General features: G+C 41.2%; 4 protein-coding genes and 1 long non-coding RNA gene across 5 annotated transcripts; 2 read left to right on the forward strand and 3 right to left on the reverse strand.

The window, feature by feature from the left end:
* Positions 1 to 1992: 1992 nt before the first annotated feature.
* LOC133824263 (uncharacterized) lies at positions 1993 to 3573 on the forward strand. The gene is made up of 4 exons (XM_062257132.1): positions 1993 to 2040; positions 2425 to 2607; positions 2713 to 2854; positions 2933 to 3573. The coding sequence occupies exons 1-4, from the start codon at positions 1993 to 1995 to the stop codon at positions 3571 to 3573; spliced, it is 1014 nt and encodes a 337-aa protein (XP_062113116.1).
* A 4733-nt stretch (positions 3574 to 8306) lies between these two features.
* LOC133821169 (uncharacterized) lies at positions 8307 to 11164 on the reverse strand. Its single transcript, XM_062253634.1, has 2 exons — positions 9435 to 11164; positions 8307 to 9318 (listed from the first exon to the last, which is right to left on the reverse strand). The coding sequence occupies exons 1-2, from the start codon at positions 10504 to 10506 to the stop codon at positions 8366 to 8368; spliced, it is 2025 nt and encodes a 674-aa protein (XP_062109618.1). The 5' UTR covers positions 10507 to 11164; the 3' UTR covers positions 8307 to 8365.
* Positions 11165 to 24549: 13385 nt separating this feature from the next.
* Positions 24550 to 25758, reverse strand: LOC133822762 (allene oxide cyclase, chloroplastic-like). Its single transcript, XM_062255201.1, has 2 exons — positions 25446 to 25758; positions 24550 to 25322 (listed from the first exon to the last, which is right to left on the reverse strand). Exons 1-2 carry the CDS (start codon positions 25675 to 25677, stop codon positions 24796 to 24798), a joined length of 759 nt encoding a protein of 252 aa, XP_062111185.1. The 5' UTR covers positions 25678 to 25758; the 3' UTR covers positions 24550 to 24795.
* LOC133822763 (uncharacterized) lies at positions 25246 to 27102 on the forward strand. Its single transcript, XR_009888027.1, has 2 exons — positions 25246 to 25333; positions 26591 to 27102. It is a non-coding gene; the product is annotated as an uncharacterized LOC133822763 (long non-coding RNA).
* Positions 27103 to 41356: 14254 nt separating this feature from the next.
* LOC133824264 (ATP synthase subunit beta, chloroplastic-like) lies at positions 41357 to 41713 on the reverse strand. The gene has a single exon (XM_062257133.1). It carries the CDS (start codon positions 41711 to 41713, stop codon positions 41357 to 41359), a length of 357 nt encoding a protein of 118 aa, XP_062113117.1.
* Positions 41714 to 72089: the final 30376 nt, after the last annotated feature.

Below are 72089 nucleotides of genomic sequence, written 5' to 3' on the forward strand. Positions count from 1 at the left end.
GACATCTATTAGATATGCTCTATTAAGTAGTAATACAATAAGAACTGGTTATCAAGGGGAAAAAACAATATTCAACTATTGGTCTATTACTAAAAATATTAGTACTTAGTGAGTATTATGTTACTTGTTAACTGGTAACAACCACTTTTTTTTTTACAGATTAGTAATTGGTTACTAGCCTCAAACTGAGAAAAGTGGTAATCGGTTACCACTCTAAAACTAAAAAAAATTAATATTTAGTTACTATGACAATATTTCTATACTCTTTTTTTTTTTTTTTTTGAAAAGGCAATTTCATATTTAAATTCAATCCATAAATCGATTGTCAATCTCAATTTTCTCACTGGAACTACATATTGACTAATTTTGATATTTTTTCTTAGGGAAATTGCCTCCAACAAGGACAAAGTAGATTAAAAAGATGAAAGAGGTATTGACTACCTGTACAACAGTTCAACAGAAACACATACCAACTACAACTAGAAAACTAAACTAATAACTGAAATAAATTATTAAAAACTAGCAAATAAAGCAACAAAAAGTTGAACAAACAAACAACTATTACTAAACACTGTCTATGAACACTATCCACAGTTGGACCCTTTGGATTAGCTACCACCTCTTCGTAGTCATTGAGATGAATTTTGTTGAAATGGTCCATCTAAATAAATCATTGACAATGATTGATCCTAGCCCATTTAGTTGTGTTGTGCATCGCAAAATTGAACTCTCTTGGGATTTTCTGAATCTCCCAAAGCTCCAATTCTTTAGTGACCTCTCTAAACCGACTGGCATGCTCCTGAAGATCCACCCTAATAGTTTTGCTATCCTCAGTTGAAACAGCCTCAATTGACTGAACTGAGTCACTTTGGAAGATTACATTTATGAGATCTTTCTCCTTAGCTGCTTGAGCTGCCATAGCAAGGGCTACTATCTCTACAACTACAGGGTCAGTCTGATGAATAATATCAGTTTTAATACACACCACACTGCCCTTGTTGTCTCTAAAGATGGCCGCCACCCCTGAGTTTAGATTACCATTAGGGATATTTGCGGCAATAATGTCTATGTAGTTAAGTTTGTTGCACTAAAATGCTTATGTAAAAATTTTGGGGGCAATAATGCCCACCGTTAATGTTTTGGTGCAGCCGTTGGTCCCTGAGCCGTTAGGGGTATACCAGGGCACACGTGACACAGCCTGATTGGGTTAAATTATTAAATTTAAAAAATATAAATACATATATGTTTAAGTAATTAACCATTAACAAAACCTGAAATCTTTTTTTTATATCTTAATAACATTTCTAAAACTAATCTAAAACCAAACCCAAAATATAACCCAATCGAATTAATTCCTAAAAATTCTTTACCCAGAAAGTTCAAAGGAGGAGCTTGAGAGAAAATATTTGAAGAAGCCATCCATTTCATGATAGGAGCACGCAAGAGTCGACAACGGCTTCACCTCCACAATGCCGACCGTTCGACAACCGGAGGAACAACCACTCGACTACGGTGAGTTCTTTTCTTTTGTACAGAATCTGTTGACTAGGTTTCATTTCTTCTCAAATTATTCTTACAAATTTTTGGGGAGAATGATAAGGATACTCTATATAGAGTAGTTTGGGCGGGGAAGGGTATCGATTTTAAAAAAATTTGGGGGTGAAAGTTTTGTTAATCTACAGTAGGTGATATTATTAAATTTGGGTCAAATTGTTGTTTGGAAGCATGTGCATACAATTGGCAGAGTGGGGTCCATTGAAATATATTCTTCATTTATTGAGGGAATCTTTGTTGTTGTGGTCCATGGTTCAATCGTGTGGTGGACTGTGTTGCTCTTCAAGTGTGTGAAGTATATTGTGTGTTCGGTTTGTGTGTGTGTGTGAAGTGTTGACATAGCAGTTTTTATTTTTGTTGGATAGGGCAGTATTCTAAACCAGATTTGTCTTTATATAACAAGTGGTCATACTAACATCTTCACTATTGCAATACACCATGGGGGAAGTTGGTTTACTCCATTCGGCAATAGAAGATATGAAGGAGGTAAAGTTGATTATGTTGATTGGGTGCATACTGATTACTTCACTAGGATGGAATTGGATGGAATGGCCTTGGACTTAGGACATAAACTTCTAGTGGGTTTTCTGTACAAACCAATAGGAAATGTGCTTAATATGGGCTTCATGGTGGTAGGGAATAAGGAGATCCAAAGAATTGTGGAGGATATTGACAGGAATTGGGCTACAAAGATTCACATATATCTTGTTTCTCCTAAAACAGTCCAACCTTTGAATTGAAAGGAAGATTCAGGAGTTGTTAAACATGTCCCTACTACCACTTTACCTCCTCTGAAAATATGTATTATAGAGGAACTACCAGATGATTGTGATGTCCCTACAAATGTTGTTGGTATCCCTGTTGATACAGCCATGGATGGGGAACATGAAGAGTTTGATGCTGATCAATATTCAGAGGAATTTTAGGGTGCTGACTTTGATGAACCTGATGAAGAGGAATATGAAGAAGAGTTTGACTACATGGATTATGAAAGTGATATGGAGAACCAAAAATGAGAGGTGGTTGAGCTTTCAGATTCAGAGGATGATATTGGTGATGTGAGGGAAGATACAGTTGAGGAAAACCAAGAACTGGTTCAGGGTGATAGAAATGGAAAGAAAAAAAAAGCAAGCTGAGGTGAGGTGAGGGAAAATACAGTTGAGGAGAGCCAAGACAAAGTTCAGTGTGACAGAAAAAGGGAAAGGAAAACAAACTGGAAGTAGTAGAAGAGAGAATGATGAAGATTTCATATTGGAGGAGGAAGAATTTGAGCAAGATGTTGAAGCTGAAAAAGAGATGGGTACACAGTTTGACCCAAGGAGGTGGTGGCGATCAGTTTCAGATTTTTGTACTTAGAATGTTGATGATGTAGACTAAGATGGTATATGTTCTGAGGAGGAGTTACATGAATTGAAGTTAGAAGATGAGTTTGATGCTGGTAAAAATTCCAAAGAATTCAACCTGAAAACCAAAATGCAAAACTTTCAATTTGTTCTTGGCATGGAATTTTCCACTGTTACAATTTTAAGGAATGCAATAAGGGAGTACATTATTGAAGGTGATCGAGAATATGTATTTATTTCCAATGATTCAAATAGAATTAGAGTTAAGTGCAAGGGTGCAAACTATGAATGGATGTTGTTTGCATCAATAGTTAACAAGACAGAGGGCAAGACAATGAGGGTCAAAACACTTGTTGACAAGCATAGTTGTGGCAGTGTTTTGGACAATAAAAAGCTGACCTCAACTTGGCTTGCAAAGCACTTTTGGGAGCAATTTAGGCTAAATCCGAGTATGGAATACACTGCATTTAGGGAGATCACCGCAAAGACCAAGTACTCACGTGTGTCTAGCTGGACATTTTACAGAGCCAAGACAAAAGCAAGGAAGATGTTAGAAGGGTCTGTCAAGGAGCAATACGCCATTCTTGATGATTACTGTAAAAGGTTGTTGGATACCAATCCTGGCTCTACTGTGAAGTTGAAAACTGATTTGGTTAATGGGAGAAGGACATTTTAGTGTATTTATATTTGTCTTAAGGCATGTAGAGATGGTTGGTTGGGGGTTGTAGACCTCTAATTGGTCTTGATGGCTGTTTTTGAAAGGATATTGTAGGGGAATTTATTAGCTACAATAGGCATTGATGGTAGTAACTCCATGTTTCCCATTGCCACTGTGTTGCTAAAAAGGAAAACATTGAGGTTTGGACTTGCTTCTTGGAGCTATTGAAGGATGATCTCGGGAATTTGAGTCCTACCAAGGTGTCAATGATGAGTGATCGTCAAAAAAGATTAGAAAATGCAGTGGGAGCAATCTTTAGTAGGTGTGAGGTGAGGTATTATGTTAGACATCTTCGTGCTAACTTTAAAAAGGAATATCATGGGCTTTTACTTAAGCAACTTTTGTGGGCAGCAGCTAATACTACAACACAAGTTGAGTTTGCTCGAGCAATGCAAGAAGTCAAGGATGTCTTGGATGGTGCTTACAATTGGTTGGCAGGGAAGAACCCCACAGAATGGAGCAAGTCACATATTTATGAGTACCTGAAATGTGACATTTTGGTGAATAATTTATGTGGGAGTTTCAATGCAGCCATACTTGATGCTCGTGACAAGCCAGTTATAACTTTACTAGAGAAAATTAGATTTTGGTTGATGTCTCGGTTTTATAACAAAAAGCTGACTTGGAGAAGATGACTCAACCTGTGGGGAAGAGAATTTTAAAGATAATTGAGAAGCAAAAAGATGTTGCAAAGCATTGTTTGGTTACTAGGTTTGACAAGTTTGAGTTTCAGGTTCAATGCAGGAATGGTAGTGCCTTGGTTTTCGATTTGGAATTCATAACTTGTACATGTAGGAGGTTTCAACTATCTGGGCTTCCTTGTGGCCATGCACTAGCTACTATCTAGTTCATGGGAGGTAATGTCTTTGATTATGTCCATGGATTCTATAAAAAAGAATCATTGTAGAAAGCATATGAACAGAGTGTGCATCCTATGCCTAGTCCAGATATGTGACCTCAAATAGGACTCAACCCAATTGATCCACCACTTGAGACGGAGCTACCTGGAAGACCTAAGAAAGCAAGGAAAAGGGATACAGATAAACCTCCACTTGGTTCAAAGAAATCTCGAAGAACTGGACAAGTTAAAACATGCAGCAACTATCTGAAAACAGGGCAAAGGAGAGAAACATGGAAATCTGCTAAGCTGGTTGAGGTATAAAATTTATGCTTTCTTTTCTTCCTAGATAAGTTGTATCATTGATTCAAGAATGATTTAGGATTATTTGTTTATCATTGTTTTGTGAATTTGGAGATGAATATTTGTTTGTTCAACCTATTTTAGAATCGTGTGGTCAAAAAGCGAGGTCGTCCACCACTGTAGAAACCAACTGAATCCACACTTAAAAGGAAGGAAAGAAGGCTTAAACAACATGCTAAAAGATGAACTAGTGGCACAAAGAATGATCAACCCAATACTGTCTGACTAGAAGGAGTTTCATCTTTTGATTTTATTTTGAATTAGTGGCCTAATCTTGTATTTTGGTGTTTTTTATGCGTTATGCAAAGTTGGTATTTGGATATTGTGGTTGATGGTTGTTTTTTGAGTCATGAAAGGGTTATGTTGACTGTTTACCGAGATTTTCGGAAACTATATTAACAAAAAGTAAATGAGATTAATGATATAGAATTTAGAAGATATAAACAAGATTTTTACGTGGTTGGGGTGTTAATGAGCCTTAGTCCACGAGACAGTTGTATTAGAGCTTAGAAAGTCTTTTACAATGGAGTTTCTCTCTATGTTTTAATAGAGAAATTGTATACAAGTCGAAGAGAGATCCTTTTTTCAATGCTCTGTCACCTGTATTTATAGGCTCACAGGAACACTGGGCTTGGGCCAGGCATGACCCGGGCCCATCAAGGATATAGATACCCTAGGCTTCTCTGTCGGAAGCCCAATACAAAAGGATAAAAATACAAAAGACTGAGAATGACCGAAGCCCACTAGGGCAGCCCAAAGCCTATTGTTGACGGTAAGAACTTGTCAACGATTGATGGTTAGAAAACTTCGATCTCTATGCTATAGGAAACTATGAATCAGATAGAAAGAACTCTAAACAACAGGAGAAAACTTAGGCAACCATGAATACCAGAAACATATATTTCTTAAGTCTCGTTTTTACATTCAGTTTTCCAACCCCCCTTCAGGTGGTCTTAGAGTTCCTTTTATAATAGGCTCTAATGGCCTTAGGTACATGATGATCCAGGGGACCAAGTGGTACATACGTACTGTATTAGAGGAATGGTTTCAGAGGTAGTGGTTGTACATCCCGTATAGGAGCAGGTGTCAGGGGGATGTCTCCACTACTTGTCTGTACCCCTGCCTGAGGCGTGGTGGCAGGCGTATTGGCGCAGGAGATAATGGTGTCGGTTCTGACCTATGGCCGTAGACGTACGGACCATGATCCTTACCCCAGCAATCTCACTGGCACTGGTATCCGTACTTAGTACTTGGTCGTACAAATATGTCTCATTCGACTCGTACTGGATCTCCTAAGCATAGGGACTTCGAGGTGTGAAAAAGGGGATCCTTGGTGCCCGTACTGGCCGTGGCGTTGAGTAGGGGTCTTGGGCCCATACGCGTCAAGTCACGGGGAGTCGGCCTCCTGAGAAGATGGTGGGCTGATGGACCTCCCGGGGCGTGCGCGCGTGGGACCTTGCGCGGCCTCGCGCATGGGGCGCCATTGACGGCCTCCCAGCCTCCCTCGGCCTCGCGCATGGGGCGCCATAGACGGCCTCGCAGCCTCCCTCGGCCTCGTGCGTGGGGCGCCATAGACGGCCTCGTAGCCTTCCTCGGCTCCGCGCAAGGGCATGGTGGGAGTGGCCCAAGGGCCTCGCGGATCGGTGGCCTCGCGAGACGGGAGGGCCTCGCGGATCGGTGGCCTCGCGAGACGGGAGGGCCTCGCGAAACGGGATGGCCTCGCGGATCGGTGGCCTCGCGAGACGGGAGGGCTTCGCGGAACGGTGGCCTCGCGGATCGGTGACCTCGCGAGACGGGAGGGCCTCGCGGAATGGGACGGCCCTCCCCCATAATGATACTCTGGTGTTGACAATCCAGTTGGCCAACCTGCGAGTGAATCGGGTCCTCGTAGACAATGGAAGTTCCGTAGATATCTTATATCGCCCCGCCTTGGAGAAGATGGGCTTGGGCATCAGGCACTTGAAGCCTTGTCAATCCACCTTATACGGGTTCGCGGGGAACTCGATGCAACCCTTAGGGGTGATCGAATTAGCACTCACCATGGGAGAACAACCCCGACAGACCACGATCATGACAAACTTCGTCGTAGTAGACTGTGCTTCGGCTTTAAATGCGGTATTGGGGAGGCCATCCCTAAGAGAATTGAAAGCAATCACTTCAATATATGACCTCACTGCCAAGTTCCCAACTCCTGGTGGGGTAGCAGGCATGAAGGGAGAACAAAGAGAGGCTAGAGAGTGTTATAACACCACCCTTCACACTTCTGCGAAACTGCGAGAACCGATAACGATGGTGGTGCATGGGGGCACAGACCCACAGGAACTAGATCCCAGAATTGTGAAGGATCCAACTGGGTAGCAGTAAGGCTCCCACACCCGATGCAGGTAGTAGCTATGTTTAGTTTGTTGCAGGGTATGCTATTTTAGTAGACAAGAATCAAAGAGGTTACCTAGATAACCTCCCAAGTAGATGTAAGCCTTTTATCTATTTATATATCGTTGTAATCTGACTACTATGAATGAAACTGTTTTCCGCTTCGTATGTTACTTACTTCTTTGTGCAAGCATCAACTAAAGTCCCCACCAAGATAAATCTCACCAGGTACTTGGGGGGTAGGACGACAAAAGTAAACAAAAAAAAAAAATCTCTTATATACAAAAGGATTAGCTACCCTTATGAATATCAAGGGAGCAGTTAAAAAAGAATAACCCCCAACGAAAGGCCGACACCCCAAGAGGTGAGGCTGTAAGGAGGGAATCACCCGATAAGTCTAGATCGGCCATTAAGCCGGCTAGCCCAAAAAGGGTCTTACAAGGGACCCTTGGAAAAAAAATAGTACTATGTATAAGGACGAGAAGGACGCTTCTCGCAAAAAAGTAATAAGCGTGCGCAAAGAACATAAAAGGACCACAACAGCCCAATGGGTTAACGTGTCCTTACAAGTATAATCAAGGTGCACCAGAAAGATTATCTTCATCAAATCAGAGAAAAACATATAGCCCACGAACAACAGTAATAAGAGGGACTTGCCAGAGCCCCTTAATTTTGATAAAAACAAAAAAAGAAGAAGTGGTGGAAGGGATTACACACCCAAGGCATACATAGGCTGAGTACAAGGGGACCTACAAATCTCCACCTCGACCCTGCCACTCAGAAATCCTCTCGACGGCATAATCCCCAAAAGAAGATAAGTCAACAGTGGGATTAGTCCTCCAGACAGCATGCAACGTTTTATCGATTATGCGATCCTCAACAGTCATAAGCTCAGCTTCGAGCACAGCGATCCTCCCGTTCAGAGTTTGGACGGTAGCCTCCAGCTGAATGTTGGCGTGAGAGGTTGATGCAGCCCGCGCCAAGGTGGTATCCCTCTGGCATACCGCCTCGGCCAATTGACTTGACAAGGTATCCTTGGCAGTCTGAGCCACCGATAGGTTCCCCAGTGCCTCCTCAAGCTCGTGTTGCAACCGTTGGGTTGATGAAGAGTGGGAGGCAAGCAGTCGATGGCTCAAAATGGAAGCCTGTGTGGGGGAGAGAATATAAAGCAAAGCCTCAAGGGTTAGACGATATGCCAGAAAAAATATAAAAAGTATATATATGGCCAGCACAAATGAATAAACCAAGTATCGCGACAATTACCTGCAGGGAGGCTCGCATGTAGGCGCTCTCTAGCTGAGCCTCAGGGACATCGTGCAGCGTCCCCCATTCACCTTTGGGAAAGTTTCCTAAGTGATGGCTCATGGCTCCCCCATATTGGCTCGCCAGAGGATGATCTCTAGGAATAGAAACATGAGCTGGGCCGGGAGAGGCGTGAGTACCTGCCGAGGCCCGCTTTGGCAAGGAGGGGGACCGGGAAGGCCCCGACCCATCTGCAGTAGTGCGGGGGGCAGAAGAGTGTGGAGTCGCTTCCTGGGGTAAAGAGACGCCTGTGGAGGCCCACCTTGGAGGCCCACTCGGGGGTGAAGGAACCCCATCAAAAGAAGGAATGACAAAATTCCTTCTAGGCACAGAGGGGCAAGGGGCAGGGGCATCGAAGGCAAACTCGCCGCCAGGTGTTAAAGGCGACATCCGAGAGGTAGCACCGCCAATGTGACCGTCATCAGCTATGCCCTTAGCCCTGCCAGCAACAGAGTACATGCAGGAGTAGTTCTCAGACACCACAGTCTCCTCAACGTCCATATGGTCACCCGGGGAGTAGACATAGTCCCTATCGTCTGCTTCATCATAATTCCTTTCATCATGACCATATACCCACGGACTCTCAAGTACGGGCGCCGCTGGGGGTAAATCAACAGAGTCGGGTGACGCGGGGCGCGGATCCTCAGATTCAGGGGAGATGGAGCATAAGGTAACTTTCTGGTCCGGGGTCAGTAGCCCGCACAAGTGGAGATTGCTCTCTGTGAAAAGGGCGCTGGCTTGTTTGCATGCCTTCGGCATAGCCAGGATTTGTATTACCCGGTCATGAGCCGCCCGTTTCAAGTTGGGACCAACGACCCCCAAGAGACCTGCCATCAAATGAAAGAAAATAACCACAGTTACAAGGACTATAAAAAAAGAAAAAGAGAGGTCGAATAATAAGAGAAATTCCTGGTATTTGAGGTCAAGGTGAGGATAGCCTTACGTGGGGTGTTGAAGCTAGAATATCGGGTCTGCCCACTGTAAGTATAGAAGTAGTCTGACTTCCACGCCCCCCTATTGGAAATAGATCCCTCCAAGAGGGAACTCCCTTTAAGGGCCGCGACTTTCTGGAGTTGGTAGAACCCGGGGGCTGATGTATTCTCCCTCAGGGTGAAGAAGTAATGAACCTCACTTGTGGAAGGCCCCCTAGAGTACACCTGATGGTACAACACATACAAACAGCTGAGCATCACCCAGGAGTTGGGGGACAATTGTAGTGGCGCCAATTCAAAGTAGTCCAGCACTTTGATGAAGAAAGAGTGTAGTGGCAGAGCTCCACCAGATCGGATTATGGCATCACTAAATGCCATGAACCCCTTTTGCGGTGCAGACGCGCGTTCCTTGCGCTCTGGTATAACGAACTTGAGGTTCAAGGGTAACTTATGGGCTTTCAGCATGTTGCCCAATTTCTTCAGGGTAACGGTAGACCTTCCAACTTCATCAGAAGTGTCCAAGACTCTCTTCGGCATCTCGGGTACCTGGAAAAAGTAAGGCAGTTTATGAGCAACAGACTTTCTTAGGGTCCTAGAAGATCCCCCACATGTCCTATGTCTACCAGCTCTTTGCTTGACCCTAGGGCGCAGGACAGGGGATAGGAGAGGGAACACGGGCGACACAATGGAAAGGAACTCCGGCTCAACCAATTTATGTCTACCGCCTTCAAAGGAGGAATCCACGTAATCGGGAGACTCGTCACGACAAAAGGAAAAAGGCTCAGGGGGCAAGTTTTCTTCTAGGCAAGCAATTTCGGAAAGGCAATCCCGGAGGGTGGATTGTAGCTGGGAAATGTATGTCGCTTGCCGGGGGAAGAGATCAGAACCTGCGTCCCCGGGATGGGATTCTAGCTCCCTCTCTAGACAGTACGCCTTATGTCTAAGGTAAGATAGTCTCCTGAGATAGAGCGCCCGCACACCCCCGCGGTTAGAGGGTTTGCATGCGTCGACCTCCGAGTCGGAGGAGGACAACTCAATAAATTCAACATTAGACGGACCTTCGGGACATCGCCTAGACGCCATGGACAAGCTAAGACTAGAGGGCGTGTAGGCATAAGGGCGACTCAATATCTACAACACGAGTGTGAGGGTATAAGAAAAGGGCCGGTGTATGAGTACTGGAAAGGCTATGCGAAGAAAATGCTAAACTCTGAAGGTTGAGTGTCATGCGACCATCAATTCTACCCTCGTATAATCAATGCAAAACAAAAGGGAGAAGAGATGAAGGAGACATACCTGTGGGAATACGAAGCTGAGGGGACGCAAGGACAGACTTACGAAGGAGCAGGAGCAAGACCGTAGGAGCGAGGTAATGCCCAGCGTCACCACGAAGCTAAAGAAAAAAAAATTATTAAAACAAAACAAAGAAAAAAAAAAGAAAGGAGAATGGAAATAAAAGAAGGGGTACCTCAAAAATGCTTCTATTGAGAATAGAACCTTGGAGCTCTTGGAAGAGGCTTAAAGGGAATACCACTAGGCTAAGCAAGTCTTTGTGTAGAGAAGTGGTTTCAAGCCTTGGAGTATTTATAGGGAAAGTCAATGCTCCCTAGCCCTCGGATCTATTTCCCTATAAATGGTGGAGATCAAGAGTATGGGTAACCTTGGGATCCGCGATGGAGGATGATTGATCCTTATGCAATCTTAGGATCTTTCATGGATCCCCCAAGTGTTGGGTGACTTTTGTGTTTCTTTGGACACTAAAAAGAAACACAACCCCAAGTCTCACCTCATGCTTCTTCAAAAGGCGTTGGAAAAATTACCAAGGCAAAATCCCCCAAGATTGGCCGTGCATGTCAAGCAAGAGAAGTGGAGAGAGTCTACAAACACACTTAAAAGTGTACTTATAGACTCGGGGGGAAGTGTAAATGTGGAAATTTCTCCTTGAGAATTTTATTCACGGATGAAGCTCTATACTACGAGACACCCTCACTAGGCGAGGGCCCTCGGCCACTTGCCCATCCGAACTTCACCCTCGCTATGCGAGGGTCCCTAACTGGTCGTCCGTATGCGCCCGGTTCCATCAGGCATCAAGCCTCGCCTACACTCGGAGGAAGAATGTCAGCCTCGCCATGCGAGGGTGGGGGCTTTGTTGTGGCATCCGTGCTCCTAGCCTCACGACGCTGCACCTGGAAGGAGGAGAGAGCAGCCTCACTATGCGAGGGACCCTCGCCATGCGAGGGACCCTCGCCATGCGAGGGTGCACCCTTGTTGCTACGCCCGTACCATGCTCTTACCTGAGGGAAAAGGGCCAGCCTCGCTATGCGAGGGTGTGGCCTTGCCACGGCGCTCTTGCTGCTAGCCTCGTGTCTATGTGATCTGCATAGGCCGGCCCTGACCCTTGACACCTTGACTTCGCAGGACATGCATAGGTTGAAGCCTCCTCGACATAGGCACGAGATCACTTGGGGGAACCTTGTTGATATGCCAAACGAACATGGAGCATTGAACGGTGTTGATGCTCATAATCTCATCAAGAGAAAATATAAGGCCGAAGCAGAGCCCCAAGGCCACCGTCTCGCAAGGCCATCAAACAGGCGAGGCCATCATATGGGCGAGGGCCGTCCCATTCCGCGAGGCCCTCCCGTCTCGCGAGGCCACCTATCCGCGAGGCCACCGTTCCGCGAAGCCCTCCCGTCTCGCGAGGCCACCGATCCGCGAGGCCCTTGGGCCACTCCCACCATGCCCATGCGCGGAGCCGAGGAAGGCTGCGAGGCCATCTATGGCGCCCCACGCACGAGGCCGAGGGAGGCTGCGAGGCCACCTATCGCGCCCCATGCGCGAGGCCGAGGGAGGCTGCGAGGCCGTCAATGGCGCCCCATGCGCGAAGCCGCGCAAGGTCCCACGCGCGCACGCCCCGGGAGGTCCATCAGCCCACCATCTTCTCAGGAGGCCGACACCCCGTGACTTGACGCGTATGGGCCCAAGACCCCTACTCAACGCCACGGCCAGTACGGGCACCAAGGATCCCCTTTTTCACACCTCGAAGTCCCTATGCTTAGGAGATCCAGTACGAGTCGAATGAGACATATTTGTACGACCAAGTACTAAGTACGGATACCAGTACCAGTGAGATTGCTGGGGTAAGGATCATGGTCCGTACGTCTACGGCCATAGGTCAGAACCGACACCATTATCTCCTGCGTTAATACGCCTGCCACCACGCCTCAGGCAGGGGTACAGACAAGTAGTGCAGACATCCCCCTGACACCTGCTCCTGTACGGGATGTACAACCACTACCTCTGAAACCATTCCTCTAATATAGTACGTATGTACCACTTGGTCCCCTGGATCATCATGTACCTAAGGCCATTAGAGCCTATTATAAAAGGAACTCTAAGACCACCTGAAGGGGGGTTGGAAAACTGAATGTAAAAATGAGACTTAAGAAATATATGTTTCTGGTATTCATGGTTGCCTAAGTTTTCTCCTGTTGTTTAGAGTTCTTTCTATCTGATTCATAGCTTCCTATAGCATAGAGATCGAAGTTTTCTAACCATCAATCGTTGACGAGTTCTTACCGTCAACACCTATATTTCGCCCGACAAAATGGGGCTTTTGGTCTGGGCATTCTGAGTTACAAGGCAGATTCAGGGGACAAAATCAGTCAGTGTACTGGTAGCGCAGGTCTAAACTAGCGGCGTGCAATCCCGAGGTGGCCTTTTCCGCAGGTGAAAAGTGGGGACAGCCCCCACGCGTCACGGGGCGGCTTCAGGGTCACGGATGCCTTTTCCTGCCAACCTGGAGGACGTGACCCAGGTTTGTTTACCTCTGTCCCTCTTCGTTTACCGCAGGCTCAGATCGTTTACCAAGCTCCGGGACCGTTTTGCGTACACCTCGACCGTAACCCCAACTGGCTATACGTTTCCCGAACGATCGTCCTGGATCATCTTTCCTGAACACCGTCCGAGTTTGGACCCACACTTGGGTCGTCGTTCCCGGTCATTCCCCTGCTAAGCGAGCCTGGGTTGGGCCCAAATCCAATTGCCCAGACTGTGGGCCTGGATCACCGTCCCGGGCCCAAGGCAGGAAATGGGGACAACATTTACCCCCCAAGCCTTCGCCTGGGTCTGCGAGGAGGAGGCTTGCCTTGCTCCCGGATACTCCATGGTTGCCTTCCCAGTTCTTGCTTAGAATCGTGGGTCCGTGGCAAAGGGCAGTGACGCTGGGCGCACGCGGAGCCCGGACCATTTACCAATGTCTGGGTCCGTTTACTGAAGTCCCGCTTCGTGGTGAGGGATACACGTGTCGCCAAGCGACTGCTGCAACGATGACACTTGACCTCGAAAGGTCACCTAACCACCTCCAGGGTCGCTAGGCCTAGGCTAGTGCGTCAGCACAGATTTTGAAGCGTCCCATTTGCACGGGGGTCCTTCATTAATGCTTATGCACTGAGGTGGACCGTAGGATGTGGCAACCTTTGAAATTCCCCTCTCCTGGGACGTTGGATTGAAATGGTGAGGATCCAGCTCTCGAGTGCTCATTAATGCCCCTGCACGATTTTGGACCGTCCAATGGGGGAATTTCTATCCGCTGGATCAGAGACCAGGATTTGGGTCTCTATAAATACTCCTCAGACATTCATTTGAAACTTTTACACTCTCGAGCCATTTCAAGAACTAAGGATCTGTTTATGTCTGATATCGCCGACGACCTCTTTCATCGCCTGCTCACTCTGCGTCGTCGCCTTTTTCCAACAGTCCCAGTGCTTGCACCTCCGCCTGAGCGCACGTCCTGAGCCTGCCCTATCGACGAGTTGTTGAATCGCCTTCACTAGTTCAAGAACGAGATTCTGCAGTCCTTATCGTCGGACAACCACCATCTTTCACGGCCAGCTATTCACAGTAAGCCTTTTTGTCTTTCTTCTTGGTAAATACATGAAACGCTGTCTTTTTGTTCATATGCTTAGGATGCTAGAACTTGCTTATGCTTAGGAATAGTGCTAGGAAGGCCGCCTGGTCCGGGGTGCTCTGGGTCCGGATGCTTCCTGCACAGACGGTGGAGCCTATTTAGTAGCCCATTTTTCGTTCCCGATCTGGGTCTCGTGGTTCTCTAGTGAACCCGGACCTGATCCGGAGGGGACTCCAAGCAGTCCGTAGGAAGCCCCCCGTACCTTAACCGACTTTCTTGGGTTTTGGTATTGACTGCTTGGTTTCCTTTCTTTGTTCCTAGATCATTAGCCATGACGTCGGGCGTCACCCTTCATTCGAAGGAGGAAGTCAACAGGGCCCCCGTCGCCCTCCCCGGGTCCCGGACTCCCAAAGGCAATAGATGGGAGATGGACACGGTGCCGAATCTGTTCCGGAACTACCGGATGATGTACGTCCTGGAGAAGCACTTGGGCATAGAGTCCACTCTCGGACTCTTCCACAACCGCCTGGCCAGGATAGAGGAGTAGGCGCATACTTCCGTGGAAGGGTTCGGGGCCTGGAGCGCTGGCCACATCAGTGCGGGTGCCACACTCTCGCTTCACGACTACTTCGTGTGGTTCCTGACATACGTGGGAATCGCACCCTTCCAGCTTCTGCCCTAAGCCTACCGACTGCTTGCGGGATGGCGCATCTTCTGCGTCGTGAAGGAGATCGCGGAGCCGACCCTTGCGGAAATCTTGTATTTCTACAAGATGGAACCGCACGTCAATGCCAAGGACAAGACCTTGGATGGCTTCTATAGGCTGAAGCTGCGAGGTAGCTACCCCGCTCCCACAAGCTCCTGGAAGCATCCCCCGGACGTCCGGCATTACTGGTTCATGACGTCCGGGTTCCTCGTGGAGAAGAACCCCACGCTGCTGCTGGACTTCCAGCGAGTGGGTAAGTGCTTCCCCAACCCTTAGCTGGCCAGTTTTTCTTTTTCTTTTTCTTTTGTTTCTCATCGTGACTTCGGGTGGCAGGACCTTTTGCCCAGACTCCTCTCACCCAGTTCATCTTGGACCGGAGGAGGTTTTATTCCGGGCTAAGCGCAGAAGACCTGGACGTAGGAGGCTACATCAACACGGACAACCTCCGACTGGTTGGGATGCTCGCGGCCCACCAGACTATCGTCGTCCCGAACCTTCGGGGAATTCAGTGCGAGAAGATTGACGTCATAAGGGAGCAGCTGGCTCTGGAGCATATCATGGAGGTGGAGAGTGCGGCACGAGCGGACGCGGCCAAGCGGAAGAGGGACTTGGCCCAGACGGAGGCGGCCGCTTCAAAGGAGCTGGAAGCCCTCTTCGAGGAGGCCTTGCCAAACACGGGTACCCCCGGGGCTAGCGTATCAGGGCGAGGTAACTCACCTTTGATCTTAACTTATGCTCCCCAAGTTGGGGACTTAGCTAGGGATAGGCTAGCACTTTGAGGCCCCACGTTCGGGGCTGACGGGGAGATGAGACCTTCGTCTCCCGTTCCCGTAGGCTCGGATGCTCTCATGTTTTTGTCTGGGTTCCTTCAATACGGGAATTTCTTGAACCTGGACGACATGGGGGATTGAGTCTACTTTTTCGCGTTAGATGAGTTGAGTCACGCCCGGGGCTTAGATGAGGGTTCGTCTAAGGTCACTCTTAGTTTTGATTTCGATTTTCCCATTTAATTGTACTAACTCCTTTTCACTTGCATTTGTTGCAGAAGACTCCGACATGTCTACCCCCATGGACGAGATGAGGCAACTCCTCGAAGCCCGGGCCGCGAGGGCGGCCAAGGTCGCGACCAAAAAGGCTGCCAAGAAGAATCCAGAGGTGACGGGCCCGGACCCCTCCCTCAACAAGGAGACGCCAGGGGCAGAACCTCGACCCGACGAGGGTGTAATTGCCATGGTCCCTGTCATGGCCGTGGACCCGGCTGTCATCTCCGGCCTTGCCCAACCCCAGTGATTGATTTGGAGTCGGAACCCGCGGTAAGCAAGAGTTCCTGGAAGAAGGCCTTGGACCTGGGCGCTGCGGAGGCCGACACCGGGAAAAAGAGGCCCTGGACGAGGTGGGCTGGCTCAGCCGGTGAGTCACACGGGGAAAGCTGCCTCGTCATGAAGGAGATTCCTGCCTTACCGGCCCTCCCCATACATCCAGCACTACCCGAGGAGGGGGAAGCCATCTTGTGGGACGAGCAATCCAGGCTAATTTCCCGAACCTGGGAGAGTGGCCGGGACTGGAGAGATGAGATGTACAAGGCCCTAACGATTCGTCTTCAGGTTGAGTTCGCTGAGTGCCCAACAGCTTTTAGCATGCCCCAGCCAATCGTGGATCGGCCAGCTGCCGAGACGGACTTTCACCCTAAGCTGGGGAAGGACACTGCCCCTTTTGCGACAGACCTGTTGGACCAGGTAGGGAACACCATGTCTAACCTCCAACTCAAGTGGTATGCCACCATCGCCAACCCGGACATGTTGTTCATCTCCCAGGCTCTTCGCCATCAGGCCACCACAGTAAGTTTACTTTGTGTCTTTTTCTTCCCCTTTTTTATTCGTTTGTAAGGATTCTTCTAACTGTGCTTTGTTCCAGGACGCTCTGCTGTCCCACCGGAATGCTGACCTGGTGGTCGAGGCAACCATGAAAATGGAGATGCTCCAGCTGGAGCTGGAGGCGGCCGTAAATCAAAGGGAGCCCGCCAAGGAGGCCCTGGCCAGGGAGACGGTCCAGGCTCAGGAGACTTTGAGCAAAGCGGTTGCTCAGGCAGACGCGGACCGCGCAGAATTCGACTGAGTCAAGGCCGGGCTTAAAAAGGCCTTGTCTCGGAAATAAACCGAGGCCAACGAGAGGACAGCCCTTTTGGAGGCGACTGAGGCTCAGTCTGTCTGGGACAGGGAAAAGATCCAAGACTTGGAGACCCGGGTTCGCGAGCTGGACGGCTCTCTTCGTGAGGAGATGACGGCGCATGAGGAGACCTGCTGCGGAAAGGATCAGGCGGAAGACTTGCTGCACGTTACCTTGAGGAGGCCATCTACATGGCTTGGCGCAAGGACAAAAGCATGAACCTCCTGATCTTTCTCGACCCGGAATCGAAGAGGGCTGAATTCGAGGCCAAGGAAAAGGAAGACGCGGAGCTTCTAGAGGATGAAGCCTAGGCCCGGATCTTCTCCTTGCCTCTTTCTTCTTTCTTTTTTATAATTTTGTAATAACTATTTCAGACGCGTACGCGTCCAAGAAAATTTGTATTGCCTTGCCCAGTTTATGTCATTTCTGTTTTTGTTTTATCACCGTGCACGACTGGTTCTGAGGGTTTGGTCCCAATTCCAATGGCCTGGACTAGACCAACTCTGACTTTAGCTTGTCAAATTGTCTCAGTCCTACCCGCCTAACTTTTAACTTCGAAAACCTAATGGCCTGGGCCAACGGGGTTCAAAGAGTTTACCGCGAAACTTAGTTCCCTTACTCTGCCAGTCGCGGGCCACGGCCTTGCCCTGGGGCATACCGGATGCATTATACCCCCGGACATCATTCGTCCGGGGTGGGACCAGCCTGGTGCTTGGTCCTCTTAATTTATACCCCCGGACATCGTTCGCCAGGGGCGGGACCAGCCTGAGGCTTGGTCCTCTTAATTTATACCCCCGCACATCGTTCATCCGGGGTGGGACCAACCTGAGGCTTGGTCCTCTTAATTTATACCCCCAGACATTGTTTGTCTGGGGTGGGACCAGCCTGGTGCTTGGTCCCACGGGGTTTGTATCCCCCAGACATTGTCGGTCCGGGCCGGGACTAGCCTGAGGCTTGCGCCCCGCCTGGTATTTGCTCATACCCGGGATACCCCCCACAAGTGAGCGGAGACTGGTCTGGGGTCACTTGAGTAAAATTTTCATTGATTGATAACATTTGTTTATGGCGTTTTGCACACGCCATTTTTATTATTCAAGGGATCGCCCTGAGGCGTACATTATTTACAATGAAAATACAAAATTGGAACACGTTCTCCTGACTACTGATAGTATTTAGGAAGATGTTCCGCGTTCCAGGCTCTTGGGACTTCCGAGCCATCGAGCCGCTTTAAGCGGTACGTCCCGGGGCACACTTCATGTTGGATCTCGTACGACCCTTCCCAATTCGGGCCCAGAACCCCTACTCCCGGATCTTGAGTAGCAGGCAAGACTCTTCGCATGACTAAGTCGCCGGTTCCGAACCTTTGGATTTTTACTTTTGAGTTGAAATGGCGTACGATCTTGCCTGGGTACATCTTCAGCTGCACTTTCGACTCCTCCCAGATCTCCTCGATGAGATCTAGTGATTCCTGGAGTAAAGCATGGTTTTAGGCGGGATCATACGTGTCTCTTCGGTGAGACGGGATGGTCGTTTCGATGGGGATGACGGCTTCGCATCCATAGACCATGGAGTAAGGAGTGTGCCCGGTGGACGTCCTCTCGGTGGTCCGGTAAGCCCACAACACGCAGGGCAGCTGTTCGGGCCATTTGCTCTTACAGGCCTAGAGTTTTTTCTTTAACGTCCTTTTCAAGATTTTTTTGACGGCTTCCGCCTGTCCGTTTGCTTGGGGCCTGGTGACTGCGGAGAAGCTTTTGACGATGCCATGTCTCTCACAAAAATCTGTAAAGTGGATGCTGTCGAACTGCTTCCCGTTATCGGATACACTTTTGTAGGGGAGGCCGTACCGACACACTATATTGTTGATGACGAAATCCAGGGCCTTCTTCAAAGTGATCGTGTTCATGGGATCCGCCTCAACCCACTTGGTATAGTAGTCGACGGCTACGATGGCGTATTTCACTCCTCCTTTCCCAGTCGGGAGCGATCCCACCAGATCGATCCCCCACACCACGAAAGGCCAGGGGCTAGTCATCAAGGTTATCTCTGTCGGCGGGGGCCACGGACCTTCGCATATCTTTGGCACTGTTCGCACTTGCGGATGTAGTTGATACAATCTTTCTTCATGGTCAGCCAGAAATATCCTTGGCGCAAGATCTTTTTGGACAAACTGGGTCCAGCTGAATGATCTCCGCAAAAGCCTTCGTGCATGATGGCGCTTAGTTCTGTCCTGGACACACACCTGAGATAAGGCATGGAAAACCCCCGGCGATAGAGTTTTCCGTCCATCATGACATATCGGTGGACCTGGTACTAAAGCTTCCTGGCTGCGGCCTTGTTTGCTGGCACCTCACTGGTTGTTAGATAGTGGATAAGAGGTCCCATCGAAGACGTGGAGTGGTCAATGGTGTTGACCACAGGGGCTCGGATGCTTGGGATGGGGAGATGGTTAACGGGGACTAGTCCAGCCAGTTCTGCTTCGGCGTCGGTGGCCAGCTTTGCTAGTGTGTCCGCGAACACATTTTGCTCTCTGGGGATCTGGCGGACGGAGTGCTTTTTGAACGCCTGCAGCATCTCTCTCGTCTGAGTCACATAAGCCGCCATTCTCTCCCCTTTGGTTTGATATTCCCCTGAGACTTGCTTGATGACCAGCTGGGAATCGCTGTAGATCTCCAGGTTCATGGCCCCTACTTCCCGGGCCAGGCACAGCCCGGCCAGCATGGCTTCGTGCTCAGCTTCGTTGTTCGATGCCTTGAACTGGAAACGCAGGGCGTTTTGCAACTGGTGTCCCTGGGGTGATACCAAGATGATCCCGGCCCCATTCTCATTCGAGGCCCCGTCCACGAACACCTTCCACATGGGCGCCATGGGGCCACGAGATCACCTTCCTAGGATATCCCGGAGCACTCCACGATGAAGTCGGCTAGGGCTTGCCCTTTGATGGAGACTCTAGGAATGTAGGCTATATCGAACTGACTTAGTTCCATGGACCACTCTAGGAGTCTTCCCGATGATTCGGGCTTCTGTAACACTTGCCGCAGGGGGTGGTTGGTCAGGACTTTTATGGCGTGGGCCTGGAAGTAAGGCGGGAGTTTTCGGGACGCTATTAGCAGGCGTCTAATAATCGTTTACTCACGTAGTATACCGGGAGCTGGGTCCTTTCCTCCTCCCGTACCAATGCGGCACTGATCGCGTGTTCGGTCACTGCCAGATAGAGGTACAGAGGCTCCTCGTCCACCGGCTTTGCCAGGATTGGCGCTTGGGCTAGGTGCTCCTTCAGCTTTCAAAAAGCTTCTTCGCATTCGACTGTCCATTCGAACCGTTGGCTTCCTTGAAGGACGTTGAAGAATGGGATGCACTTGTGTAATGCCCTGGTTACCCCAGAACAGTTACGGTGAACGGTGAACCGGAAATTTGACCCGCTACCCGAGTCCTTTGGTTAAAAACGTGATCTAAGTGTTAATATCAGGTTAAGGTGAAAAACCAGCAAAAAGGAAAGGGTACTTTTCGTTAAGTAAATAAACTGCTCATGAGCCTTTCAAAATATTTACAAGTAGTTCGTAATACAAAAGAGTCACTACAGTTCCAATATTTACAAACTCCGCCGGCCTAAGCGGCAAAAATAGGGTAAACCCCTAGTCCCTCTGAGAACTCCTTGACCGTGGCGGTCAAGCGGCCCTGTATGTACATCACATCGGCCGAAGCTCTCCACTCAAGGCTGGCCAAGCTTTTCCTTTCCTTTACCTGCACCACATAGCACCCATGAGCCAAGGCCCAGCAAGAAAACATAATAAAACATGATATAATATCAACAACGATCATAATAACCGTTCGGGACTATCAGTCCAACAAATAGGTGACATTAGCCAAAAGTCACATTAATGAGCATCGCTCCCTCTAGCCATGTGACGATAGGGTCACCAGGGCTTAACTGATAGGTGATTTCTTTCATAAGCATGTTCAGGACAGGTGCATGGTGATTGGTCACCAACATAACCTTCCTCACGACTCTAAGGTCGAAACTATGGACAACGTCCCTTAGCCACGTGACAAACGGTCACCAGGGTCATATACCTTGGCTATAGTCATCTGGTCGTAGACCAGGCAAGCGCTTATAAGTTCTTCGACCTTAGGGCCGGTCCCGCATTAATGACATAGAGCCATTCAATGCGTGATCATCGACTTTAGAGTCGGTCCCTGACTAGTCAGTGTCTCAAACAGGTAATCAGTATTCATTAGCATTTAATATACAATCCACGTTCACATATATCAACCAACATGCCTCAATATCAAACCATGCATGTCGTATACCTGTACAGGGTGCAACTGTATCCATACACTGTTTTCTTACCTCAAGTTCAAGCGAGAAATATGATAAAGACGACCCCTGAGAACGATCGACCTTTTAGTTCCTTAGCGGTTACCTAATCACAACCAATTATAACCTCCATTAATGAGAATCCACAATAATAGGGTCTTAACCTAAGCACCATCCTCGGGACCTCGAAACATGCCCACACAGTGGGTAGAATCGATCCCGGGCCTTAAGGATTGAAACCCCAAGTCAAAAACCCTTAAAAACACTCAAAACGGGGTTTGGAAGGAACAGGGTAGCGCTACAGCGCTCAACCCCTAGCGCCACAGCGCTCTACACAGAACCTCCCAAAGGCCAAAAACCCTCCTGAGGAGCGCTATAGCGCCCTAGGGTGGGCGCTGTAGCGCTACCTCCAGCCCAAAACATCCCTGAACCGACCTTCTTCATCTCCTTCGTTTCTAACTCGATCTCCAAGCTTCCAAAGCCTATTCTTGATGCCAAATGAACCCAAAAACCATCCCAACACACCCCAAACATCACAAGCATGGGAACCCTAGCCAAAACTCCCAACAAAACCCATGAACTCACCCTAAACATTTCAGCTGCAAAACAAAACCAAAACAGAGCAAACCAGAGAAACTATGGTTAGAAACTTATCCAAAGCTTGGCTTATGAAGCTCTTCAATAGTGGAACACACTCCCAAACTCCCAAGGCTTGCTTCCCAAGCTAGAATCCTCAAAGTTGGCTCAAAAACCACAAAGAAAAATGAAGAAAAGAAGGTACGGGAGAACTCCTTTTTGCATACTCTGTTTTCACTACTTTCTTCAGCCAACAAGTGTTATATCTATCCTAGGGGTGAAATGTCCATTTTACCCCTAGGTCAATTAATACTTTCTAAAGGCTCCTAAGGGCATTTTTGGTACTCTCCCCCTAACTCGTTAATCATAATTAACGCTCTCCAATTCCCGTTATTCTCGAAAATCATAAACACCAATAATTCACATCCCGTTACCCTTTATCTCCCGGTAACGCTCTAATCATCAAAATCACCCCGAGACTCAACCCAAGTCCCGACACTTAATCCCGTTGTGACTAAACCGCTAATCAATAACCTACGATCGTCTCATGTCGAATAGCTCGAACAAACCCACATCATAATGTGGTCTCAACGCATAACATCGATATGCATACAAGTAACATTATATTATAATATAATTCTCATAAATATGCATAAACACACTTAATAGCGTAATTAAGCAATTATGGCCCTCCCGGCCTACAAATCCAGCCGCTAAACCACACTAGGGAATCCGGGGCATTACAACTTGTCCGTGGCTTTGGAGATGAAACGGCTTAAGGCGGGTATCCGCCCGGTCAGACTTTGCACATCCTTATGCTTCCAGGGAGAGGGCATATCAACCAGTGCCTCGATCTTACCCGGATTGGCTTCTATTCCCGGAAGCTCACTATGAAGCCCAGGAACTTCCCGGAGGCCACGTCGAAAGTGTATTTCTTGGGATCTAGCTTCATCCCGTACTTCCGAATGACTGCGAAAGCTTCGGCCAGGTCGTCTGAAAGCTTCCTGGATGTCTTGGACTTGACCAGCATATCGTCGATATAGACTTCCATGTTTCGCCCCAGCTAGGCCCGGAACATTCGATTGACAAGCCTTTGATAGGTTGCCACGTCGTTTTTCAGTCCGAAGGGCATGACCATGTAGCAGTATATTCCCTTGTCGGTTTGGAAACTGGTGTGCTCCTGATCTGCCACATGCATGGAAATCTTATTGTAGCCGGAGTAAGTGTCCATGAAGCTTAAGATCTCGTACCTAGATGTCGCATCCACCATTTGGTCGATCCGGGGAAGCAGGAAGCAATCCTTCGGACAAGCCTTGTTGAGATCCGTGAAATCGATGCACGTTCTCCACGTTCCGTTCGGTTTCGGCACCAGGACGGGGTTGGCCAGCCACACGGGGTATACAACCTCGCGTATGAAGTTGATTGATGACAACTTCTCTACTTCCAGCTTAAGGGCCTCGATCCTCTCCATTCCCAAGGGCATGCGTTTTTGGCGGATCGGGGTCACGTTCGGGTCGATACTCAACGCGTGGCAGATGATAGTCGAGGCATATCGAGGCATATTGCCCAAAATAATTCTTATGAACCCATCAAGGCACATACTATATTTTAAGTTCTATGCCTCTATCGAGGTCAATCAAGGACAATCGAGGTATCCATTGGACATCACTGAATGGGGGTTTATCGAGGTCCATCGAAGACCATCGAGCCTCGTCGAGGTATTAACATCCTAACACTATCGAGGCACGTCGAGGTCCATCGAGGACCATCGAGCCTCCATGCATGCAACCCATCGAGGCCTATCGAGTTTTATCGAAACTCATCGAGGCAGACAAAAAATCCATAAAAAACGCAGGAAGTATCCAAAATTCATTGCGACAGTGAAAAATTACAATGAAATATGAAGGCATACACAGATCTGTTCGAGATAGCACAAGTAATGTAGACAAACAAGTTTCCTCACAAAATATAACAAATATATACTTACTCATACGATTTTTGCCCCTAGATCCGAAATCAAAAATGAAGTTTCTTGGCTTGAAATGATTCACAACTTGCCCTTATATCTGAAATCCAAAATGAACTCGAAAATTAGTAAAGATTAAGATAATGGTGGATAGCTTTTTTTTTTGTGTATGAAAGCTTGAGAGATAGAGAGGAAAAATGTAAGAGATAGAGAGTGAGGACTATGAGAAAAAGATAAGGAAAACTTATGTAAAGTATATTTTAAGAATTTTGGGGAATAATAGGATAAAAATAAATAATAAACGAATTCCGACATCATCATCATCACAATAATAATAATAATAAACGATTTTTTTCTTTTTTTTTAAAAAAAAAATCAGATGGTTGGGTATGCAACGTTGAATTCCGGGTTCCTGAGTCTCGAATGATTTCGTTGGAAAACAATGGATGGCATATATAAATATATAGATAAAAACCATAAACGAAAGGTGAAAAATAAAATATAGGACCACATGCATGTCTTCTTTGACTTTTTATTTTATTTTATCCTTTCTTAATAAAAAAGTTGACTGTGAAAAATTATGCAATATAGCATAACAGAGCATACCTTAATATATACTTGATAAGTCAATCAAACATAAACTCTTAATTATAATAAAATCATGATCAGGCAACATTATTATGTAAAAAGAAATTAACTAATCGCTTAAACTCCTTGTAGTTATTCTTCATCTATCAGTTGGTGAAGTTAGGAATAATGGCATGAGACTCCCCCGCCTTGGCAGCCGGAGAAGGCTCCACTTCAGGCGACGGCGCCACTGGGGACTTCCCGATGAGCTCCGTCGGCAAATCAGGAATGCCCTTGAGGTAAAACGTGTAGAAAATCTTGAAGGGATACACCAGCTGCCGGAGCTTGACCTGTCCGTACGCCCCCTCGAACACCCCGGAGCCGCCGGTGACGGCCAAGTAAGAGTCCTCGTACGACAAGTAGGGTCCCTGTACGGACAGATGCCCGTAGTCGCCGAAGTAGAAGCTGTAGATGGCCTCGTACCTGTCTCCGCGTTTGTCGGGCACGTGTTGGATGAGGATGCAGATACCGGAGGTTATACCTAGACGCTTCCCCAAGTCGCCGGAGTAAATCTTGTTGGTGAACGGTACCAGGTCGCCGAGCGAGTTGGCCGGTTTCTGACTCAGTTTATGAAGGACCGGGCTTCCCCTGTCTCGCTCGTTGATCTCGTACACGTGTAACTCTTGAACTTTTGCTGTGAAAAAGGTAAAGATAATAAGAATGCGATCTTCTTTTAATATGGTATATATATGTGTGTGTGTGTATAGCTATGTAACAATTAATAATAAATGTGAAGGTCATGAAAATCTTTACTTACTGGGTCTAGAAGAGTCGGGTGATGAGGTTTTCTTCTTTTGGAAGAAAAAAGATTTTGTAGTGAAGTCGCTTGATCTACTTTTTGGTGTTGATGATGATGAGAGTTTAAGAATGGGAAAGGAATTTGACATGTTAAAACCCAATTGTGTTTGAGTTTGGGAAGGTGAACGACAGCTACTTTGGCTTGAAATTCTGAGTGGCGATGTCGTTTTGAAAGAACTTGTGGACGCCATAGGTTCAGGTGGAAGTAGCAGCAGCTAGTATTGGAGAGTGAAGATATTGGAGATGGAAAAGAAGAGAAGCAAATGGGGAATTATAAAACAAAGGGTGTTATTTGAGGGTTTTTTTTCCTCAAAAATAATTCATTTCATTTTTCTTTTTCATTTATATAGTTTTAGAATTTTATTTTTTCAAAAACTAAGGTAAAATTAAGTATAATTTTTTGTTTTGTTTTTGAGTTAAATATAATTTTGTGTTTGATATAGCAAATATATATTGAGCATATACCAAATATTTAATGAGTTATAAATTAAAATTATATAATCGAATTTCCGAAAAAGTTAATTAAAATTAAATTCTTATTACTTTATTAACACAAAAAAATGTATTTTATCAAATAAAAAACCTTAAATACTAAAAAAGTATACAACGAAATAAAATAAAATAAAAAGTTAATAGGATAAAAAAAACAAAACTTGCTCTTATTGGTAGGAGTGTGGAAATTTTTTGACAATCCAAGTAATATTTTTGATGGATTGCTTGCGAACCCGACAGATCATGACTTTATATTAAAAATATGAGAATAGTCATATAGATCTGACAATAAAAATGTATATGGAGCCAGAATATTTTATATTTGTGAAGAGTATATAAATTAAAAGATATGAAACATAATAATCATAGGGTCAGGCTTTGGTGCGGGCGTTTGGTGCGGGCGTACGGAAAGCCTGCACCTATGCGACTCTTTTCTCCACCTTTGATTTTGATTGAATAATATACAATAGGGGATACACATATTATACGGTGGTCGTTTATGCAGTTTATAAATTCTCATAAGTGAGTTTTAGCTTTTTAGGTTTATATTATTTGATTTTAATAATGTTATTTAATTGGTCTTTTTTCGAGTATTGATATTTGTCTGTACAGATACTGAACACCAGAGAAATCTTCGACCCAACGGCGGAGGTAAGGTTTGCTCGATGCTCTAGTTTAGTCTCTCCAAAGCTCCCGGGCCCACCACAGACTCAAGCCGATACCGAGAACGTGTCCACCATTGAGTGACGAGAAGTTCTCTGTCAAATCATGTGTCTGCATGTGCAATGGTGCTCATTGAAGTGGAAAAGCCAAGGGGTGGTGGCTGTCGTCGAACGGAGGCCGGAGTCATAGAGACTGTGGTGTTGTGTTGTTGGTGGCTTGACCGTTGATGGAGGAGAAGACCAAATATCTCAGTGGTGCTACGAACTTCACGTCAAAGAATAAGCATGTTTTTTCAAGGGAGGAAGGTTGGATTTCGCATTGGAAGAATCTGGGTGTTTCAACATTAAGGAGGAAGTTATTTGAGGTTTTTATTCCATATGCTACTGGTTGACATTGGATTGATTTATTAGAAGTTATTGATTTTATTCGAAATTGTAATTTGGTTTAGAAAGTGGGTTCCAGTCACTGATTTATTTGGGTTACCGTCACTGATTTATTTGAAAACAAGGGCAGAAAGTATAAAATAATAAAGCAAAAAAATCTAATACATCCACACTTGTTATAACACTTATCAAAATGGGGCCACAACTTACTGTCTCCACCAATCAAACCTCAGCAAAAGAGTAACGCCCGCACCACAGATTTTTTCAATAATCATATATATCCGAAAAGGATACAGCTTGCATCACCCATTCTTACAAATATAAAAACAATCAAGTAGTATTTAAAATCAAATAAATGATCATGCTGATGTCTTCTCACATTTTAATAATATTATTCATAACAATAATGTAATAAGACAAATTATACGGTATGATTTTATTAAACTGATCATCAGCTACTACCACGTGAAGGACTGTCTTATCACCTTCACCTACTTTTCTTTTTCTTTATTGAGTTTATACTTTCTCGGATTGTGTAATTTTGTTTTATTACCTATTATAACATTCTTTTTCGACATTTTGATAAGATAAAAGTATAGTTGGATAATAATGATATGATAAAATAAATAATATTATATTTTATAATGGTTGGGTAAAAAAAATGACATATATCCACTTAGTTATTTTTATTGTTATTTAAACTTGAAGAACTATACTTTCCGACGAACTTATGTTGTCGGTTATTCTATAGTTCTCTTTTACTTTGATATTACATAAGGATTTTTTTTATACAATAATGGAGTTTCGCCATTGTAATGACCTAACTATTTCTATGACCTTGGACCATTAGATCTACTATACATAGCTACTATTTTGGGAAAGATACATAAGAAATAATATAACTTTATTAAATATCAAAATATTGTATCAAATACATAATAATAGAAAATATAGCATAACACATAATATCCTATCCTATTTTCCTTACCAATATACCGGGATGATGAGAACAAAGTCGGGATTTTGGAACACTCCTAAAAGCCATAATATAGAGGTGAGTATACTAAAGAAAAGAGATGGAAAGAATAAACTACACCATCGAAATGATACTTACCAATGAAAACCTTAAGTTCGAAGAACTTAGATGCCTAACCAAGAATAGAAAAGACTGAGTTAGGATTTGAGTAGAGAAGAACTATAAGAATCAATACAGAAAGGAACTAGAATTAGGAATACCTTGAATGCTTCTATGACCGAACTATACCTCGAAACCGAAATACACTATAATCTTACTTCCCAAGTGTTTATTAAGCTTATAATGATTAAGCTTATAACCTCAATCCAAGTGTTTATCACTCTATAGTCTCACTAGCACATGGAAGGCTATGATCAATGATTGAAGAATGAATGAAAAGGCTTGGTGCTAGGTCCTATTTATAGAGTTCTAGGAATAAAAATCTTCTTTTTGGCTTTGAATAAAAATAATAAATTTAATTGAAAATATTTGAATATCCTTCAGCCAAAGGCTTAGGAATTGGTCAAATTTTTCAGAGAGATTTAAGGATTCAAAGCTTGATTTTTAAAATAATAAAAATAAATAGAATCCTAACTTTTAATTCCCTAAATCTCGTAACTCTAAACTCCCCTGCAGTAAAATCAACATATCTGGAGCTGTAGAACTCTGATTTTCACTCTCTTTATACCGTTAGAAAGCTAATTCAATTATCTACAACTTTATAGAAATAATATTTTTCTAAATTGATAACATAACTGGGTCAAAAACAGGTCGAAAGTTACAGCACCCTAAAGTTACAAAAAATTTATTTAATTATCTAACATAATCCTCAAATAAATAAAACTATGGCAAATACCATGCTCCTATCAGATTTTAGTGAAGACTAAGTCTTATATTTCTCTTATTTTATCATTAAAATAATAATTCCTTAATAATCATACATATGCCAAGTATCATATTCCTATTGGATCTCTCTAAACCTTAGGAATAACTATGCTCATGACAAGTGTCATATTCTTATTAGCTCTATCTAAACCTTAGGTTATAATAATTATCATATTAATAACCAGCAATATTATTCAAACCTTATGTTATAATTAATATTCTTAAACTATAGGTTAAACTTATAAAATCCATAACTATTGCTAGGAGTTTCCAACTAAGTCCCGGCTTGAACCAAAATCCATAGTAATGAACATACTACTACTACTACTACTGCTGCTGCTGCTGCTAATACTGGGACTCTACAGCCATTATGAATCATCTCTTTCGTTTTTATTTCATATTTTCTTATTTATAGTGAGGAGTTTAGGGTTATATATAAATCATGGGTCTAAGCTATTGGGATTTGCCCGTAAATAATACATACATCATTATAATAACACAAATATAGTTATATTTTTATAAATGACGACTCTAACTCATTTGCTAATTCTATTAGCATAAATAATTTGTCTTGAACGAATAGGCATAAACAGATCATGATGCACGACCAAGTGTCTCTGTTAGCGAACCTTCTTGTCTCTGTTAGTGAACAGGAATGGAAAAATATAGCTGTTAGCGCTTGGTAGTTGGCTTTGTGCTTTGTGAGATTAGGAATGCTACTAGTCTTGTTCATCATAACTTTATAATCGCCATTTTTGAAAACATCATAGATGCCCAAAAAATGGATATAACACTTCCTAGGATTACATTAATATTAGAATAAATAGTATTTTTGCCCCCCGAACTATAACTATTATAGATTGTGCCTCCCGAATGATTCGCAATGTTAAAAATTCCCCTTGAACTATACATATTATTGAAATATGGGATTTCTGTTAGTGTTGGCGTGGTTTTTCGCCAACAGTGTATTAAGAAATAATTATGTAGATTATTGCTTAATAAACCGTAATGAAAAATAAATGATTTCACTCAAGAACACATAAATTTTACGTGGTTTGGTGGTTAAAATCCACCTAGTCCACGAGTCTATATTATTACTGTTTCTATCTCTATTTTGGCAGATTTTTGGCATTACAGAATAATGGTCCCCCTCCCTGTCCAATATTCTCAGTATTTATAAGGGAATTCCATAGACAAGTTTGGGTAACCGCGTGAGTCAATCACACATTTACATAATTATTACATTTAATACATATACTTCCCATTTATAATGGGATATGATTTTATCACAAAGTAAATGTTCTCCTAATATCTGGGACATTAAATATGACAGCCTGGTCATAAATAAACGCATAAAAGGACCCGAGTCTCTGGGGATCCGCGGGTGTGCAATATATTAGAATTACCACGAGCTAATTGTCTCCTCCAAGCTCGTGCTTAGACATCTATTTTAATATCCTGAGCTCGTGCTTCACGACCTTCGTATCCCTTGCTCGGGTTAGACCCAGGGCGCCTAACACCACAGGTGACCACACGAAACCCGAGCTGTCCACGTGCATAACAATCAGATATCACTCCCATGCTATGTCCCCGTATATTTATTTGCCAGTTGTACCCGAGCTAGGTGAATAAACTTGGGCTGAAATTAGGGTACAATAGTTAGATTTCGTCCTAGGTGGCTAACAGATTAATGATGTGACATTTTCTCAGTTGATGTGGCAGTGTCATGTGTAGAATAATTAACAATTTCCCCCCGAACTTTGACCACTACCAAATTGTGTCATTTTATTAAAACTAATTTTAAAAAATTCATTAAAATAATAATTAACTCCTTAAAAATTAAAAAAATATATATTTTAAGAGATTAAGAAAATAAACAATACTAATTTCTAATTAATTAAATAAATTTTCAAATATTCAAAAATTAAAATCCTAATTAATAACAAATAACTTTTTTTTTTTTACTTTTTTTACAATATAAAATAAATATATCTTAAAATAAAAATTAAAAATAAATAATAAAATAAAGTTTTTTCCCATTCGTCCTCCTCCTTTTAAATTAAATTTTTTTTATTTGTTTAAGCCATTTGTCCTTTGTCCTCCTCTTTAATTAAAATTTTTCTTTACTTTAGTATTTATTTTAAATTGTCATTCTAAAATAGATTTATTTTATATTGTAAAATAAGATAAAAGGATGTTAGGATTAATGCCCTAAAAGCATGTAAAGACATTTTATTGGTTTTAAATAAAAATATAATTTTATTATATTTGAATATTATAATTATTGTTTGAATTAATTATATAATAATATCAAGAAAACACCATATTCATTCATGAGAATATGATCTTGTATTAGTACGAAAGTATTAAGATCATATATAACGAATAAAATAGTCAATAGCATATTAAAGTAATGAATCTTTAATGTATGGTTACTAGTACGGTTTGCTAAGCATACAAGATGCAAGTAATCTAGATTCGGATTACTGATGTGGATAGACATCTTAGTAAATGTATTGTATATAATATAGATTATATATGACAGACCGATGAGACTTAATTATCTATATAAACTTGTCATTTGACGTAAATATTTAATTCTTGTCATAACAGATGATAATTTGTAGATCAGTCTAAATCCTGAGTATTCATGATCTCCTGTTTATGTTTATTGGATCTTTTGATTCACTCGTTATGGTCTCTTAGAATAATGAGGCTAATGACATTTGTTTTGGAGATTCAATATCATAGATGGCTCGGAATGCGAATTACAATATTGGAATCCATGCTATCCTAACGAATCGAATATTAGTTCCCTTAAGGGTTGATTATGGAACTGAATAGTTATTGAGCTCAAATCTATAATTAGATTATAGCGTAATTATCCGCTAGTGAATTAATGATACTTAAGGATCAAGAGGTAATTAGAAGGGTAAACGGTAATTTTGACCAGCTCTAATTAATGAACTAATAATGGAGGAAAAAACTACATATATTGATTATATTAATGGACTACTAGAGAAAACTCTGTGAATATAATTCTATACATACTTAGAGTGAAATTCCATATTTATAGTGGAGTAATCATGGAATTAATAAATAAGATTATTAGATTAAAGATTTTAATTAATAATTTGGTTTATTGGAGCTTTGTATTATAGGTCCATAGTCCCTTGATCACATATGTCCTACATTGTCAAGGATAAGGATGTCAAAAGAAAGATTTGTTAAGAGAATTGACTAAATTGCAAAAGAATTAATTTTCCAGGGCAAGTAAATAATTATTTGGTAATTATGGGTAATTGATTAATTGTGAATTAATTAATTATTTAACTATATAGTTTTTATTTTGAAAAACTATAGGTTAAAATTAATATTAATCTTGTTTGAATTAATGTAAAGAGAGAAAATAATAAATATCTTATTTATAATATGATATTTATTTATTTAATTTAAAACTGATATATTGAGATAAAGTTAATTTTGAATTAACTGATATTTATGTTGGAATAAATATCTTGTCTTAAAAGTTGATTAAATAAACAAATGAGAAAATTAGGGCTACCTTAATAGGGCTGGGCGACACACACTGTATAGTACAGTGTGTGGCGCCTAGCATCAGGGTTTTTATCTTTGGGATTTAAATTTTGAATTTCAAATAAATTTGTTTAATCATTTATTTAATTATTCTTTTTAAATATGATTTAAATATATAATTAAATGAAAATATCTAATAAGTTTTAATTTGAATTATATAAAGATTATTTAATTATATTAAATATCTTTATAAATCTGATATACGTGATATTCAGAAAATAATGGTTAATCAGACTCTCTCTCTAAAGCGATAGTTTTATCTAAACGTGAAAATTATTCTAAACATTCTCTCTGTCAAAACTCTCTAGATCTCATGTGTTGAGTACATCTAGGGAGTCACATAAATCAACCTTTTAGATTCTACGTGCCCACACACGTCCTTGTGTGTTTGAGGATTGGTTTGGAAGATCAGTGTGTGAGATCTCATAACACTTTATAGGAAGATCGTTGATTTATACAAAAAGACTCAAGGACATTTGAAAGGCTACAAGAGGTAATCACTGATTTATTTGTATGTGATTTAATATTTATATATGTATATGATCCTGGCTGGTATCAATATTTATTAAAATGGGTCCATGTATTCCGCTGCGTACCTTTGATTTGAACATTTAATACCATCAATTGGTATCAGAGCAGTCTATACATATATATATATATATTAAATACTGTCTGGGTTTCTTGCATTTTTATATGTGTGTGTGGTATGTATATTGAATGAATGGATATGTTCTTTGAATGTATGGTTGAATGATAGATCGTTAATTATATAGTGCTATTAGGTTAGGAATTTATTATTTTTCTAGATCTTGTGTAAACCAATAAAGGGCATTTGATTTTTTGTAATTTTATTTCTTGAAATTTAATTGAAAAATCTGTACACAAAGAAAAACAAGAGGAGTCGAGCCATGCACCAAAGAGGCACACGGCCCGAGCCTCTTGCAGCGGCACACACCAACCTCGTGACTGCCTCACCCGCAGGTGCACCCAGGCCCCGAACCTCCACCTTCTGCCACGTGCGCCAGACGCACCCCAACTCTCCTGCTCCCAGGGTACAGCCCCGCGGCTCCCAACGTGTAGCCCCGTGGCTCTCTGCGTGCAGCCCCATGGCTCCTAGCGTGCACCCAACACCCATGCACATGCGCACCTGCCTGCCTCCCCGTGCGCTAGGCTCTTGGCCGAGCCCTTGCATGCCAACCTGCCACCCACCCGAGCCCTTGGCTCCTTGTGCCGCCAGCCCTAGGGCACCAATCTTGGTGCCCAAAACCATAATACCTAAGTTGTTATAAAATATCTTTTATTTAATTAATTTTTAAATTATTTGAATTTAAAATTTTAATTATCTTATTTTATTTTATTAGAAAATAAAATATCTTTTAGTTGGTTAAGATATTTTAATATCTTTAAGTTTAAATAATTATTTTAATTTTATTATTTAATTATTTAAATTCAACTAAATTAAAAAGATGAGAAAAATAGTTATTTAATTAAAAGTTAGTTTTAATTAAATAAATTAATTAGAAAATATGTTTCTAATTAATAAGTTGGGCAAAACAAAGTTCTTAAAGATTAGCATGAAAGCCTAAAGGAGAGGAGGAACATTCTTGGAGAGTCTTGAAAGCTACATAGGCTTAGATTGTAATTTTATTTCTAATTTTTTCAAAGGGTTGTAAATCTTAGAAATACCCATTAGTACTCAGGTCATCATTTATTGTTTATTTAATTATTTATTGTATCTTTTTAAATAAATGTTAATTTATGTTTGATTGATAACATGATCATGCATTAGTCAATTACATGCCATTCATGAAACTCCACACAGTTTCTCATTAATCATGCATCTTTTAGAAACATGATTATCTATGATTGTCCTATTTGTTTATATGAATTGTTTTTGGTGAAATCAATTTCATGTAAACTACTAAGTATTAAATTAGTTAAAACTTGGTAACTCACACCATAATAAAGGCAATAGTTTTTATAGGACTTTAAGATAACTAACTTTATGTAAAAAGCATTTTAGTAAAGTTAGATGAATGTAATGAGTAATTATTTAGATCACATTAATTATAGAACACAAGCTCTTTTATAATTATGATTTTTGTAATTAATTACATTCACGCGGTTATTTTTAAACTAGTAATTAATTTGGAATTAATTGATTAGTTTAATAAAACACATATAATTTTAAATAGTAAGTGGGAGAAGGTGAACATCTTAATGTGACCTATGGTCTTCATTTTTAGTACAACACCGTGAGATATGAATAGGGCCTCGAGGCGGCTTTGTTTCTGTCCCCCTAAGGAAGGTTTCTAGACATATCAATACCAAGGTTAGCTTCTTACGAAGATAGGAGGAAGTGATGTATTTTAGGCTTGATCGACCATAAGGTGACACTCTCTAAGTTAAGTCAATGAAATCTGAAATAATGGGTTACACTTACAAAGATGTAATTAAGCTTTTGCAGTGGATAATTACATCTTGACCAAACTAGCGATACTTTATATTTAAAAGAGAAAATAAAGAGTTATTTTAAGTTTTAAATTATAAAGATAAGATTGTCTTATAAGCTATTTGAATTTAACTTGGCCGACCTTAAGGCGACACTTTATTTGTTGGGTAGTTTTATCGTGGAAACGTAAATGTTAATTTATGTGTTTTAATTGTTTCATTCATGCATCATGTTTACTTTCCAAGACATTGATATTTTTCCAAATTATAATATTATTGTGTTTTATTTTCAGTCATAAAATGTTGCCACCCAATTATTTTCCTATAACGTGCCCGGTAATGCATAAAAGGATTGATGATCATATAAAGAAAGTAAAAATGACCGAAGAGGATGAAGATGGATGGGTGAATTCAACCTTGTTCGTTTTTCTGGCCAAAAATCTTAACATATCTATAATGATAAGAGGCCTCCTCTTGTACCATCAAGGGATGCAAGAAAAGAGGAACATGAGAAATGTGTTGATTGGATGAGATCAAATCACATGGCAATATTTTACTGTCTTAGTACCATGGAAGAGAAGCTAAGGAAAAAGTTTGAACATATTGAATATGCTTGTGATTTGTAGGATGCTGCCTTTGAGGATTTACAGACAAGTCTACAATCACGAAAAAGGTAGATATGATTTACCTTTACATTAGACTTAATAGTGGATTATGATACATAAAGTTCTAAATCTTTGATTTAGAAACTACAAATCATATTTTTTGCTATTTGTTTTCTTTACAAACACTTGAGCGATCAAAAGGAACTTGCAGATGAAGACAAAAAGTTGAAGAGGAAAAGAGGAAAATCATCTAGTTCAAGAAAGTGTTAAAGAAAGTCCATTTATTTAATATTCTTTAGTTTTATTAAAAGAAAACTTTACTGTTGTTTGAACAATGTTTAGTTCAATTTTAGTTAATTTGGGATTTTATTGCATGTAATAACTTTAGGATATTTTGTTTATAATTTGATTATTCTTAAATTTTTTCTTTAGACATGCAATTGAATATTGGGACTTTATCGCTTTCATTAAAATGAATGAACACTCAATAATTAAAAATGATTTAAAGTAGCAAAACCGCAAGGTAACAAAAGACAAAAAGTTTCAAACGAGGATGACACATATCTTTGGAATCTTAGACTTGGTCATATAGGTCTAGATAGGATACATCGGTTAACAAAATATGGACCTTTGAGAGAACTAATAGTTGGAACTCTTCCGGTTTGTGAATCTTGTCTAGAAAGTAAAATAACCAAACGTCTTTTCTCAGCGAAAAGCAATAGAGCCAAAGAACTTTTGGAGCTCGTACACAGCGATGTCTGTGGTCCAATAAATGTACAAGCAAGAGGTGGGTATGATTATTTCATCACTTTTATTAACGATTACTCAAGATATGCTCATACTTACCTAATGCTTAGGAAATCTGAAACCTTTGGTAAGTTTCAAGAATTCAAAGCTGAGCCTGAGAAGCAGTTAGGTAAGACTCTAAAGACACTTCGATCGGATCGAGGTGGAGAATATTTGGATTTAGAATTCAAAGATTTCTTGTTGGAGCATGGTATTCTATCCCAACTCACAGCACCAGGAACTCCACAACAAAATGGTGTTTCTAAAAAAAGAAATAGGACCTTGTTGGACATGGTTAGATCTATGTTAAGCTACTCTTCACTTCTTCTCTCATTCTGGGGATATGTCCTTCAAACGGTGACGTACATTTTGAATGTAGTCCCACCTAAGACCATTAGCAAAACACCACTGAAACTGTGGAATGGAAACAAACCTAGTTTGCAACATTTCCGCATTTGGGGCTGTCCTGCTCATGTTCTTAGACCTAAATCAGGGAAACTTGAATCAAGGTCAGAAGTTTGCATTTTTGTTGGCTACGCTCTAGAAACAAGAGGTGCTTATTTCTATAGTCCCAAGGATCAAAAGGTATTTGTTTCAACAAATGCGACCTTCCTTGAACATGACTATATGAATAATTATAAACCTCAGAGCAAGGTTGTATTATGGGAACTCACAGTTGATAAGATTCCATCACAATCATCTTCATCATTAAATTATAAACGATAAACTGAGGAAACCATGATTCCTGGAAAAGAAATCCCGGTGCAACGCCGTAGTGGGAGGATTGTGAGACAACCTGTTCGCTACGAACATGATTCACATGTCCTTGTTTCTAATATAGACAAGGACGATCCATTAACCTTTAAAGAGGTAATGGATGATTCTGAAAAGGAGAAATGGAAAGAATCCATGAACCAAGAAATGGAATCAATGTATTCCAATTATTTCTGGTGTCAGGCCCATAGGGTTAGTGATGCACACGGGGCGGGGAATTGGCGGGGAGTGCTCCCCCTGTCCTCGTCCCCATTTATATTTCTAATCCCCGTCCCCGCCCCATCCCCCGCTTATTTCCCATTGGGGACGGGGTGGGGAATCCCCTATTGGGGCGGGGAATCCCCACGGGGAACCCATTTATTTAAAAAATAAATTTTAAATTGTAAATTATATGTAAATAAAAATATTTCACAATATTTATTATTTAAAATATTAAACACTATCCTAAATAAAATTTAAAATATTAAAAAATTTACTACTATACTACAAAAACACATAAAAAAAATACAAAATATATAAAAGATTAAATGGGGCCTCATCGGGGCGGGGAGTGCTATCCCTGTCCCCGCCCCATTTAACATTGGGGGATTGAAAGTTATCCCCGCTCCGTTCCCCATTTAGACGGGGATTCCCCGCCCCATTAGGGTCGGGTCCCCGCAGGGCCCCGTCCCCATGGGGAAAATGTGCATCCCTACATAGGGTGTAAGTGGATATACAAGAAGAAAAGAGGTGTAGATGGAAAAGTAGATACTTTCAAAGCGAGGCTTGTAGCCAAAGGTTACACTCAAAGAGAAGGTATTGATTATGAAGAAACATTTTCTCCTGTGGCCATGCTCAAATCCATTCGTATCCTCTTATCCATAGCGACTGCCAATGATTATGAGATATTGTAACTGGACGTCAAGACAACATTTCTGAATGGCTATCTTGATGAAAGTATCTATATGGTACAACCATAAGCGTTTATAAAGAAAGGGGGAGAACAAAAGGTGTGCAAGTTGCTGAAATCCATTTATGGATTAAAGCAAGCATTTAGATCTTGGAATATCACTTTTGATGAAACAATTAAAACATATGGCTTCGAGCAGAATGTCGACGAAGCATGTGTGTATAAATACATCAAAGGAAAACTGGTGGTTTTCTTAGTTCTTTACATTGATGACATTTTTCTCATTGGGAACAATGTAGAGACATTGTCAAAGGTAAAGAAATGGTTAGCTGAAAAGTTCCAAAAGAAAGATTTGGGCGAGGCGAGCTATGTTATGGGAATCCAAATCCTAAGGGATAGGAAGAACAAGCTCTTAGCACTTTCTCAAGCTAATTATATAGATAAGGTGCTTAAAAGATTCTCTATGGAGAATTCCAAGAAAGGTCAATTACCAACCAGACATGGAATTGCTCTCTCCAAGGAACAATGTCCCAAGACACCTCAGGAGGAAGAGGATATGAGAAAGTATCACTATGCTTCAGCAGTTAGGAGTCTGATGTATGCTATGGTGTGTACTAGGCCCGACATATGTTATCCAGTTGGGATTGTAAGTCGTTCTCAATCAAATCCTAGTTTGGAACACTGTATTGCAATAAAGCACATTCTCAAGTATCTTAGGAGAACGAGAGACTATAGCTGGTATATTCAAGGGTGAGCTAAATCCTACTGGATACACTGATTCAGATTTCCAATCAGACAAAGACAGTCGAAAATCGACATCTGGGTTAGTGTTCACTCTTGGTGGAGGAGCTGTGGTCTGGAGAACCATTAAGCAATCTAGCATAGCTGATTCAACCATGGAAACCGAATACATAGCAGCTTGTGAAGTAGCTAAGGAAGCGATTTGGTTGAGGAAGTTCTACACTGATCTGGAAGTTGTTCCAGATATGGATAAGCCATTAATCATGTATTGTGACAACAGTGAAGCAGTAGCTAATCCCAAAGAACATAGAAGCCACAAGAGAGGGAAGCATATAGAAAGGAAATACCATCTGGTAAGAGAGATTGTACACCGAGGTGATGCGACTGTTATGAAGATAGCATCGAAACAGAACCTTGCTGACCCATTAACCAAGACACTTCCTGCAAAGTCGTTCATGGGTCACGTGCGCAATATGACATTTAGGGAAATGCCTCGCTTGATTTGAGGGAAAGTGGAGGATTGTTAGGATTGATGCCCTAAAAGCATGTAAAGACATTTTATTGGTTCTAAATAAAAGTACAATTTTATTATATTTGAATGTTATAATTATTGTTTGAATTAATTATATAATAATATAAAGAAAATTCCCTATTCATTCTTGAGAATATGATCTTGTATTAGTATGAGAGAATTAAGATCATATATAATGAATAAAATAGTTAGTAACATATTAAAGTAAAGATTTTTTTATGAATGGTTACTAGTACGGTTTGCTAAGCATACGAGATGCAAGTAATCTAGATTAAGATCACTAATGTGGATAGACATCTTAGTAAATGTGTTGTATATAATAGAGATTATATATGACAGGACCGGTGAGAATTAATAATCTATATAAATTTATCGTTTGACATAAAGATTTAATTCTTGTCATAACAGATGATCATTTGTAGATCACTCTAAGTCCTGAGTATTCATGAACTCATGTTTATGTTTATTTGATCTTTTGATTTACTCGCTAAGGTCTTTTAGAATAATAAGGGTAACGAATTTTGTTTTGGAGATTCAATATCATGAATGGCTAGGAACATGAATTACAATATTGGAATCCATGCTTTCCTAAAGGATCGAATATTGGTTCCCTTAAGGGTTTATTCTGGAACTTAATAGTTATTAAGCTCAATTCTATAATCAGATTATAGATTAATTATTCGCTAGTGAATTAATGGTACTTAAGGATCAATAGGTAATTAGAAGGGTAAAACGATAATTTTGACCAGCTCTAATTAACAAACCAATATTGGAGGACAAAACTACATATATTGATTATATCAATGGACTACTAGAGAAAGCTCTGTAAATATAATTATATAAATACTTAGAGTGCAATTCCATATTTATAGTGGAGTAATCATGGAATTAATAAATAAGATTATTATATTAAATAGTTTAATTAATAATCTGGTTTGTTGGATCTTCATATTATAGGTCCATGGTCCCCAGATCACCTCTGTCCTACACTGTCAAGGGTAAGGATGTCAAAAGAAAGATTTGCTAAGAGAAATGACTAAATTGCAAATGAATTAATTTTCTAGGGCAATGAAATAATTATTTGATAATTATGGGCAATTGATTAATTATGAATTAATTAATTATTTAACTATATAGTTTTTATTTTAAAAAACTATAGGTTAAAATTAATATTAATCTTGTTTTGATTAATATAAAGAGAGAGAAAAGTAAATATCTTATTTATAACATGATATTTATTTATATAATTTAAAACTGATATTTTAAGATAAAGTTAATTTTGAATTAACTGATATTTATGTTGGAGTAAACATTTTGTCTTAAAAGTTGATTAAATAAACAAATGAGAAAATTATGGCAACCCTAATAGGGCTGGGCGACACACACTGTACAATATAGTGTGTGGCGCCTAGCATCGAGGTTTTTATCTATGGGATTTGAATTTTGAATTTCAAATAAATTTGTTTAATCAGTTATTTAATTATTCTTTTTAAATATGATTTAAATAGATGATTAAATAAAAATATCTAATCAGTGTTAATTTGAATTATATTTTAATTAAATAAAAATTATTTAATTATATTAAATATCTTTATAAATTTAATATACGTGATATTCAGAAAATAATGGTTAATCAGACTATCTCTCTAAAGCGATAGTTTTCTCTAAACCTAAAAACTATTTTAAACATTCTCTCTGTCAAAACTCTCTAGATCTCATGTGTTGAGTACATCTAGGGAGTCACATAAGTCAACATTTTGAATCTTACGCGCCCACACACGTTCTTGTGTGTTTAAGGATTGATCTAGAAGATCATGGTGTGAGATCTTAGAAAACTGAATAGGAAGATGGTTGATTTATACAAAAAGACTCAAGGACACTTGATAGGCTACATAAGGTAATCTCTGATCTATTTGTATGTGATTTAATATTTATATATGTATATAGTCCTGGCTGGTATTAATATTTATTAAAATGGGTCCATGTATTCCATTGCGTACCTTTGATTTGATCATTTAATATCAACAAAGGAAAAAGTATAAAAAAATTATTTGTTATTAATTAGCCCCATGAGCTTTGGCAATGTTGTTGATCAATTCCATAATGAGTACTGTTTTATCTACTCCAATACCACCGAAGAGTCCTATTTTTCCTCCACAACAATAAGAAGCTAAAAGATATTCTACTTTAATTACTATTTCAAAAATCGATAATTTTGTATCTATTTGTATAAAGGCAGGTGAAGATCTATGAAGAGGAGACTTTGTGCGAGTATCTACCAGACCTAAATTATCAACTGGCTCCCCAAGTACATTGAAAATTTCTCCTAGTGTCGCTTTGCTGATTGGAACACTTAAAGGAGCTCCTGTGTCAATCACGTCTATTCCTCTCATTAGATCATCTGTAGCACTCATAGCTACAGCTCTAACTCGACTTTCATTTGTTGACCAACAGTTAATTTTTTATGAATTTAATTAATATTTTTAAGAAATTTTTTATATATTTTTTAATAAAAATGACACAATTTGGTAGAGGTTAAAAGTCTGAGGGTAAAATTACTAATTATTCTACACATGACAATACCACATCAACAAACATAATATCACATTATCAATCTGTTAGCCACCTAGGACAAAATCTAAGACAACTATCTTATTTCAGTTACGTGTATAGTTCAGAGAGAATTTTTAACATCACGAATTATTCGGGGAGCACGATCATATAGTTGTCATAGTTTGGGAAAAATATTATTTATTCTTAATAATTAAATCACATTTAATTAATTATGAATTATTTTATAATTCAAATAAATAATAATTAAAAACCAAATTACCAAGCACTGCTACTTACAACAATAAGCATGCGTCCAAGAACTGTACAGTTACAGTGCCTCACCATCTGGTAAGATCTGCTTGATCACTTTAAATTATTATTCAAAATAAATTATTTGAATAATTATAAATTCTAATCCAATTAACATCATCTAATATTAATATCTTATTACTACTATACAATTAATTATTTGAATAATTACAAATTTAAATTCAAAACCAATTTGAATTGTCAGATAATAAAGGAAACATAATTAATTATTTATTATTTTATAATTGTAAAATGATTAACTTATTCAATAAACTAATCTTAATTACCTCATAACTACATATGTGCCCAAAAAACAATTTGTTTTTGAAATATGACCCATATACTATATTTTATCTTTTTTAACTTATAAGTTGAATAATATTTATAGATCTAGTTTGGGACCTATAGTCCTATAATTCCATTATGAAATAATTAATCTTATATAATAATCTCAGTGTTATTCTAAAAAAAATATGAAATTGCCCACTCTTGCAATTATTGACTATGTTAATAAGTATTAATAAAGTGTCTATTAAGATAATCACTTTGTACAATTCATTCATTTATTTATGGTTTATAATTAAAGTTAGTAGAAATTACAGTTTTACCTCTTTAACTGTCTATTTATCTTTAACTACCATTATTCAATCTTCAAGGAAGAATGTATGGACTACATATATGCCTATCATGTCCCTCATTCCATGAATATATAAAGGAAATTTGAGTATTAATGCAATAAGTGACACTATATTTAAAAAATACCCTATCCCTATATGACTCTCGTTTTGGTGCTACTAATGACGTTACTACCCAAAATACCCTGGCATAATTTTCTCAAACTCTCCGTATTCTCTCCCAAATTCCCGAACTAAGCAAACTTTGAAATTGATAAGCCTCGATTGAATCCGTAGAACCCAACCTTCATTGTCTTCCACGAACAAGGGCTCCCAAAGGGTCGGAGTTGACGATCGGAGAAGGGGAAGGAGAAAACGTCGAGCAAGCCGACCAAACTTTTAGGAAACAACCCCAAAGAAAGCGAAGATGAGGGATTTCGTTTTTAATCTGCAATATGTGTATGTGCCTGGTTTTTTTTGTTGATTTTTGTTCATAGAATAGATCGGGGTTGGGGAATGAAGAAATGTAGGTTTTTTTCGATATTTTTCATGCAACTCGATAGAAATCGATAGGACTCGATAGTGCATGATAGGGACTGGATTTGACTGTGCCTCGATAGGACTCGATGAAATTTTAGGCTTATAGAAATTTTAGCATATATCTCGATAGGAATCGACAGGACTCGATGATATGGGCTTTAGGATTTTTAGGGCCTACATCGATAGGACTCGATGATACGGGGCTTTGGGAATTTTAGGGCCTACCTCGATAGGAATCGATAGGACTCGATGAAACGAGGCTTTGGGATTTTTAGGGCCTACCTCGATAGGAATTGATAGGCCTCGATAGGACTCGATACTACGAGACTTTGGGATTTTTAGGCCTTACCTCGATAGGCCTCGATAAGACTCGATAGTAACCCGATGATATTATTCTTTGTGATTTTTTAGAACCCACCTTGATAGGCCTCGATAGGACTCGATAGTTTCTGCATCGATGAGACTCGATAGGCCTCGATAGTAACTACCTCGATAGTGACCAGATTGTTTTACATTTTTAACATTTTTTTTTTCCAGATGCCTGACCTTATTGTACCGTTGGAGAAGCACTTTCCTGGCCATGTCACTTATAGGGGTAATGCCTACTTGGATACCCTTATAGAGCAGTTTCAGAGGCATGGTCTTATTGAAAGGGCACAGGCATGCCCGTTGGGACAGTTCTTTAAGGCGAAGCCGTTTAGTTTTTCTGGGGTTCTGCTGCATCAGCTAATGTTGCGTAAGGTAGAAAGCAAGAAGCCTGAAGAGGGTCAGTTCTACTTGGGCAACACTCTGTGTAGATTTGGTATTGCAGAGTTTGCCCTAGTTACCGGGCTAAATTTTGGGAAATCACCGTCCCCAGATGAGTTGAAAAAGCATCTTTCAAGTGATCGGATCATCCAGGAATATTTTAATGGTGATTCGAAGGTTAGTTTGGTCAGTTGGAAGATGCATTGAATGCCTCCACAAACCCAGAACATGCATTTAAGCTGGGTTTGTGCTATTTGATAGAGGGGGTACTGAATGCCCCAGAGAAGACAACGATGATATGGGGAGATTCCCTGAGGATGGTTGAGGATATTGATTACTTTTTCAAGTATCCATGGGGGAAGTTGTCATTTAAGAAGGTTAGCAAAGGAGTTCAAAAGGACATGAAGAAGCAATTGAAACACTATGAGGAGAAGAAGAAAGAGGGGTCAAGCAAAAAACAGAAGAAGGCAAAGTATAGTTTCAATTGCTATGCACCCGCGCTTCTTTACTGGGATTTTGAGGCCATGCCTTCTCTCGGGAGTAAGTTCGGTGAGAACAGTGGGAATCAGATTCTGAGGATGCTTAGCTGGGCTACGAAGACTGATATCACTATTTCGATGACTCTATTGGTTCCTATATTCGCCAACCGTCGAGTAAGTTCCATTTTATCTTGTTAAATGTCACAGATTAATTGATTGACGATTTATTTTATTAAAGTTTTCCTGATACATGTTATTCAACCATGCAGTTAGTGGTATTTCCCATGCTGAAGCCACGTCCCGGTGAGGTAGTCTACTACAATAGCCTCCCAGAAGTTGATTCCAGGTTATTCCCTGAGTTGGAATCAACTGTGGGGGAGTCTGGGACTGCAGCGAAGGAAGTAGTGGTACCTGAGAAGGAGGCAGAGAAGCTGGCAAAAGTTGCAAAGGAAGCCTCCATTTTTTATGAGGATGTCCTGAGGGTTGAGGAGGGCACTTCACAGGCCTGTGCAGCTTCATCTAGTCAGGTTGCTCAGCCTAATTATGAGCAATTGATGCAGAGGCTCAAGAGGGTTAAGGAGGGCCAGGCAACCTTACTACAGAATCAGACCACGATCATGGCTCAGTTGGCGCAACTGCTTTCACTAGTCTCAGGTCGATCCATCGACGTAAAATTAGATACAAAGTCTGATATCTTGCCTGCAGACTACGAGCGCGGTGATCAACCCTCCACTCCACATGCCCATACATTTGTAGTTGCCAGTGATGCTGACAGTCCCAGTGTACGAGTACTGCAGCCCAAGTAGGCAGCTGGCCTTGAAGTTGTCAGGAAGAAACGCAGGCCCAAGCGTTTTGATGACTTCACCGACCCAACAAAGAAGATCAGACTAGATAAACAGGGGCTAGTTGTTGAACCACTGAGGAAGTGTGACCCACAGCAGGAGAAGAGCTTCCATAAGTGGATCATCGGGAAGATCGACAACAAGAGAGACCGGAACGTCTATACTGGGACGCACGGTGTGGCATGGTTCTTGCAGTTGCACACAGTCCAGACTTGGCTTTGGGATTCGGTATGTAAATTACATACATGTTTTCAATTCAATCTTAAAATATATTGATGGTATTAACGAATTTTCATGTTTTTTTAGCATATTGATGACGCTTTGCACATGCTACGCTGCCGACGCCACTTTTACCATGCTGCATTTCGGCAGGATGCTGCGATCATGAACACCACCTTCCCCCAGGTGTGCCTAGGTCGTTGGAATCATTTCAGAGAGACCGGCACTAAGTATACATGGGACGACGATGTGCTGAGAATGTTGAAGGGCGATGATAATCAATTCCTTGTATCATGGCAAAATGTGAGTGAAGTATATTTTGCCTTGCACGTCGAGAAAGCCGCACATTGGATCGCCATTGAAGTCTCCATTCCAACGTGGTGCATCAACATTTATGATTCCAACCATAGCGTGCTTAGTCCCACTCTGATGGAGGAAGCGATCAAGTCTTGGTGCTTATTGTTGCCTTCGTTGTTATGGTGTTCTTGCATGTTTGATGACCATGAGGACCTCCAAGTATATCCTGAGCAGAATGCAAAGCCTTTTTCATATTGTCGTATTCCTCCGGAGGAGTGTCCTCAGACTAAGACAAGGTATTCCCCTATTTAATTAGTGTATTTTGAAATTTGAAAATTAAAGTTATTTTTATCCTCTATTGACACAAAATCGATTATATGCAGTGGGAATTGTGGTATGTTTGCCATCAAACATATCGAGCATCTGGTTGCCAGGCTACCACTCGATACTGTTATCGATGAGAACATCCAGCATTTCAGGACCAAGTGGTGTGTGGACTTATTCTATCAGAATTTGTCCCCGTGATGCTCTTTACATTTTTGTCTTACACATCTTGTATAGTATAGCATATAGTTAGTTTTGTATGTTATTTTTTTTATCAAACAATATTTTTTTAAAAAAGCTATTAAATAAAAAAGTACTAAATTCACATAATGTGTCTGCCTCGACATCCAAACCAACAAAGTATTAGAAGAAGTACTCCATATAATAAATGCAGCAAAATCAATTAAATAATTACATAACACAATATTTTAAATCCTAGCCTTACATGACTTCCTATTGTGCCCACTACCACCACATCTGCTACACTTATGTGGCCTAACAATCTTTTCCCCGTGTGAAGCATAGCGATTTGTCTTTCGCCTACCCACTTTCTGCTTCTTGGGCCTTCCTACAGGGGTTTTCTCAACGGGAACACTGACAACCGTATCTCTGATGTGATCAGGGATTACCCATTCATCCTCGTTCCCAACAGGGTAAATAGTATCTTTATAAGTGTCCTTCAATGCCTCGATTCTATAGTAAGGGGAACACAATGAGTAAATGTTTATGCTTCTTTTTCTAGCTGCAGCAAAAGCATGTACATAGGGTATCCCAATGGTTTGGAACATGCCACAAGAGCATGATTTTGTGGCCAAGTTCACCTCACCATCACCATTACCATCGACCACAAGAAATTCGTGATGACCAAGAACTTGGACATCTAGAAAAATTGCGTTATCACCTATTTGCTTCAAATCCTTTTCCATCTTAGGTGATAACACAGTTGTTGCTTTTGCAGCTCTTTCACGTCTATCTGCAAACCAAGACTGAAGAGTGAATCTTATGAATTCAAGAAAAGTGGCGACTGGAAAGCTCCTTGCCTCCTTGGTCTTATTGTTAAAGTTTTCTGCGTAGTTACTCGTCATGATATTGTATCGGTTACCAGGAAAATAAGCGCTACTCCACCTTTCAAAGCCAATTCCCTCTAGATATTGAGCAATGGGCGGATCAATTACCTTAATCTTGTCAAAGAACTTGTGAAATTCTGTTCTTCGAAATGCGTACGATGCACACCCCATGATGTCTTGCACGTGGTCAGTTTTGAATTTTGCCACAACATTCATACAGATATGATGGTAACATGCACCGTGATACGCATCTGGGAACACAAGCTCCAAAGCATGATTAATGCTTTTATGCCTATCTGATACAAAAGCAAGGTTCTCAACATCCCCTATGGCTTCCTTCAATTTTCTCATGAAATAAGTCCAAGAGTTATGGTTCTCACTGTCCACCAATGCAAACGCAATTGGAAACAACTGGTTGTTTGCATCCAACGCAACAGCACAGAGCATGTGGCCACCATACTTATTATTCAAGAATGTTCTATCCACATAAATTACAGGACGACAGTACTGGAAACCACGCCTAGAAACACTGAGGGAAAAGAAGCAATACAAGAAATGACCATCTTCTGCTACAAAATCAGTAATTGTACTTGGGTTCTTATGCTCCAACTGACACAGGTATCTAGGTAACTTGGAGTATGATTCCTCAGGTGTCCCTCTGACATACATAAGAGCCTTTTCTCTGCATTTCCATGCCTTCTCATAGCTCATTTCGACCCCAAAATGGTGCTTCATGTCCTCCCTTATGTTGTTTGCCATGTACCGAGTACCATCGGTAGCATATTTCCTCTTGATTAGGTGCCCAACAACCCACGGTGATGCTTGACGGTGGCCCTTATCTCGAATTTCTTGTGAGCAAGTGTGTACTTCGTTGTATACAATAATCTCGAACATTTTAGATCGCATTTTTTTCTTACCCCTCAATCTCCAACCACAATCAGGATCCTTGCAGGTAATGTACCACACATCAGTCCCAGATTTCTTCACCATAAACTCAAAATTATTCTTCATCGCAAATATGGATGCTTTGGTTTTCAATTCAAGCTTGTTCTGAAAGAACTTCCCAAGGTGCAATTCTCCTGAAGCTTTGTTGGTTGAGGAATGATGTTGATGTGAGGCCTCTATATCCTCTTTGGTGAACATGGGAGCACTCCATGTTCTACGATATTCACCTAAGTCCAATGGAGAACTCCATCTAAAACTATCATCGGTTCTACTTGGACCTGGACGACTACTGCTGGTCCTAGGTGTTTGCCGATCTTCTATTCTGCGCTCCTCATCTACCATAACATCTGAACTCTGTGTTGGAAAATCTGCCCTAACATCTGGCCCACCAAGATTTGTTGCATCAGCAACAGGATCGTCGTTGACATAAGGATTGTAGCCATAGGGATCGTACTCCGCCGTGTCATGCACATATGATGGATCTCTAACCGGGATATCATCATGGACTATGACATCTGGATTTGTCTCGGGAACACATGTTCCAACGTCACCTTGAGTTCCTTTGAAACCATGACATGGAGGAGAAATGTTCTCTTCAAATCGAACTTCTTTATTAACGCTGGCAGAAGCCGATGCTTTTCTTACACCTCCCTTCTTAATCAATGTCACACATAGAGGAATGAGCTTCTCTACAGATTTCGATGCTAACCCAATGAATGCATGCACATGCCTATCATTTTTTATAACGGTAGGTTTGACGGATTGTGATAGGCATGTGTACGGGACCTCAATTTTCAAGTCATGCACACATTTATCCACTTCAAGCTCATCGTACAGAATGTCAAGCAGTTGCTCATATGTCACACCCTTCTCCACGGGCAGAACTTGATTTTTAGCATCTCTGAAAATCCAATCCCTATTTTCGAGTTTCCAAACACCATTGAATGCAACAAATACGGAAACAGTCGAATCTGCAACAAAAAAACAAAAAAAAAAAAGGTCAAAAAGTTAAACTACAACATAAAACAGAAAATATCGATTTCTATCGATATATGTCGAGTCCTATCGAGGTCACACATATCAAGTTTTATCGAGTACAGTCGAGGACTATCGAGGCAAACAATCCAATAAAATTCTTATACACCTATCGAGTTTTATCGAGTACAATCGAGGACTATCGAGGCAAACAATCCAATTAAACTCTTATACACCTATCGAGTTTTATCGAGTACAATCGAGTTATTAAATCCAATTAAACTCTTATACACCTCTCGAGTTTTATCGAGTACAATCGAGGACCATCGAGGTATTAACATCCTAACACTATCGAGGAACGTCGAGGTCCATCGAGGACCATCGAGCTAGCATGCATGCAACACCTCGAGACCTATCGAGTTTCATCGAAACTCATCGAGGCAGGAAAAAAATCCAGAAAAAAACGCACGAAGTATCCAAAATTCATTCCGACAGTGAAAAATTGCAATAAAACATGAAGGCATACACAGATCTATTCGAAATAAGACAAGTAATGTAACTAGACAAGTTTCCTCACTACATATAACAAATATATACTTACCCATACGATTTTTTCCCCTAGATCCGAAATCCAAAATGAAGTTTCTTGACTTGAAAGGACTCATAACTTGCCCCTAGATCCGAAATGCAAATTAATAGTGGCTGGATTTTTTTGTGTGTACGAGAGTTTGAGAGATAGAGAAGGAAAACATAAGAGATGGAGAGTGAAGACTATGAGAAAAAGAGAGGGAAAATTATGTCAGGGGTATTTTGGGTAGTAACGTCATTAGTAGCACCAAAATGAGAGTTATATAGGGATAGGATATTTTTTAAATGTAGTGTCACTTATTGCATTAAAACTCAAATTTCCCATATATAAACACGGACACGTGGTGTTCAAGAAATAAACTTTACGAAGCCAAATTTTGTTCTAAAATGTAATTGATTTTATACAAATGTCATATCGATCCATCCTTGATTCACGCAATAATCACGGATATTCCCTTATCTTTTGAATTCCCATCACATTTATCAGTCAGTGAATGCCACTAGTCCTTGAAGGGTTGTTTTTTTTTTAGTAGTTGAGTTGTTTTGGAAAGTGCAGATAGACTTATGATAGATGTAATATTAAACTCTTGTGTACAAAAGGGTTCACTTTACCCTTAAAATATATGTGGGGCTCACACAAATTATTAACTTTAACCTCTTAAAATTTGAACCAAACATAGGAATGGATTTACATTCTTATTTCCATTCCCATATTTACTTTATCCCATACCATGGAAAAGCTAGAAAGAAACTTGTCACTTTCCCTTCTTGCTTTCAAATTCCCTTCAACCCTTTTGCCCCCAAATTTCGTTGAGCTTTCCCATTCTTCCTAAAAAAAAAAATTTTAACCTCTTCAAAATTTATAGAAATGGCCTCCAAATCCTAATACAAGTTCTATGAAAGTCAAACGTTTCAGGTGAAATGTGAAATTCCCAAGTTTTTCTCCATAAGAGCACTTACCGAAGATGAATTCATAGTGTTAAAGAGTCAGTTAAGAGTTAGTTGGTTCTATTAATTGTGTTTGTTATTTTCATTAGAGGTTGTTACTCAACAACCTTTCTTGTATTAATAGCTAACACTCGCTAGCCTTAATATACAAATAATACCCTGTATTTCTTTCTGAAATCAATGAGAATTACAATTCATTTTCTTTCAAAGTCTTTTCCTTAATATGGTATCAGACCTTTTTCTTTTGTGAGCTATGGAGAAAACTTCAGGGGCCGTCAATGGTGGCTCTCTTCGTCCCAATTCTTCCAATTCTATTCCCAATCTTCTTCCCAAACCCTCTCCGGTCACTTTTTCTCATTCCTTATCTGTAAGACTTGATGAACATAATTACCTTCCCTGGAAGCATCAAGTTTTTGCTACCATTAAAGGCAGCAGGCTACAACGATTTCTTGATCCTCTTCTCACACCATCGATGTATCTCTCTGAGGAGGATCGTGTAGCTCAAAGAGTCAGTCCTAAATATGATGATCGGGATCAACAAGATAGCATTCTCGTCTCTTGGCTTCTCTCTTCGATGTCCGAAAAGATCCTTACTTGCATGATGGGATGCAACACTGCAGCTCAGATCTGGCTTTCTCTTCAAGAACACTTCACAGCTCTCAATCGCGCTAACATCGGTCAGTACAAAACTCTCCTTCGCAATACTCGTATGAAGGGCTCCTTGGGTGATTATCTTCTCAAAATCAAGAGTCTTGTCGACACTCTTGCCTCCATTGGCCATATTCTATCTGCTCAAGATCACATTGAGGCTATAATCAATGGTTTATCGTGTGATTATGAAGTGTTCATCACCTCCGTTAATACAAGAATAGATTCTTATACAGTTACCTAGATTGAAGCACTTCTCATGGCTCAAGAAGTGCGAATAGAAAAAGGTTCAAAAGAATTGGACATCAAGAATGAAGCTAATTTAGCCAGACTACCTCCTGGCTATCGTGGCAATCCTTACAGTGGTCCCTTGACTGGTCCCCCACATGTCTCGTACAACCCCTCTGTGGCTTATCCACCTGGCTTTGGACCACACCCTCCACGATCTGCTCCACCTGGTGCCTCACGTGGTCAGTCCAATGGTCCCAAACCTGGTACCTCTTCTACAGGTCGTGGCCAATTCAATCCTTGGGGCCAAAAACCCCAATGTCAGCTGTGTAATAAGTTGGGCCATACTGTAAAGCAGTGCTTTTATCGTTTTGACAAATCATTTACTGGTCCTGAGTGTTTTCAACAATTTCCTGGTAGTGCTAACATAGCTGAAATGCAGGCCCTTTATGCTTCCCCTGACATTGTTGCAGATTCAAGTTGGTACCCCGATTCAGGAGCTACAAATCATCTAACACCAGATGCCTCTAATCTCTTTCACAGCCTTGAATACAATGGTGAACAGCAAATTCACATGGGAAACGGTACAGGTTTGCCTATCCACCATATTGGTCTTTTTTTTTTAACTCCCCCATTGATTCCAAACAGCTTGTTTTAAACACTCTCCTTCATGTTCCTAATATCACCAAGAATCTCCTTAGTGTGTCTCAATTTGCTCTGGATAATAATGTTTTCTTTGAATTTCACCCTTTTCAATGTTTTGTCAAAGATCAGGAAACTGTGAGGACTTTACTTGTTGGGAATCTTGATCATGGCCTATACAAGTTCGATCCATTACAGCTTGGTTCTCTCTCCTCTCTTCAACACAATCAAGCCTCTATGCCCTCCTCCAGTGTCAATGTTCAGTCTATGTCTCAATGTAATAATCTTGTTTTGTCTAAACAGTCAAAAGATTTCATTCTATGGCACAACAGGCTTGGTCACCCTGCTGCCAAAATCGTAAAGACTACATTGCAATCCTGTAACATTGACATTCCTATAAATAAAAATACTACAATTTTTCCTGATCTATGTTTTGCTTGTTGCTTGGGTAAAGTTCATAAGCTTCCTTTTCCTAAATCCACAACTAAATACACTAAACCACTTCAACTCTTGCACTCTGATTTTTGGGGTCCTGCCCCTCATACCTCCTCTAGTGGTTATAAATACTATATTAGTTTCATAGATGCCTTCTCTAGGCACACCTGGATTTACATGCTTAGAACTAAAGATGAAGCTCTTCCCACCTTCACCAGTTTTAAGGCACAAGTAGAATTGCAACTTGGCTTCAAAATTAAAGTCATTCAGTCTGATTAGGGTGGGGAATATCGTTCATTCACTAATCTTTTGAGCCAATGTGGGATAATTCATAAAATAAGCTGTCCTCAGACCTATGAACAAAATGGTGTGGCTGAGCGTAAGCCCAGACACATCATTGAGAATGCCCTTACACTTTTAGCTCAAGCCTCTCTTCCCCTCAAGTATTGGGATGAAGCTTGTAGAATAGCTATCTTCCTCATAAACAGAATGCCTACTCCTCAACTCAATTACATTTCCCCACTTGAGGTGTTATTCAACACTAAACCTGACTATAAATCTCTTAGGGTCTTTGGTTGCTTGTGTTATCCAAACTTAAGGCCTTATAACAGATTCAAACTATAATACAGATCTCAACCATGTGTTTTTCTTGGTTATAGTCTCTCACACAAAGGCTATAAATGCCTTGCCAAGGATGGAAGGCTTTATATTTCCCGAGATGTGTTATTTGATGAACATATTTTCCCATATTCAGAGGCTGCACTTCAAGCAAAATCCCCTATTTCTCCACCTATTTCTCTTCCTTCCGATGCTCCTCTTGTACTCCAAACAGTCTCACCTTTCTTTGCTCCATCAGCTCCTCCACTAGATCCTGTTCCTTCCTCTCGATTGGTGTCCATCCAGTCTATTCCTTCATGTTCTCAACAGGTCCCTCCCATCATCTCTCATCCTTCCTCTCCTCCAGAAATTTCATCTCTTCCCTCCATCCCTACTGAACATTCTGACTTAATTCATATGGCAAATAATCCTGTACCCTCTTCTCTCAACCAAGATTATGAGACACAAGCTCCACCAGTTTCTGACTTTTTGTGATATACAGAATACTGCTACTACTGCTGTTGATGTGTTACAGGTACCAACTTTGTCTCCTGCTGCTCCCATCAATAATCATGCTATGCAAACTAGAGTCAAGTCTGGCATTCGCAAGCCTAAAGTTATCACTGCCTCTCTTGAACCTTCCTCTCTTAAAGAAGCTCTCAAGATCTCCCATTGGTTTCAAGCTATGAAATCTGAGAATCATGCTCTAAAGAAAAATAAGACATGGATATTGGTTGATCTCCCTGAAAACCGCACTCCTATTGGCTGCAAATGGGTGTTTCAGGTCAAAGAAAATCCTGATGGTTCTATTTCAAGGTACAAAGCAAGATTGGTAGCTAAGGGATATCACCAACAGGCAAGCTTTGATTTTAATGAGACTTTCAGTCCAGTGGTTAAACCTCTCACTATAAGAGTTATTCTCACACTTGCTCTTACAAAATGGTGGAATAAGGTAGCTGGATGTAGATAATGCATTCTTAAATGGGGATCTACATGAGGAAATTTATATGGTTCAACCACCTAGCTTCATTGATAGTGAGTTTCCCAACAAGGTATGCAAGCTCAACAAAGCTTTATATGGGCTCAAACAAGCCCCAAGGGCCTGGTTTGAAAATTTGTCTACTGCTCTATCTAGTTTTGGTTTTATCTCAGCCAAAACAGATCAGTCTCTCTTTGTTCGAGCTCAACCAAACAGTTGCATCTATGTGCTTGTTTAGGTTGATGACATTTTGGTCATAGGTAGCAATGACAATGATGTTTCAGCTCTCATCACTCAGTTAAACACTACCTTTGCCTTAAAAGATCTTGGCACTGTCACATACTTCCTTGGAATTCAAGTTCTTAGTACACCAGATGGAGTTATGCTTTCTCAGAAGAAATATTTGCAAGATCTTATCTGCAAAGCTCAACTTCAGGGGGCCAAAACTCAAAGCACACCAATGAATAGTGTGCTCAGATTGTCCAATTTTGGAAGTGATCCTGTTGAAGATGCCACTCTTTATAGGTCACTTGTGGGAGCCTTGCAATATGCAACTATAACTAGACCTGACATCACCTTTAGTGTAAATAAGGTTTGTCAATTTATGCACAATCCATTACAGTCTCTTTGGGTGGCTGTTAACCGAATCATCAGATATCTTGCTGGAACATTAGACTATGGACTTCATCTTAAACCAGTCTCCAACTTCAATCTTACAGCCTTCTGTGATGCTGGCTGGGCCTCGGACCCTGATGATAGGAGGTCTACAACTGGTTTTTGCATCTTTTTAGGTGAAAATCTCATAGCTTGGAAATCCAAAAAGCAAAGTACCATCTCTAGGTCCTCAACAGAAGCCGAATTTCGAAGCCTTGCTGATGTAGTTTCTGAAGTTCAATCCTTGCTGCATGAGCTGTATTTCAAGTCAACTATTGTCCCTTGCATCTGGTGTGATAATCTCAGTTCAGTTATGCTTGCATCAAATCCAATTCTTCATGCTCGTACGAAACACATTGAGATAGATCGTTATTTCGTTCGAGACAAGGTGCTTTCCAAACAGATTCAGGTTCAGCATGTACCTACTTCAGGCCAATTAGTAGATTGCCTCACCAAACCAATTTCTAACTCCAGATTTACCATTATTCAAGACAAACTGTCTGTGATTTCTCTACCCCACTCAGTTTGAGGGGGCTTATTAAAGAGTCAGTTAAGAGTTAGTTGATTCTGTTAATTGTGTTTGTTATTTCTGTTAGAGGTTGTTACTCAACAACCTTTCTTGTATTAATAACTAACACTCGTTAGCCTTAATATACAAATAATACCCTGTATTTCTTTCTAAAATCAATGAGAATTACAATTCATTTTCTTTCAAAGTCTTTTCCTTAATACATAAGGTAGATTATAAAGATGCACTATGCCAAAAATTACTTTTGTCATCAATCATTCTAGGCACTATCATAACGGTGGCGTCAGTAAAATAAATTAACACCACAACATCAATAGGGCCATGATGTCTCGTTGGCCTCCTTCGTTAGCCCCTTTGGGGCTTGTTTTGTGCGCTGACCCTAGTCTAAGATGCCCAACAAATTCCTAAATTTTTTTTATAATATCTTTTATTTAATTGATTTTTATAAATTAGTTGAATTTAAAAAAGTAATTATCATATTTTATTTTTATTAAAAAAATAAAATATCTTTCAGTTGGTTAAAATAATGTATGAAGGTTAAATAATTATTTGAATTTAATTCTTTTAATAATTTAAATTCAACTAAATAAAAAATGAAAAATGTTATCTAATTAAAAATTAATTTTAATTAAATAAATTTGTTGTCCGTGTTTTCATCAGTTGACACGTGGCTGTCATTAGAGTGTAATTAGGCTTCTTGGGCCATGAGAGTTCTTGTGGGACTCACTCGACCTACTCGGGCCATAGCCATTCGCGTGGAACACTTGGAGCACGCCTCAGGGATCGTTCCTAATTTCCTCCATCTCTTTTCAAGTCCTTCAGGTCTTTGAGGAGTGTTCTCCACCCCTAAAGCATCATGTCAGGTGTCATGCACAGCGACCTTGGACCAAAAGCAATCGTCTAACAAAGTTATTGTTTCCACTAGTGGTGGTGTTGAATCAGTACAGGCGACAAGCAGCATGTCACAATGCACCGCCTGACATGGGGAAACGTGCAGCTACCCCCTAACACTGTTAGGGGCGTGTCACCACCTCGGAAATGGACCCCGTATGATACGCACGGGCCCACTACAACCTTAATTACAATAGGTTGTATTTATTAGAGTTTATAACCCAATTAATGGGGAATGTTTTGTAATAAACCCAATTATGTGAATTAATCACCTTGAGCCATCTATAAATAGGGCTAGGGCTCACATTGTAAAGGATCCCAACTTTTCGTATTCAAAATATTGCTAAAACGCTGCCTGAAACTCCATAGAAGCTTGACTCCATAAGCTCCTCAAATCCTAATACAATCGCCTCGTGTACTATAGAGAAACTGAAGGAAGGACTCTATTATTCTGCTGCATATAATGTAAGTATTCTTATCATTATTTCTCTTTGAATTCAATTTTAGAAACATGTTCTAGGTTGTCTCATATTAACTTGTTTAATATAAGATATACATGAAAATAAATAAAGATCTTATATAAGTTTCCTAACAACTGGCCTCAGAACATTTGGTAATCTTTATTTTCATGCATGAACATGTTAAAAATTGAATGATTTGATGTGTTTGAATAATTGGATGGATTTCATGATTTTATGAAGCATATTGGATTTTATGTGATTATTAGCAATTATAGGTTATTTTGTATATATGCTTTATTTTGTGTAAAACATGTTAAAAATTAATAACTGGCCTTAGAGTCTTTGGTAATCTTTATTTTCATGCATGAACATATATGCTTTATTTTCTATGCCATTATTGCGTGCGCGCACACCTACGCACACCACCACCTGCACGAGCACCAGCGCGCTCGTCACCCAGCCACTGCGCGCGCATCACCTGCACGCCCACGTGCGCACACCTGCTGCTTGCCCGCGTCTCCTCAGCTGCCACATGATGAATAGTACCCGTGGTACTGTTCATCCAAAAAAAATTAATTTTTTTTTAAAATTAAAGAAATTAAAACGTGAATTACTTATTTATAATCAAAGCCAAAAATATCAGATTTTTTTTATAATTTAAAAATATTTTTTAAAACAAGATATTTTTATTGGTTGAGATTTAAATAATTAGATATTTTTACAAAGATTCAAATTCAAATTTAAAATAGACTAACAACTTAATTTTAAATATTTTAATTATTAAAATATTAGAATTGAGATATCATATATTTAAGATATTTTCTTTTAAATACTTGTTATTGTTATTAAATATTTATTTGAAAATATAAATATATGTTTATTCTATAGTTTTGAATATTTAAATTATTTGAAATTTGAAATTTGTTCGTTAGATATTTTCATGGATATTTGAATTTGTTTAATTGTTTTGAGATATTTTAGGGTTGTTATAACTATTAATATTTATGTTTTTTTTAATGGATAAAATATTAGCTTATAGTTGTAACAACACAATATATTTTTTGAAAAATAGTTAGGATATTGATTTTAAAGTTTAAAATTGGTTAAATTTTGAAAAATATCATTTTTTTCAACCAATTAATAAAATATTTTTTTTAATAAATGAGATTTAAATTAACTTTGGTTAATTGTCGATAAATCCTATTTAAATTAATTTTTTTTTTCAAATTAAACTAAATCAAGTTGATTATTGATAAATGAAATTTAAATTAACTTTTGTTAATTGCTGATAAATTTAATTTAAATTGACTTATTTTTGTAAAAATTTAATTAATTCGAATTTTTTATAAATTCTAGATAATTAATTGTGATATTTTTGCAAATGAAATAAATTGTGGTATTTTTGCATAAATTCATAGACTTGCTCATATAGTAACATGATTAGGCTCATCCAATTATAACATGTATATTTGCACTATATGTGGTATTTTTGCAATTGGGCTTAGATGCATATAGTGGCTCATATGTTTGCTAGATGTATGGTTTTTGCCAAATAAAATATTCATAAAATGATAGGTTTTATTTTGGCCCATTAGAAAATGTAAAATTTAAATTCATCTCTTGTGGGTGGTTCCACTTGTGAAGACCCATTTTCTTTGCAGGACTATAGTGGGCCTAATCAATTTATAACAATTAATAAAACGAAGGTTTAAATTCCTGTCTTTTGGACCTTGTATGGAAGTATGGGGGCCTTTGTAGTGGGAACGACATACTGCACCCAGCCCTCCTCCATACAAGCCCAATTGCTAAGGCCCATTTACCTGAGTTGGACTTAATTGTATAGGTTCATTGTATTAGTTAAACCTAAATATTGATTAGCAACAAATTAATTCTAAATTAATTGAATTTGTTTCAATGTGACACTTTATAATTAATAAGAAATTATAGGACTTTGGTTTTAAAAATTCTAATTTTTTCAATTTTTTGGTAAACCATAGTCATTAATTTTCTAAAAATAAATAATAAAAATACTTTTTTTTTTAAATTTTATAATGAGCTTATTTTAAGAATTATATTGGATCTCCATCGTTGGTTTAACAACGTTAATAGCTTAATGGGGCCTCGAGACACTTTGATTGGCCCCCCTACGGAAGGTGTTCATTAGTTATTTTGACAAGGTTAGATTTCGAAAGATAGATAATTATAGGTCAAATTCGACTAGACTCACCCATACGATGACTACTAGGACTAAATCTATTGATTATCAAAACCGTGGATCTAGCTCATAAAATAAGAGATTTTGTTTTCTTATTTTGATCGAATAATCGGTTATTAATAATGGTGTCCATTATTAAATAACTTTACAACTTTATTCAACTAGTGGTATTTTTTACTCTCGCCAACCCAAACAAGGATATCATAGATTAGTTAAAACCTAAAGAAATAGAGATATGATAATTTGGGTATTTTTTTTCTCATATCTTACATATTTTGGTATATGTTGTGCTATTTCTTGAATTTTGTGTGAATAATAGGTTTATTGAGCAAATGTGATTGATTTCTATTTTATTGGTAATTTATAGTTTTAAGTTAAGTAATGTCTATGTCTACTCCCATCCTTTCTCAACTGTCGATGGAGAAACTCACTGGAGAAAAATTCCTTAATTGGAAGTAGAATATCAACATAGAGTTGATTGGTGACAACTCCGAGTTCGTCATGATTGAGGAATCTCCAGAACGAGCACCGTGTCCGCACGTTCTTGATGGCACCATCAATGCTCGTGATGGCACTGTAGATGCTTGGATAACACCATATTCGCACATACGTGATGACACTGTGAATGCTCGAATGGCACCGTGTCCACACGTTCGTGATCAACTCAACAGTGGTCTGACGCAGCTCATGAATGAGCTTCAAAATTTTGAGTCTATCATGGGTGGACCTAGTAAAGGAGGAGAAAATAAGAATATTGTTGTTGCTGTTGATCCAGCTAAGGCTGAAGTCAACCAAGCTTCGTCTTCGAAAGCTAGAAACAAGAGGAAAGATGGACATAACAACAACCCCAAGCCTGCAAAGGCTGCAAAGATGAGTGCACAACCAAATGCACAGATGCCTAAGGGGAAGAACAAGAAAAAAAAGAAAGGTAAAGATAAGTGCTTTCACTACAAAGAGAAAGGGCATTGGAAACAAGATTGCCCCAAGTTTCTAGCAGCAAAAAACAAAGGTAATGATTATAGTTCATTTATCTTAGAAACATGTGTTTTAGAGAATGATAAATTCTTTTGGATTATTGATTCTCGATCTACCAACCATGTTTGCAATTCTTTGCAACTTCTTGAATCATGGGAGGAAGTGGACGAAGGCGGCTTAAAGCTTAGAGTTGAGAACGGAGCGTTCGTTGCGGTCCAAGCTAGAGGAATAGCTCGTCTGAAGTTAAAAAATAAATACTTAATTTTAAATGATGTATTTTTTATTTTGAATTTTAGTAGAAATTTAATTTCAGTTTCCATGATGCAATTAGAACAATTTTTTATGACTTTCACAAGTTCTAATATATCTATTTCTTTCAATGGATCATACTTGTGTATTGCACGTTTGGAAAACGGGTTTTATATTCTGCGACCTAACAAACCCCTCACTCTTAATAATGATTTATTTAGCTAAACCTAGGACCAATAATGCATCAAAAGATCGATAACGATAATATGACGTATTTATGGCACTTGAGACTAGGGCACATTGGCTATGATAGGATTCAAAGACTTACAAAGGATGGGCCTTTGAGGGAACTCACCTTGGGTGGTATAATTGAGTGGGAGTGTTAATCATAGATATGAATATCTATAGCTTTTGATGAAGAAGTGAAACGATTGTTTCATTTTAGTTTTGTTCAAGGTGCTAAGTGATAGAGATCTCATTTCAGCAATTAAATTAGTTTACTGAAATATCATTTACAAGGAACTAAGTGTTTTAAGGATAAAATACAATGAGGGGTAAAACGGTATTTTAGTCATATCTCATTGTAGACCGTCTATAGAGGATTGAGTGACAATTATGGTTGTAACAATGGATAATTAATAGCGTATCTATATTTGTCATAGAGCATTCTATGAATTCAAGAGTGCAATTCCGAGTCTATAGTGGAGTCACGAGGAATTAATAAGCTAGTAAATTTATTTGTTAGATTTATGATAACTTATTGGAGCTTGATTTCATAGGCCCATGGTCCCCATTGTACCTTGGATAAAATCATCTAGATAGTCTCAATTAATTGATTTAATTATCAATTAGAATTATCAAAGTTGACCATGCCAATTTTGGATAGTTTCACAAAGTTACACAATTTAGAGAAGAAAAGAGAAACTAAGGCAGATTTATTAATTAAGATAAATTAGTGTTGACCCTCGTTTTGGTCAACGACACGGAGTCTAGAAAACAACAGAAAAATAATAAAGAGCTTGAGAAAACAATCTAATGGGAAATAAAGAACACAAAGAATTATAGTGGTTCGGCCCCAGTGATTGGTAATAACCTACATCCACTTGATACTATTATTAGTATTGAACTCCAAAGGTGTGATCAAAGAATTAGGGTTTCTGAGTTTCACAGACCTTAGAAGAAAAAAAACAATACAAACGATGGATAATAGTAATATAGTTCGGAAAAAGAGAAAAGATCCCCTTCCTTGAGCTATCTCTTGTGTATTTATAGGCTCAAGAAAGGTTACATGAATTAAGGAATACTATCTACCCTTAATAAAAGGATCTTCAGGTCATGATGAAGAGATATTCTCAGATATTATTATAACTGTACAGATCTTTACATAAATGAACGGAGTATATGACCAGTCTGGTCGTATATAAAATTTGATCTTCGCATGTAGAAATATTTGTGGTCGATAGGCGAGCAGTATCTCTGCCACGTGTCGAAAATTCTTGCCACGTCATCAACAGATCTTTTTTGGGTAAATATTTGCCCCCCAAGTTTATTTATTGCGACCAACAATAAGTAAACTTAGGAAACTAACTTTTCGTATGCCCCACGAAATCTGTCAGAGCCTCTCGTGCATTCTTGAAAACTGTGACCCAATCACGTCCAATCATGCCTTTTCAGTTTCCAAGTAACCTTTCCGACGGCTATTACACTCCCCCATGCCTTGAAAAAGGTAACTCATGATTAGCCATTTTTAACACATCTCAGCCTCTATAAATAATCCTCTCATTTACCTTCTAACCTTTTACTCGCCATTTTCTTGCCAAGAACTCTCAAGAACTCCATCTTAGAGCTCAAAACTTCGAAGGCCTTCTGTTGCTGTTCTAAGGATCCTCTGTTCGCTTGCTCAAAGTCGCTTCACTTCAGAATCTCCAACCTTTATCTAGGTAAATTTTTTAAACCCTTTGAGATGCCATGCACACTGCTTTTGAGTTCTAAAACTTTTGTGTTCTTGGGTAGAAATATGTAAGGATTTTATGTATACCGTTTGATGCTTGATAGGGTAGTGTAGTTTCGCTCTATAGGAGTTAGGAATCAGTTTGATAGTCAAGATCATAGGTTTAGGGCGTAAAATCGAAGTAAAAATTTGATTTTTATGCTAACTGAAAAATTGGGTTTTTCCCGCCCCTTTGGAGTTGAAAAAGCTTTTTCGAGAAAAACTTTTTACTTTCACTTTTTGATTCGTTTTTCAAAATGTTCGCATAAAACTTAGTGTTTCGGTTAGAATGCTGCTGATCGTAGATGCAAGCAACGTTATTCCAACTTTCAACATAAGCTCTCAGGCTGGGCGTCTCATCTCCTCCTTTCTCTGTTCGCAGTTTACATGCAAGACCCGTGGGGATGAGAAAGACCCATCGACGATGACCTGCTAGCTCAACTGCTTGAGGACGAAGAACAACCTTCATCATTGATACCCAAAATTCCATTTTCTCGTGCCAATCCAAACACTTTCCCTGTCTTGACTCAAAATATGGCTCGCACAAAAACCAAAGCCCAAAAAAGGAGAACTTCTGATCTTTCTCATCAGCCTGCTCTTTCGGCTGATGCTCCCTCGACCAGTGGTCGAGATGAAAATGCTCCTAACCCCAACATCCAAAGACACGCCAGACCCCGACACGCCATTCAGCCAGATGTTGAGTGGCATTTGGTTCCTGCGAGCAGAGTGACGATCAGGATGATCACCAATTACCTCAAGAAATATGATCTCACGGGGGTGACCCTAGTCAGACCCAGCCAAGACCAAAGGGTGAACCTACCTGGGGGCGCCTTCAGCGCGTGGTCGAGGTTTCACATCGAGGCAGGGGCTACCTTGCCTCTTCACTCATTCTTCCAGGGGGTAGCCAACTATTTCAAAGTTGCCCCCTTTCAAATAACCCCAAACGGATATAGGATTCTCGCTGCACTCTATATCCGGTATAGCCAAAAGAAATGGTCCATGCCAACGCCTCATGAGGTCAACTACCTGTTTGACCTCAAATCCAACCCCAACCAAGAAGGCACGGGGTTTTTTCACTTCTGTCATCAGGAAACCGGGCGCACCTTCCTGACTGACACAATCCACATATCAAACGTGGGGAGGTACTACTAGGAGTACTTCCTCACGACTAACATGGTCGCGGACAACCTGGCCTTCGCACAAGGAGGTAAAACTTTCGTATCACTGGCCATCACTTCCTGTTTTCCTCCACATTTTCTTAAGCTGTTAATGTCTTCTAGGTCCATGGCTGCGACCTGACCCAACTCCGGAAATGGAGTTGAGATCAATGCTCCTGGCCAACATGACTGACGTAGAAAAGAGTGTCAAGCATCTGGTTACGGAGGCGGCTAACCTTAGGTTGGTTGGCCTCCTGGCCCCTCAACCGGACACGAGGGCGCCTTCAGCAGCGAATGCCTTTGTCGAGGAGGAACCCGAGCAGCAACCTCCAGCATCACCTCCACGGAGGAGGCCGACTGGGGTCACGATTAGGGAACCTGCTGGCACTCCTCCAGCAAAGAGGCCCCTGTCCCCCTTGGGGAAAGGAAAAAAGAAGGCCACCGAGCCAGTCGAACTCTCTGACGATTCGTCGGATGACAATGGTACAATTATTTCCCTTTTAAACGATTTGCCAATTCCCTGTCATCTATTCGACGGGGACGGCAACTTTGAATATGCTCCACATTTAGGTCCAGACTTCTTCATGTCAAAGAGTGAGTATAAGGCTAGTAGAGTCTATAGGATAGCGACCAGTAATAATAGCTCGGGTATTTGACTTTGCAATCCTTTTTTGCTTCTTTTTCTGACGTAATACACTTGGTCATTTATGCCATCTCACTGTCCAACTTTGTTCTTCTTTTTCAGACATGGAATCCGTCAATGTGTTCGACATCTATAGCACTCCTGAGGCTGCCGCGGCCTCCCCGAGCAAGAAGAAAAGCAACAAAAGACACCATGGGGAGAGTAGCAAAGCGCCTCCGGCGAAGAAGGCTTGGAATGCAGGCCCTTCGGAGGATAGACCCTCCGTCACCGTAACTCCAACTTCTCCCCGCGAGCAGCAGACTCCTTCCGCTCCGGCCGGATCGACTCCTCCTCCCGCGGCCCCGACCGACCAATCTCAACAGGTCGATCTTGCTCCTACCAGGGGCGAGATGGTTGGTCGCGCCTTTAAACTGATCAAGGAGAGGATCACAAAAATTGCGAAGCACGACCGCTGCCGAGAGGAAATGGCTGCTATAGAGACGATGGGAGTTGACTCGATCCTGAACCGTGCCTTGAACGAGTTCACCAGTGTTAATCATTTCTCTGCGGAAATAGGTCTTCTTTAGTTTATTGTTTGTCTGACTTCTGTTCTGACTGTAGGCCATGCTGACCCTCACTGCCGGCCGAATCTGCTTGGGCGCCATCACCGAGCAGGCCAGAACCTCGGAGCAACGGCACGGGGATGAGCTTAAAGCTGTTGAGGCCAAACTTGCTGAGCAGCTGGCAGTGGTGGTTGAGGAAAAGACCCAACTAGTTAAGGAGTTGGAGGAGAAACAGAGGTCTCTGGAAAAGGTTCACGAGCAGAGGAACCAATTTAAGGAGTCCAACTGCTTTAACTTCTGGGTGGCCCAACAGCTTGAGGTGGACTTGGTTGTGAGTAGGCAGGAGACCACTACTCTGGAGGGCCGGATTGAGGAGTTGGAGAAAGCCAACGCCGACAATTTGGAGAGGTACAAGAGTGCCACTCTTTGATGCTTCTATGATTTTTGGAAGCATAATCAGGGTGCCAACTTTGGCTACCTTCCCGAAAATGCGAGAGCTGCCGAACTTGCTCGTTGCGTTGCTCAGTTGGTTGAGGAAGAAAAATCAAGGGTTCCTGGTTCCCTTGAAGTCTCGCTAGCCGCTGGGATGGACGGGGCAAACAACGAGGCTGCGGGCGTTGTCGACCAGAACCTTCCCCAAGATCCTCCGACTCTTTAGTCTTTTCTTTTTTCTTTTATATTTCATCTTTTTTTTAACTACACGACCTACGGGTCGTGATGTAAAGACAATATATAATTTTTGTTTGCTGCATGGGCAGCTTTTCCTTTTAATTAAACAATTACATTCGAGCAGTGACTGCTCGCAGTGTAAAAGGATTCATTTTGATATTATAACATATTTACATATTATTATAACTTCTGTTCGCATGACCGAACTTAGCATAGTACTTTGGTTTGATTTAACAAAATATAAAATTTTGAAAAATACTCTAAGTACCCTAGCATGCTTTCACTTATTTTGCTCATGTGTTTACATACCTTTTAACGACATGCTTTGCTTACTTGTACCTTATATGCCCCCCAAGTGATCGAGGAGCTTTAGGTCCTTGGTCACTTGCCTTGAACAGAACCTGCTCGAACATTACTGCTCGTAGCCTATATGAATAGAATTATAATACATCAAAACAACACACGTAGTGAGCAAATACTTATAATAAATACAATAGTTGGCAAGAAATGACTGGCTGAGCACAGTCCCTTTTATTTCTCGTAATAAATGGACTAAACATGTCTGTACAATTGATCAATAAGATCTTACATTTTTCCAAAACTTGTAAAAAGTAATTTTATACAAGCCAATTCTTTAAGAAGAATTGTTCATTGGTAATACTTGCGTAGGTGTTCTCCATTCCAATAGCGAGGAACGATATCTCCATTTAAGCGTGCAAGTTTATAAGTGCCTGGGGGTAGGACCTCATCAATTTGGTAAGGCCCTTCCCAATTTGGCCCGAGTACTCCAGCAGCCTAGTCGCGGGTATTAAGGAAAACTCTTCGAAGTACAAGATCTCCAACATTGAATTTTCTATCTCCTACTTTAGAGTTGAAATATCGGGCGACCTTCTGTTGGTATGTAGCTACTCGGAGCTGGGCTTGCTCACGCCTTTCATCAATCGAGTCCAGGGATTCCATCAGTAGCTGGCTGTTAGAGTCTTGGTCGTATGTTAATCTGCAGTGCGAGGGTGGATCTAATCGACAGGTAACATAGCTTCATACCCGTATGCCAAGGAAAACGGGGTATGACCTGTTGCTGTTCGATGGGAAGTTCTGTACGACCAAAGGACTTCAGGCAACTACTCTGGCCATGCTCCCTTAGCTTCTTCAAGTCTTTTCTTCAGGGTATCCTTCAGTGTTTTATTAACTGCTTCGACTTGCCCGTTCGCTTGGGGATGAGCGACTGAGGAAAAGCTTTTGATAATATCATGCCGTTTGCAGAAGTCCGTGAATAAATAGCTGTCAAACTGGGTGCCGTTGTCCGAGACTATCTTCCTTGGTAATCCATAGCGACAAATGATGTTCTTGACCACGAAGTCGAGAACTTTCTTGGTCGTTATGGTTGCGAGTGGCTCAGCCTCGGCCCATTTGATGATGTAGTCGACAGCAACCACTGCGTATTTTACACCACCTTTTCCTGTAGGCAAGGATCCGATTAGATCTATTCCCCAAACTGCGAAGGGCCATGGACTTTGCATCTGCTTTAACTTGTTGGGAGCTACTCGTGGGATCTTAGAAAATCTCTGACACTTGTCACATCTTCGCACGAACTCCATTGCGTCTTCATTCATGGTCGCCCAGAAATAGCCCTGTCTTAAGATCTTTTTTGACAAACTTTGCCCCCTAGCGTGGTCCCCGCAAAAACCTTCGTGTACCTCTTTCATCAACTCTTTGGTTTTCTCCTTTGTAATACATCTAAGGAGTGGCAGTGAGTATTCCCTTCGGTACAGGATTCCATCGACTAGGATATACCTAGCAACTTGCCGCTGAAGGGTCGTAGCTTTGTTTCTGTCCGCTGGTAGTACACCGCTTGACAGATACTCTACATATGGTGCCATCCATGTATCTGCTATCTGGATGACCAAAGTAGTTTCTGCTGCTTGGATGCTTGGTACTGATAGTCCCTCAACTGGCACTAAGTTCAAAGTATCAGCATCCTTTGCACTTGCCAGCTTTGCCAAAGCATCCGCGTTGGAATTCTGATTGCGAGGTACTTGCTGGAGATTGTATCTGTGAAACTAGGCTAACAGATCTTTTTCTTTGTTCAGATAGGCGACCATCTTCAAACCTCGTGCCTGGTACTCTCCCAAGACTTGATTCACCACCAGCTGAGAATCGCTATAGACGTCAAGCACTTTTATGTTCATATCCTTGGCTAACCGCAGTCCAGCGAGTAATGCTTCATATTCAGCCTCATTGTTAGAAGCAATGAAGTCATATCTGATTGCACAGTGAAATCGATGCCCTTCCGGCGTTATCAATATCACTCCTGCTCCTGCATGGGATTCGTTAGATGAACCATCTGTAAACAATTTCCACGAGGGTGCTTGGATTTGACATTCAGGCTTGCTGGGCTCCTCAATTTGCCGGCCACCCGCGGGCTCTGTGAATTCGGCAATGAATTCAGCTAAGGCTTGTCCTTTTATCGCTGCTCGTGGCAGGTAAGATATGTCAAACTGCCCGAGTTCGACTGCCCACTTCAGTAACCTTCCGGCAGCCTCTGGCTTTTGCAGGACTTGTCGAAGAGGCTGGTCGGTCAATACCGTAATCAGATGAGTTTGGAAGTAAGGCCGTGGTTTCCTAGAGGCCAAAACTAAGCAATAGGCTAACCTTTCGATGGGGGGATACCTCAATTCTGCTCCGATTAGTCTTTTGCTTACGTAATAGACAACCTTCTGCACACCTCTTCTTCTCTTACAAGAACAACACTAGCAGCATAATCCGTGATTGCCAAGTAGATGAACAAAGTCTCTTTATCAACTGGTTTTGACAGGATGGGTGGTTGCGCCATATGTGTTTTTAGTGCTTGAAAGGCCTGTTCGCACTCATCTGTCCATTCAAACTTCTTATTGCCTCTGAGTAGATTGAAAAATGGGACGCATTTGTCTGTTGATTTTGAAATAAATCTACTTAGAGCAGCAATCCTACCGGTCAGGCTTTGGACATCCTTAATCTTCACTGGCTACTTCATCTCGATCAAGGCTTTTATCTTCTCAGGATTAGCTTCAATTCCTCTTGAGTTAACTATAAATCCCAAGAATTTCCCTGATCCTACTCCGAAGGAGCATTTAAGGGGATTTAGCTTCATCCTATATTTATTCAGGACGTTGAAGCATTCTTGCAGATCCCTTACATTCCCTTCTGCTTTCTTCGACTTAACCAGCATGTCGTCAACATAAACCTCCATGTTCGTACCAATCAGCTCCTTAAACATGTGGTTGACGAGTCTCTGGTAAGTCGCACCAGCGTTTTTCAAACCAAAGGGCATCACCTTATAACAGTAGAGCCCTGTATCAGTTCGAAAGCTAGTGTGATCCTCATCAGGGGGATGCATACTAATTTGATTATACCTAGAGTATGCATCCATGAATGAGAGGATCTCGTGTCCTGCAGTGGCATCAACCAGCTGGTCGATCCTCGGGAGTGGGAAACAGTCTTTGGGGCAGGCTTTATTTAGGTCTGTAAAATCCACGCACGTACGCCACTTGCCATTCAGTTTGGGCACGAGTACAGGATTAGAGACCCACAATGGATAAAACGCCACCCTGATGAACCCATTTTCCTTCAGCTTCTCGACTTCCTCTTTCAAGGCCTTTGATTTGTCTTTGTCGAGCAGCCTTCTTTTTTGTTGCACAGGTGGAAAGCTTTTGTCAATGTTCAGGACATGGCTGATGACTGCAGGATCTATCCCGACCATGTCTTTATGCGACCAGGCAAAGACATCCTGGTTCCTCCTTAAGAACTCCACCAGTCCTTGTTTTTTTGTTGTCTCTAAGTTTTTACCGACTTTCACAACTCTGGTCGGATTTTCCTCATCGAGTTGGACCTCTTCAAGGTCCTCGATGGGTCCCACTTCTTCAAAACCCCTAAAGCGAGGATCTAAGTCTCTATCCTCACTTTGGGCAATGCCCTATTTGGTGAGATTATCACCTGAGTAGGCTTGAGCATCAGTTGCCATTTGCAACTCCTTCCCAGTAGCATCTCTCAATACACCCTTCTTTGCCTTGGTGATCGAGGCGTTGTAGCACTCCCTCGCTTCCCTTTGGTTTCCCAACACGCATCCTACCCCTGCGTCCATTGGGAATTTCATGGCAAGGTGCCATATAGAAGTGACGGCTCGAAGGTCGACCAGAATTGGTCTCCCTATTGCAGCATTGTACGCTGAAGGACAATCAAATACTATAAAAGTAGTGAGTAATGTCCTGTTAGCAGGTGCAGTGACTGCTGTGACTGGGAATCTAATTGACCCTACTGGGGCAAGCCCTTCTCCGGAAAAACCATAAATGGTTTGGTTGCATGGCTCCAGGTCCTTTACGGAAAACTTCATCCTTTCCAGCGAGGACTTATATAGGAAGTTGACTGAACTTCCTGTATCGACCAACACCCTTTTCACCATCATATTCGTGATTTGTACATCCACGACTAGTAGATCGGAGTGTGGGAATCGCACATGCTGGGCATCGTCGTCAGAGAAGGTGATCAGTTCCTCCTCTGTTCGAGCCTTTTTTGGTGCATGATCCTCGACACTCATCATCTCGATGTCCTGGTCGTGGCGTAGGGTTTGAGCATATCGTTCCCTCGCTTTCCCACTATCTCCTACAAGATGTGGGCCTCCGCAGATGGTGAGTAGGGTACCTTCCACGAGAGCTGGCTGTAAAGGTGGCGAGCGTTGGCGTGCAGGCGCCGACTCGTTGCCACCTTGAGCCTCTCGTTGAGAACCTCCTGCGGCTTGTACATATCTTCTTAAATGTCCCTGTCTTATCAGGAACTCAATTTCGTCCTTCAGCTGGTTACACTCATTGGTGTCGTGCCCGTAGTCGTTATGATAACGATAGAACTTTGTTGAATCTCTCTTGGAGATATCTTTCCTTATTGGTGCGAGTCATTTGTAAGGCACACTCGAGCTGGTCGCCTGGTAAACCTCGACTCGGCTTTCAACAAGGGCAGTGTAATTGGTGAATTTCGGTTCATACAGATTACCTTTGGGGCGCTTACTCTCGGAGGTCGAGGGTTCGTTGCTCGACCGCTTTCCACCATTCTTACCATTGCCATTCCCGTTGCCTTTGATGCTTCCATTGGGTTTAGACCCGTTGGCGGCTTTGGCGGGTTCTTCCTTGGGGCCCTTGTCCTTTGCTGGCGATTTCCCTTCATTGGCAATCGCGTCCTCGAGCTTGATGTACCGATCAGCTCTATCTAAAAACTCCTGGGTACTTTTAACCCCATGCTTCCTGAGGCTACTCCAGAGGGGAGAATGGCGCCTAACCCCAGCGGTTAGGGCCATCATCTTGCCTTCATCGCCCACAGTTTTGGCTCCTGCTGCAGCTCACATGAAGCGCTGAACGTAATCCTTCAAAGGCTCCCCCTCTTTCTAGCATATCTCAACCAGTTGGTTCTCCTCGGTGGGGTGCACACGACCCGCGTAGAACTGTCCATAAAAATCCTTCACGAACATCTCCCAAGATACTATACTTGCAGGAGGGAACTTAAAGAACCACTCCTGGGCGGCATCAGAAAGTGTCGCTGGGAAGATCCTGCAGCGAGCATCTTCAGAGACTTTCTGAATGTCCATCTGTATCTCAAACTTGTTAACATGAGATACCGGGTCTCCATACCCGTCGAAATTTGGCAGAGTTGACATCTTGAACTTGTTGGGGGTTTCTGCCACAGCAATCCTCTGTACAAAAGGGGTGCCTCTCCTCCGATCATATTCGATGTGCGATGTCCGCCCCCCGACCAACTGCTGCACAGCCTGGTTCAGGGCATCGATTTGAGCCTGAACGGCTTCCGGAATTGTTGGGGCCTCTGGTGCCGGAGGAATGGACTCATCGTGCCTTTCTCGGCGATCGTTGAGTACATCCCTCAAGTCATCATCTCTTCGCTGCTGCTCGCTGGCTCCGAGCCGGCTAAAGACGTTATTTTGTCTGGGCTGCCCCCCAACGTTATGACTTGCTTGTCGGTCTTCTCTAGGTGGGGTCCTCCTACCTCCACCTCTCTCTTCATTTCTCCAACTAGCATTTCATTTGCCTGAGTCGGCCTCATTATAGCCGTGGCCATCTCTGAACCGTGACTGGCTATGGTGCGACCGACTATTTCCTCTGTTGCCTCCTTGGGCTGGCATTTCCCGAACGTTTAGGGGAGGCCTGTGTTGGTCAGTGGGTCCCCGTGCATTGTCATGCCGTGGGGGGCCCCTGACCGCAGAGCCTATCTCTGAGTTCCTTCTGTTAGCAGAAGGATGCTGCCCCCTGCTCAGTGGATGCGGCTCTTCACCCCCTGGGCGTCTAGGGCTGCGGGGCTGTTGCCCAGCCCTATTCTGCCTTGAGCGCAGAGGATTGCCTCGACTAGCTTGAGACGGAGGTTGCGTCTCAGGATCCCTCGGTGGGACATCATCCTGAGGCATAGATGGGTGCTCTAGCCTCTGAGGGCTTATTGGCTGGAGCGGAGGACTAGGATTGCGACCCCTTTGAGGTGGCCCGCTTGGGGGTTGATCACGCTTGGAGGTTGGTGCAGCCTGATTCCTTGCCAGCTAGATGCCTGCTTCAAGGGCCGCCATGGCATCCCTCTGTCGACGGTCCTTCTCCGCCTACCGATCGCTCAGCTCATGGCGCTGGCGCTCTATCTCCCTTTGCTGCGACGCCATTATCTCGGCAACATTCTCCTGATTGGCCCTCAGATTGGCCAACTCATCTTGCAACACCCCAGTGTTGTCTTCAGGGTCTCAGAGTCCAACTCCTCCTCGTCAAACTCCAAATGAGGTTCGTCTTCAGCAACATTTGGGGGAGGAGGCTGGGATGGCGCAG

Source organism: Humulus lupulus, chromosome 3, assembly GCF_963169125.1.
Source record: "Humulus lupulus chromosome 3, drHumLupu1.1, whole genome shotgun sequence".
NCBI lineage: Eukaryota > Viridiplantae > Streptophyta > Magnoliopsida > Rosales > Cannabaceae > Humulus > Humulus lupulus.

What these genes read in the sequence shown, in the direction of transcription:
- LOC133824263 (XM_062257132.1), top strand. Translation starts at nt 1,993, where the DNA reads ATGGGGGAAGTTGGTTTACTCCATTCGGCAATAGAAGATATGAAGGAG. An exon ending in CAATAGAAGATATGAAGGAG is followed by an intron (nt 2,041 to 2,424) that starts GTAAAGTTGATT and finishes CTGTTGATACAG; the next exon opens with CCATGGATGGGGAACATGAA. An exon ending in TGAAGCTGAAAAAGAGATGG is followed by an intron (nt 2,855 to 2,932) that starts GTACACAGTTTG and finishes ATGTAGACTAAG; the next exon opens with ATGGTATATGTTCTGAGGAG.
- LOC133821169 (XM_062253634.1), bottom strand. Translation starts at nt 10,506, where the DNA reads ATGGCGTCTAGGCGATGTCCCGAAGGTCCGTCTAATGTTGAATTTATT. An exon ending in TTCTAGCTTCAACACCCCAC is followed by an intron (nt 9,319 to 9,434) that starts GTAAGGCTATCC and finishes ATTTGATGGCAG; the next exon opens with GTCTCTTGGGGGTCGTTGGT.
- LOC133822762 (XM_062255201.1), bottom strand. Translation starts at nt 25,677, where the DNA reads ATGGCGTCCACAAGTTCTTTCAAAACGACATCGCCACTCAGAATTTCA. An exon ending in ACCCGACTCTTCTAGACCCA is followed by an intron (nt 25,323 to 25,445) that starts GTAAGTAAAGAT and finishes CCTTTTTCACAG; the next exon opens with CAAAAGTTCAAGAGTTACAC.
- LOC133824264 (XM_062257133.1), bottom strand. Translation starts at nt 41,713, where the DNA reads ATGAGTGCTACAGATGATCTAATGAGAGGAATAGACGTGATTGACACA.